Below are 60373 nucleotides of genomic sequence, written 5' to 3'. Positions count from 1 at the left end.
CTGGATGAAGAAATTACAATCAAATAAGCTCGGGTTGGCTTGGATTTTTTAAGTTTGGTTTTGGATTAATTGGTTCGGATATTTTGGATGTTTGTTTTTGACTTTTGACATCGCCTCAATTCACTTAATAGTTTGCTTCTTATGATGTATTAATTTTTGCAGTAAACAAGTATTGAGGCCACCCATGTCATGTAATTTCATATTGGACTTAATACTATAATGGGGCCATAGGGTATTAATCTATTGGACCTTTTAGAATTGAACTTATGATCTATGTTGCTCGGCTCCCAAAAAACGATGCCATACCCGTGTCAGGTCCTTCAAAAATACACAACACGCACCCTTTGACATTTTGAAAGAGTCCGAGCTTTATGATTATTGGGTAAATTTGATAGGGGTAGAGCTGAATATCAGGTATAAAACATGTTTATCCGAAAATCTGTAATACTAAATCCGATATCCAATCCAAGATCTATACATTTAAAAAGTAAAATCTGAATTCTAATATATAATCCAAAAATCTAAACCAAATATCCAAAAAGTTTGGATGTCGGGTTGGGCCAAACTATCCCCTCCCCCGCCCCAGAGAGGTCAAGCACAAAAACTAATCGGAACACTCATCTGATTCAAAGATAATGTTAGTTTGCTTGACAAGAAAAATATAGATAACCCATTAATAACACAGATAATACAACATGTCTGGCTCATTTGCTACACATGCAAGGCTGCACCCATCTTCAGTTTGCATGTTAATAACCAGCATAATCTTTTCATTTACTTAAAAGGAATGAATTTAGTGTTGTCCAACAGATTTTGTTAGAGGGAACTATTTTTTACCAGCAGATTTATGCCCAGAGAACAACCAGACAGTGATTTGTCCTTTCAGCTGATAATACATTTCACCATTTACCCTGGGACACATGCAAAGCTAAGACCTCAAACTTTTAATATGGTACCACCAACAAAGACATCATTTATCAACTTGACGAAAACTGACGGAAAATTATAGTGTCCAGTCTCTTCTCTTCATAATCGGAATCAATCTATATACCTTCCAAGGCAGGGGGGTAAGGTCTGTGTACAAACTAACCTACTTAGACCCTACTCGTGGAACTACACTAAGTATATTGTTGTTGTCTCTTCTTAATATAAATAAACTCATAGTGCCTGATCTCAAAATGGTGTAAGAAATAGTTAAGTAAAAGGTTTCCAAAAAGAGAAGGGCGTTAAATCTACTTAACGCAAAAGTAAGAGATTTTACTTGAATATAAATATGATAGGCATAGTTCTACTCCAACTACTAAGCAAAAGATAAAGGACAAGCAAGATCCAAAAAAATGTTCAGCTTTTCTACTGTGTTTTCCTGATGTCAACGTAGTACATTTCCGTATGAAAAAATGTACTACAGCCCCCCCCCCCCAAAAAAAAAAAAAAAAAAAAACCCTTCACCAACATGTACAAATAAATAAAGGGCAACCCGGAGAATAATGCACCCCACATTCTCGCAAGGTACGGGGAAGAGCCACACCCCAAGGGGTGTGATATAGACTGTGTACCATAATGTTGCTTCCATGGCTTGACCCGTGACCTATAAGTCACATGGAGACAACTTTGCCGTTGCTCCAAGGCTCCCCTTCTAGATATAAATAGAGTAAATAGAACAAAAACCAAATGAATCAACTATATCATGTGGTTGATTGAAACCTATACACACGTTCAACAATTAAGTAGGATTTGAAAAGAGATTGAATTTTTTATGACACCAACCTAAGAGGGAACGGACTTTCTCAAGAGCATCTTCTGATATGGGTCCATTAGTAGAAAGTGATGCTTTACAGGCGTTATAAAGCTTTTGTACAGCTGGCATGTTTATCAAACCGACCACCTTTACCCTGACCGCCTATGCAAACAAACTTGTCTTGTAGTTAACAGCTCGAAGTTTAACCCAAGAAATCCTGTCTGAAGGGTCCTCTATTTCTCAGAAGACCCTTCAAGTACAAATCAGGCACAGGCTGGACTTTTAACACAAACAAAGGTGATGATCGTATATCACGTGGTGCTTAATGGATGCAGCTTTCTATTATCATTGCCACCTACTGAACAGACAAAAACCGATAGTTAAACTCCGCGTTGCAGAAAGCAACATAAATTTAGCATTGTAATCCAAATTCAACTATGAGGAGAAACTATTTAATAGTAAACTAAATTCCTAAAATAGTGCTTGAATCCCTACTAATAGCAAATACTTTTGACACCACCATTACCAAAAAAAGCTACAGTATCAATCTATACCCAATATTCCATTTCCAAGAAAAGCAAGTCCATGAAAAACTGTTTTTTTTCTAACAATCCGTTTTTCACTAGTAATCAATATTTATAAATGGATTAAAATTATAAACACTACATTGTTAAAATTATTTCGTGTTGGTAAGAGGTAGCAAGTACACAAAGGAATAGTTGAGGTGGGGGTGGTAAAAAAAAGTTAAAACTACCTACACTATCAATATATGTTATCCTATAGCAGGTCACTTACCTTAATTTTCAACTTACTAATTACTATAGACGCTTGACAAGTACCAATAACTAGCTTTAAATAATCTATTCCTTTACACCGCCAGAAAAAAACCCTTAGCAAATCACCAAAACAACTGAAAACTCAAAAAAGGACAAAAAGAAACTCAAGGCTTGGAAATTAAGAAATATTAGGAAGAATATCCCAAGCTAATCAATGTCTCAATTGATGCACAAAAACCCAATGGAAGAAAAACAATAGTGTCATTCAGTAACCAACGAAAATCGAAGAAAAACAAAAACAAAAAGAGCATAATATTATTCAGTTTCAAGTTTCCAAAAGCTGCAAAAAGAAACGAATTTAACCTTACAATCAACTATGCCTCATTTCAGAAGATTGATTTTGGACTATAATTTAATATGGCCATTAACCTGCCACAAAAACACATATATGTGTAGTTTATACGCACACAAAACTCATGGGATAACAGGAAAAGAACATGAATTCAACCTTCCACAAATCAACTACACCTAATTTCATAAGATTGATCCAAGACTATCATTAATATGGCTGTTAACCTACCACAAAAACACATCTGCAGAGTCCATTCGCACACCAAATCATACATAATTATAGCATGAAAAAATCACCGATAAATAGGAAAAACACATGAAATTAACCTTTCACACAATCAACTACGCCTCGTTTCGTAAGAGATTGATCTACCTCAAAAAACACATATCTGCGGTGTTCATACGCACACAAAAAGCATACAAAATTATAGCATGGAAAGAAAAAAAGCTCCAGCGAAGATTGCGAAGGGAATAAAAATGGAGAAATCATACCTTTGGCGATATAACACAGAGAGATCGTCTGGAGGAAAGAGGAGAGAGAGATAAGAATTTTGTTTGAGTGCAGACTGTTTTGGGGGTTTTATATGGAGATTTGGCTGTTTTTCGCTTGCCCACTTTGACCATTTGAGGTGTGGACAGTCAATACATGTATGTCATATGTTTAAATTTATTATTCATTTCATTCATTAAATCACATACTAATAAAAATTGCATTTGTTTAGTGTAAACACCTAGTACGGATAAAAAGAATTCCATCATTGTACAAAAAGAAGTTAAAACTAGCTATACTATGAATATAATTTGTCCTCTAGTAGGTCACTTATCTTATTTTTCAACTTACTAATTACTATAGACATTTACCACTAATTAGTTTTTAAGTAACCTATCCTTTTACACCAACATAAACAAACCCTTGGCAAATTACCAAAACAATTGAAAACTCAAAAAAGAACAAAAAGAAACTCAAGACACTTCGGGAATTAAGAAATATATGAGGAATATCTCAAGCAGATCCATGTCATAGAAGAAAATCAATACGGTCATTCAGTAATCAATTAATCGAAAAGTAAAGAAAAATAAAATGAACTTAATTTTTATTCAGTTTGAAGTTACTAAAAACTGCAAAAACACATGAATTTAACCTTACACGCAATCAACTATACCTCATTTCAGAAGATTGATCTTAGACTACAATAAATAAGTCCATTGACTTACCACAAAAAACACATATATACGGAGTTCATACGCACAGATAAAACACGAAATAACAGCAAAAACACATGAATTCAACCTTCCACACAATCAACTACACCTCATTTCAGAAGATTAAATCTAAGACAATAATTAATATGGCCGTTAACCTACCACAAAAACACATATCTGGAGAATTCATAAGCAAACAAACTCATACATAATTATAGCATGAAATAAACAGATAAAACACATGAATTTAACCTTCCACACAATCAAGTACGCCTCTAAATCATCTACTAACTAATTAGGGATTGAAGTTTAGTAATGCTACAGCTAAATTTGTGGCTTTAATTGAACTATAAATATAATATGTGGTATTGATGTTCCAAATTGTGAGGATTGAGGTTCTCATTTTACTTAAAAACACTCATTTACTTATACACCCTCAATCTTGCAACATGAGTGGAATACACTGCTATGTCATGTGATAGATAAGAGGTATACTCAAGGTATATCTAAGTTAGAGAAATGTCTTTAAGGCTGTCAATAGTTCGTGAATGAAATTAATAATTTGCTCAAGTTCAAAAATGCGCATACTTCTCTCTTTAAAATATTAACTCCTCATTTCATAAGATTGATCTACCACCAAGTACATATATCTGCTGAGTTCACACACACACATACATACAAAATCATACATAATTATATCATTAAAACTTCACCGACGAACAAGAAAAAACAAACAATCAACTGCACCTCATTTCATAAGATTGATCTACCGCTAAGACACATATCTGCTTAGTTCATACGCACACAATATCATACATAATTATATCATTAAAACCTCACTAATAAACAGAAAAACACATGAATTTGACATTCCCACACAATCAACTACGCCTCATCTGCTGAGTTCATACGCACAACAAAATCATACTTAATTGTAGCATGTAAAAACAAAAACGAAGTTCCGGCGAGATTTGCGAAGTGAGTAAAAGCAGAGGAATTCATACCTTCGGCGATGAAATACAGAGAGATCGCCCGGACGAGAGAGGAGAGAGAGAACGATTTCGTTCGAGTGAATATTATTTTATCTGTGTCTTTGGGTGTAATGTAATTTAGAAATTTGGCTTGGAAAATAGTAAACTAATAATCTAAAATAAATAAAGTATTTAGTGTTTGATTTAATTGTGTTTTATAGCAAACGTTTTCAAAAAATTATCAGACACCTCTCTCTCAAATATCTGGCTTGCCACTCTCATCCAATCTCTCGCTCGCTTCCTTACTTTTTATACAAACACACGTGTATAAAAATTGTTTCCAATTGTATAAAGCAGAGAAAATTTTATAAATACATATATTTTTGTTCCCCTCTCTCTCCTCTTCCAGATCTCGCTCGTCACTCTCCCAAATCTCGCTCGCCATTCTCGCCTTTCTCACTTATACAAACAGAAGCGAAATGTATAAATTGTGTTTCTGTTTGTATAAAGAGTGAGAACATTGTATATACACATGCAAGTATATATATTTTCGTCCTATAAACTTATAATTATACAATAAAAATACTCCCCTGCTCAGTTTCTTTTGTCTTTCTCTCTTTCTCGTTTTATACAATTTTCAAATTGTATCTAATTTCTCTCTTTCTCGTTTTATACAATTCGATTCAATTGTATATTCCTTGTCAAGTCTCTTTTGTCGTTATCTCTTTCTCATTTTATACAAATGCAAATTGTATATAATCGTTCTATACGCTTATAATGATACAATTCGTTTTATATACTTCATTTTTATACAGTTCTCTGTTCAAGTGTCTTTCTCTTTCTTGTTTTATACACTTCATTTTATACAATTTGCTTCAACTGTATATGTATAGCGAATTATACATTTTCTATATTTGCTATGGAGCGCAATTATGCAAATTTTACCATAGCATACAAATATAATTTTTTTATTTGCTATTTGTGAAAGTTGTCCTATTTTTTTAGTTTACCCTATTTGACCACCTGGAAATTATTGCCCTAAGTTTCTACTCATACGTCAAATGAAATACCAAATGGGAGAAAATGTGCAAATGATTTATTTCTCTTAATAGTTTGATTCAAAATTAAATGTAATATTTTAAATGAAATTTATGTATTTGAAAATAATAATATGTACACTTTAAAAATTTTACTCTTACTTAAGAATGTATAGATTTATTTTTGATGACTTTCAATTTAAATGTAAAAGAGAAGAACAATTTTCAGGGTTAGATAGTTTTAAACGTAAAAACTACGCAAGTGAAAATGATGACAAATACTAAGAAAAGCACTACATAATATATTGAAAGAAAGAAACAACAGCTGTAACTATCATAAATTTTTAGTTGGCTAATGAAAAATAACAAAAAGTTGATTGGCATAAAAAAATTGTTATGAAATTAATGTGTTGTGGTTATTGAACGACAGATAAATAAAAAAAAATAATGTTTTTTTCTTTTTTTTAATTACACTTTTTTATCGTTAAATCACCTTGATTATGAAAAAGGTGGTGGACAATCAACTTATACTTATCTCGCAAGTTTAAGCGGTTCTGAACATGATTGACCAATCGGTAACCGACTCTTAATTTATAGGATGCTTTCGGTGATGAGATAATATTTATGTGTAAATCTATATTGTACGATTAGAAACAATTCGCATTCCAAAAAAAATCGACAGATTTCTAAAATTGTAGTCAATCTCACTATATATTAAGTTATCACTCTTAATCGATCCAAATGTACCCTTAAACTTTGTGAAATGGTTCATTTGCATTCACTCACTTGCTTGAGCCTGAATAACTCCCTTTGATATTTTAAGTAGCATTCATGTTGTTTGAGCTTTACGAAAAATACATTTAGTGTTTTGAAAGAGTTTGAATAATAAGATTCTCTCATAGATCTGACCATATTAGATACTTTCATATTCATTAAGAGTTATTTTTTATTATTATTATTTTTTTATAAAAGAGATAAACACACTTATGACATAATGCCCGGATATATCTATATCATGTTAACAATAACTTCATGTTTTTTTTTTTGTGGTTTTTCACATCTGAAGTCTGAACTATTTAGATTTGGACCTTCATTAAATGCAAACAAATGAAGCTTAAATATAAAATAATAAATTTTAGATTTAGCAAACATAAAAATCATATCAGCGCTCCATAGCTAATTTTGCTATTTGCTCTTAATAACAAACTATGTTTGCTATAGAGCATCAAGTTTGTATAAACCGCAGGTAGACATCTAATTAGTGTAAAAGCCCAACGATTGTATATGTATATATGTTATGTAATTGTATATATATAACTACTATGTATATGTATAATGATTGTGTGTATAAATCTGCATACAATTTGAATTTGTATACAATTGAATCGAAATAATTATTGAAAACACCCCTGAATTTGACAAGAATTTAAGGGTATATTTCATTCATGTTGCAAGATTGGGGTGTATTTAAGTTCAACTACTCAAGTGAAGAGGTGTTTTAATTTTAAGATTTTCAATAGTTCGAGGATGAAACTAATAATTCACGTCAAGTTTAAGAATGTTTTCAATACTTCTCCTTGTTTATTAGTTCTCCATATAGTTTGAAATAATTACATATTGTCTACTAATTAATAATTTCATAGCAGATTTCAAGTTAGATACATCTTGATACATGCATTTTAACAGTCGGATACACTCTAAAATACAAATACATAAGGAGAGAGGCGAGCTAGAGAGTATCACATATACATGTGAATCACACTAGATACATTTCAAATACATTCTGAAATACAAATACATTAAGATAGAGAAGCGAGCGGAAGAGGGAGAGTGACGAACGAAAAAAGGAGAGATCTGAGCGATATACAAGAAATGCAAGCGAGACAGTCAGTGTATACCAGATACACGCAAATCAATTTAGATACAATGTATTTGAAACAAGTTACACCTAATGTTGACCTCATGCATACCAAATAACCAAAATCTTCCACCAATAAAAATTTCGAAAACTCACGAAAAGACACATAATTAAACCATATACTAGTGATATTATTTTGTTTGTTCTAAATTAAGGATCGTCGCAAAATAGGAACAAAAGTGCAAATGATCCCATAGCCCAATTAAAAAAGAAAAGATAAAAATACATTAGCCCAAGCCCAAATAGAACGGGCTAAATCAAGTCCAAATTCTCTATCTGCTTTAAATCTTTGCCAAAAACCCTAATTCGCCGCTTCTTCATCTTCTTCTGCAGAAAAAAAAAGCTCTTCAGAACAGAATCCAATGGTACGTTTTCATATTCATTTTTATTCAATACTCCAAATGAATATGCGTTGTTTTTTTTGGCTGTATAATTGCAAGCTGGATCTGCTAATTTGTGTTTAGGAAGTAAATTATCATGTTTTCTGCTAATTAGATTACTAATTTGAACTTATTAATTTTTGTGTATGGTGTAAGAATCATTTTTTTAAAAATCTGAGTGTTTATGATGTAAGAATCAGTTTATGCAAATCTAATTGATTAATGTGCACCAACTAATATGTGTTTAAGTAGAAGGAATCAATTATAGTTACCTAGTACATGTTGCTGGTGGAAGGTGACGGGTAGTTCGTGGAACCAGTCGAGTTGCGCGTAAGCTGGCCTTGACACCACGGTTATGAAAAAAAGAGATTATAAGCAAATCAATGTTATGCTAATTTACATGACTGATTCAAACCTAATAATTTGCATTTATGATTAAGTACCAATTTTTTTGTAGTTGTAAATGACTGATTTGAACCCTATTAAGTTGTAGTTATGATATAAGAATTAGTTTCTGCAAAACTGTATCACTGATGTGCATCCACTAATTTGTTTTTGTGAAGTAAGAATCAAATTTTTGCAAATTTAATCGACTATATTGAACCCATTTAAGTGTGTTTATGACTTAAAATCAGTTTTCTTATATTCTGAAACCACGGATCTTCATACATTGAACGTCAACTGAATGAGCAGGCGTCAGAGAAGAAATTGAGCAACCCAATGAGGGATATCAAGGTTCAGAAGCTAGTCCTCAACATCTCTGTTGGTGAGAGCGGAGATAGACTTACCAGAGCGGCCAAGGTTATTTTCCTTCCCTAAAGTGCTTAATGCTGCTTTAGAAGTTGATTTTTTTTTGTAGCTATAAAACTGAAATCAGCGATGCGTTTGTTTCATACTTGTAGGTTTTGGAGCAACTAAGCGGTCAATCCCCTGTTTTCTCCAAAGGTGAACTTTTTGAGCCTGCAAGTTGTTCCTTTTTTCTTCATTTTGTGATATTTAGGCACCTTACTGTGAAATGCAATGTTGGTACTGTGGAGATGTGGTCTAACTTATATGAAGTTGTTTAGTGTTTAAATATTTAAGATTCATATAGTGGCGTGATATAGATTGAGGTGTAAATATGAGTTTTTGGGGAGTAACCAGTTGTTTAATCTATATAAATAGTGAAAACAGGCTCATATCTGGTTGAATGGATATTGTGTAAATAGTCTCTAACACACCTCAGCTAGTTTGGGTTTTTGGCATAGTTGTTTTTGGCATTATGAAGATGAATCTTATCGACGCATTTTAGCATGAAAGAAACTAATTCCGTGGCAATATCTGCCACCTCCCACCAATAACAAGTGCCAACTAACTCTGTCCACCAAGACTAGGACAGATGGGAAGAACCCCGTAGTTATTTGTGGTTTCTTTGACCCATATGTGCATGAATTAAGGAACTCTGAGTTTTGGAATTGTTAAATAATAAGGACTTTCATAAGATACTAATAAGCAGGTGTTTATACATTGATTGATACATTTGTGCTGAGGCAAATAAATAAATCCCATAAGTTGTTTTATTCCATTGCTTGTTGAATCTAACTGATGAGTGCTTATGCCTCGTTTCTTTATTGATGATGTTTAGTCTCCTCTGTTGCCTGTATTTCTCTCTTTGACAGCTAGGTATACTGTGCGATCCTTCGGAATTAGGCGTAATGAGAAGATAGCTTGCTATGTCACCGTGAGAGGAGAGAAGGCTATGCAGCTCCTTGAGAGTGGATTGAAAGTCAAGGAATACGAGTTGTTGAGAAGAAACTTCAGTGAGACTGGCTGCTTTGGTTTTGGTATCCAGGAGCACATCGATCTTGGAATTAAGTAAGCAGATTTGTATCTTCCTTATATAATTAATAATAATTTTATTTGGAGTACTTTCACCCTATTTTATGACATTTTATAATGCGGAGGTGGCTGTCTGCATGGTTGTGTTCTTTGCATACGGATCATTAAGCTTTAAATTATGTTGCTAGAGCTTTTCATTTTAAGCATATAGTTTAAGCAAATTTCATCTTGGGTTGCGTCTTCCTCAAGTTTTATTTGAGTGTGGGCAATAATAGAGTTGGGATTTTTACTCAGAGGAGTCGAAATATAGAGAAGTAAACACTCAAAGGTGGTGTCGACAAGCGTGGCTCAGTCAATGAGCATAGGATGTTACATTGATTGTGCTGTTACCATTTTGTTTGACATATCTATTCTTTAATCTGTTTTACAGGTATGATCCTTCAACCGGTATCTACGGTATGGATTTCTATGTTGTTCTAGAGCGCCCAGGATACCGTGTTGCTCGTCGACGTAGGTGCAAGTCTCGAGTTGGAATTCAACACAGGGTCACAAAAGAGGACTCAATGAAGTGGTTCCAGGTCAAATATGAAGGTGTTATCCTTAACAAATCTTCAAACATTCAGTAAGTTGGAATTTCCAGTGTTGGATCAGTTTGTTTCCCCAACAAGTGTTATGTTTTTTACCCATTTTGTAGACCAACAATTATTACTATTACTCTTTGAGGAGTTGAAAAGTTTTGGTGAATTAATGTTATTTGGCATATCTGGATATGTTAGTTTGTTTTCATTTGTTTTGCCATGCTTTCTATAATATTTTGTTAAGACTTCTTTACTTGTGCTAATTTTTTTACTTGTGTCGGGGAGTATCCGATACAACCTCTATGTAAGATTATACAAAGTTAACTTTTGGAATTTTTTTTTTATTGGTTTAATCGATTATCACATCATTAAGGATCACTATTTGTCGATTCAATTATCGATTTAGTATATTTACGATAAATCGAACTAACCAAAAAAAAATTAAAGGGAAGAAAGAAGAAGTACATGCTTTCAAGCATGATATTCCACCTTTGATCTTTTATACTAATAGTATATAAAAGAATATTATACAGCTTATCAAGTTATTGTAAGAAGCTTGAATCGTTCATTTACTCTATACTTTTAAGTCACTTGAACAATAATTATAAGTGTTGATACGTTAGAAGCTTGAACCGTTCATTTATTCAATTCTTTAAGTCACTTTGAACAATAACTATAAATGTTGATACAAAGTGGATTAGTAACTTGAAAAATAAGATATATTGTTAGCTATATAACAAATTAAATCATAAGATATATTTGCTATAACAAATTAAATTTTATTAATAGTGTAAAAGGTTGTCTACAATATAGGAAATAAAACACAAAAAGTTCATTTAAATCTTATATCTTGGTCATTATTTGTGCTTTAACTCTGATTTAATCCATTTTAACTCAAAGTAATTGAATTAATTCGATTTTAGTGCATTTTAACTCAAAGTAAATTAATCAAATTTTCATAATTCAGTCCATTTTAATCAAATATCCAGTAGAAAAAATTTCTTTTGACCAATAATAGTATCAAGATGCCATTCTCAATATAATCCATCTTTTAATCAAATTTATCTTCTTTTTTTTTTGGATATAATAAATTGTCCAACTAAATTTCTTTCATGTCTTATCAATATTTAATTATTAGTATAGGGGCAAAAATAAAAAGAAAAGAAAAAAATACTTAAATTTAGGGGCCCTTTTAAAAAAATATTTTTTCTTACATGAACACAGCACCCCTTTGTCACAATTATTATTCTTTATGTCTTAATTGCTCCCACGTCCTTAATAAACTATATTATTACCGATCTGTCAAACATTTAACTATCGTATCGATTTATATGATATAATTTGATTAAAATACGAAATTTAAAAGAAATAAAATTTTTGATTTAAAATAAGCTATTAATATTTGTATCGATCGTTATTAGATCATATCATTAAGGATAAAATGACTATTGTAAAATAAAATTATTATTAAATATAAAAATTTATAATTTTTTTTCTATAACTGATTAAAAAAATATGTCATATAAATTAGGACACGAAAAATATATTTTTTCCTTCACCATATATTATTTTATAAGCCAAATTTCATCACTTCCCTTCTTTCTTGAATACCACCTCATATTTAAAGCCTTCAAAGTTCTTGAAATTGAAGAATATAGATACCAAAAAAAAGTTATAAAAAAGAAGATTTAATTTCAAAACCTAGCTTTAGCTTATTAATTTTTGGTCATGGAAGGTGTGCTACAAAAAGATCCATACTTACATAAGCAAGAAGATTCATTTCAAAGGCATTCGATAAAAGTAAAACGATACAAAGCAGAAAACTCAGTTGAAGGCTCTGTATCTAACGATGATCAAACAACTGAAGTTAACATGCCATTACCTAGAAAATTAAGGTAATTTGTATATAAATTCTTGTTTTTTTTTCTCCTCCTTCTTTTACAGGAGGGTCGATCAACACCAGAATATCGCTAATTTCTAATGAAATTTATCTCATTGATAGCAATTTAGACATTTTTTGTTCTTACTTATCACGAGCTATATTTAAATGAAACGTCCATAAGAAATTAAATATTGGTGAGTGGTGATATATTGAGGGAATAATATGTTATAGTTTTTGAATTATTGTAGTAAAAAAGGAGCAAAGAAGAGAGTAATTTCAGTGCCAATTAAAGATTGTGATATATCAAGAAGTAATTATAAAGGGGAAATTTATCCTCCATTTGATTCATCTACATGGAGGAAGTATGGCCAAAAACCAATTAAAGGATCACCTTATCCCAGGTATATTATTAATTAAAATTATTTTAATTTATTTTTTCCAATTTAAAATTTTGAATTCGTAATTATAAAAATATTCATTTAAACTATCCTTTTATATATTTATTTTAAAACAACTTAACTAACTTATTGATTTTCTATTCGATAATTATAGCTTGATAAAATTTGAATTTATGCATTATACGATAATACTTTTAACAATTTTTTTTTAAAAAAAAAATAAATTTGAAATCTCTTATTATTAACGATAAATGGATCATAGCTATTTCACTATGGCCTAATAAATTCTTTGAACTTGCTTTTGTAAGCAAGAATATTATATTATCAAAGAATTAATGTTTTGTCTCTTTGAAGTAATGGTTCTAGCTTATTATTAAGTGGGGGCTCATGATTAATAATAATAAAATTGATGTTTAGATTAATTCTACAACATTAATGTGGATGTCCACAAAATAGATTCATTATTGACATAATTCTATTATTAACCATTATTATTAAACTATCATTGCAAGTCGTTTCTTTTTATAGCTAGTATGCCCACTTGTTACCTTATGACACCAACCCTACATGTTATCGTGAACGTAATCCTCCTCGTTAAAAGATTATATCGTATAAATTCAAAAAAAAATAAAAATTTATCTTACTTTCTTATTAAAGTTTGAAAATGATTGGCGTAATATAGGGTAATACCAATGATACTTCTTTCAAATCATTTTTTCTTTTATGATCTTATCTAGAAAAAATGTATATATATGTAAATGCAAAGAACGTACTCTAGCTAGGGCACCAAACGAAAGGGCCTCGATGAAAAAAAAGAAGGAAAATTAATATATATATATATAGTAGAGATTGAATTTTTTACTCTTTCATATGTTTATTTGTTGTATTTGATTTTTTTAAAATGAAAATTCTGACTCGTACTCAAATAAAAAAAAACAGCTTTCTAGTCCACTCTTTCACATGTGTAGTATGTTTATATGTGATCAAGTTCCACTAATATTTGGTTTATTGACTAATTTGTGAAAAAAAAACAAATCATAGTGCTTTCTCATTATTTGAACATCTTGCAATTGTGTTTTTATTAAGATTTTTACAAATAATAGTGATGTTTTTGATTAATTTGTATAGATTTAGACTATTTTATTAAATATAAATATTACATACTCAATCATTTCACTAGCATAAGTATTAGATAATTCAGATCATCAATATAATATGAATATATGAGAAATCTAAATATTTTTTATACGGATAAAGATTTAAATTTTGGCCTCTTGTGATAGATATATATTATTTCGGATTCATTATGAATTTATATACATAGATTATAGAAAAAACAAGTTCACCATTGATGAAATTTTACTTAGTTGTTATAATATGTCAGTTATTCAATTTTTTTAAAAAAATCAAATGCTAATCCTAAAGAGTTACAAAATTACTAGAATAAAGGTTTTATCTATCGCATCTGAATAATTTATGTTATAAAATATGATTTTTTACTCTTTTATTTGCAAGTCAATTCACTAGAAAAATATATGATAGTAAACAAATTCTCATTGAAATAGTGAAAACTTCCAAATTTTTTCATAATGAAAAGTTTTTTAATTTTTCTTTTTTAACTGATTCAATTAAAATATCAGTAAAAATAATCACGATACATTTTCTTAGTGAAAAAATTAGTGATTTTTTTAGTAACATCAATTATAGTTTTTGTTTGCAACTTTAGTTCATAAAAATATAAATTCATATACAACATTTATGAATATAATTTTTATACCCATTTGTGTAAAAATAAAATAAAAAATATATATATTTTTAACATTATTACATGTAATCACATGTAGGGGTTATTATCGATGTAGTAGTTTGAAAGGTTGTCCAGCAAAAAAACAAGTGGAGCGTTGCCACCATGACCCTAATGTACTCATTATCACCTACTCCTCCGGCCACAACCACCCTCTTCCGGCGGCCGCCACCAAACACCGCCACCCAACCACCTCTTTTGCCGCCACAAACACCGAGCAATCGACCATCTTCACTGACCAACCCGAAAATGACTTCATCATGGCCGAGGTCGGTGCCGGAGAGTTATTAGGTTGTTTTTCTTATGTGGGGCCCACATTGTTGGAATGTACTTCGCCGACGATGGTGGGGTCCACTTGGGTCGATGATGACGTGGCTTTCATGTTGCCGATCGGAGAGGAGGACCAATCATTGTTCGGTGATCTTGGAGAGTTACCAGAATGTTCGATGGTTTTTCGACGATATAATCGTATCGTTGATGGTATATGAGAATTGGATTCGATCTGTAATAAAATATAAATCTATTATGGATATTATTTGAAGGGCCAGTCTAGTCTACATTTCGATCCACAAGGATCAAATACAATTCTTTCTTTTTTCTTTTTTTTCTATGACAATTTTTTAAATCTATTATGTAAAGATAACTGTAAATTAGAAAATACAAGAAGAAGAATTTTTTTTCTTTTTTTTATTTTTTATATTCAACTATATTTGTGAATGGAATTCATTTAGTTAAAGTTTTCAACTCTTAATTAAATCAACAAATTAATCTTTATCACAACTATATATGCTTTACATAGTGGAGAGAAATTTATTTATTTTTTTTGAAAACTAATATTAGTATAAATTAGTGCTAATACGTCTTACTAAAAAAATATCTTTCATTTTAAAGTCCATCGTGTTATACTATTAATAATTATAAAACGACCTACTCAATTTGAATTTACCCCGGAAAATTTCATATTTGAGGTAAGAAACTTTTTAACAGAGACGGTTCTATATTTTTAAAGATTGAACCCGAAATCTATGACTAAGAATTAAGAAATACTTTTTCTGTCCCTATTTACTTGTTTTTATTTCTTTTTATATTTGTCCCTATTTACTTGTCCATTTTAACAAATAAAAAAAGGACAATAATTTTTTTCCTAATATGCCCTTATTTAATTTAGAAAATTTATAGTACTACAAAGTTGTAATGCATGTCTTTTGGAACTAGAAAATACATTTATTATACTTGGAGAGTTATGATAATCATTGGTGCCTTACGTGTGTTACTTCTAAAGTGAAAAACTAAATAAGTACAGAGGGAGTACTTACTATTCGTTTCATAGGATTAAAGACAAATTATTTACAAATATTAAACTATAATGTATAATTAATAGAAAAAAATAGTTATATAGTCATAATATAACATATTTAGTCAAAATAATAACAGTTTAAAATATTTGTTTAAAACATCACAATGACAATATTTTTAAAGTAATTTGTATTTACATTTATTATTTTTTGGATTTTCTTTTATTAATTAAAAGAGACCATAATTGGATCAAACTCTAACCAATAACAAATTTAAAATTAAAAAAACAAAAGTTTCCAGATTTTCTTCATTTTTCAAACAAAAGTTATTCAAAATTTGATTCTTCAACAAAATCTATGCATTAATTTAAGGATTTTCTTGGTTGATAAACAATCATCTATTACTTATTTCATCGAATTTCGAATCTGGTTAAGGTAATTTCGGTTAGGTTTTTAGATTTCTTTCAATTTGTTTTTAATGTCACCGTTTATATTTCGCATTGTTCATGTTACAGAGTTTTCGTCATTATTCTCGATTTTTATGAAGTTTCTTTATATTTTCGATCAACTTTTTTGGAAATTTTTACTCCAAAAATGTAGTCTCTATGATTAAAATGACTCAAGAGAGTAGATCTAAGTTTCTTCATGATTCTATCCGCATTAAAGTTCAAGATAGCAATGTCATGGAGAATACACTATTGATAAATAATAAAAAAAGTTGGGTGCACAAGATTTCAAAAAACATGATGAAGATCAAGGGGAACAAAAATTTCCTATTAGATTGTTTCGTTTTTATTATTTCTTTTATAATTTTTTATTATTTCTCAATTTGTATTCAAACTATTATGTATGCTTTTAATATTTGTATTAATTCAAAATCTCTTGTTGCATAGTTCTTTCTATTAGTTTGTTTTGTTTTAATAGTTTTTTCGTCAATAATTTGTATCATTTCTCAATTTGTATTCAAACCAAAATGTATGCTATTAATATCTGTATTTTTTTAAAAATTCTCATGTTGCATAGTTTATGAATCTTGTATTTGTTCCTATTTTATATTCATTCCAAAGGTATACCAACTAGTTATGCATTTTATTTAAGAATGATTACAACAAATATTCATTTCTTGCTTTTCAGTTTTATTTTTCACTTTTTCGTCATATTATTTTTGTATTTTATATATCATTATACAAAAATATAATATAAAAACTAGAATGAATACAAATAATATACCTGTTGGAATGAATAAGACTTAGGAAATGAAAACGAATTTTAAAGAGAAAATACACAATGAAAAAAATACATAAACACAAATATGTTTATTAAATAACTACACATTCATTTGACATACGTATTGGAATGAAAACGAACTAATAAAGAAATACAAATTTCATTATACAAAATACAACATGAATGAATACAAATACAAAAGACATACATATTGGAATGGATATGATTTAAGAAGATCTACAAAATTTTGTAAATAAAATAAATACACTGTGAAAAAATATGCCAAAGAATTAACATATATCCCATACGATTTAAGAAAGGATACAAAATTCTGGTAAATAAAATAAAAACACTATAAGAAAAGTATCCGATACAATTTAAGAAAGGATACAAAATTCTGATAAATAAAATAAATACACTGTTAAAAAAGTATGACAAATAACATATAAAACTATAGGTGTTCAAATTTGTAAATTTTAAAAATCAAATTTAATAGATAAACCTCTAAGGTATTATCATAAAGTTTCATAATAATAACTAGTTTCGAAAGAAAAGAATAAATAATGACAATTGGGAAGAAGAAAGATACCACCTATTTTAGGTCTCATAATCTTTAGTAAGGAAAGTAAAAAATAAAACAAATACATAAATCAACCTATAACAAATTAAAATATTGTCATTTTTAATAAATATTAAAAGTATTACTAAGAAATCTTATTAAATATATTAAAATATTATTATTTAAAAAAAATTTCCCTAAATAATAAAAGTAATAAAGATCTATATGTTAAGACTATTTATGTGTATTGAGACTGTTGGGTTGGGCTATTTCGTAGGCCTAACATATTGAAAAAATAGAAAAAGTGAAGAAGAAATGATAACAATTTTATGGGCCTTTCAATTTTGATAATGTCATTTAAGTAAGAGATAATTAAGCAAAATGATCCTTTGATCATAAATTTTTATTCAAAATAATCTTATCATCAATTTATATAAAAAATAATCGTTCAACAATACTTGTCAATTGAAATGAAGCCCACTTTGTGCTTTCTTTTCGTCTTCTTCTTCTAGCTATTAATATTTTTTTCTTCGAAATTTGAATTGGTTGAGATTGAAAAGAAAAATGAAATATATATATATTTAATGATAACACATATTGAATTATTTTTTATAATTATGATACTTGAATGAGTTTTGCATAACTTCATTAATTTCTTTAATTCAATTTTGAGAAAATACATAGTTACCTCATTAAAGTAAGACTTGCTTAAATTTTTAATCTTTATAATTATTTGCTAATTTTAGCTTTAGGGTATCTTCATTAAGTATAGGTTTAATTATGTTTAACTATATATTTCATCCCTTTCACTTTTTATTTGTTATGTTACACTATTTGAAAGTTAAATTAGATTATGCTAATTCGTTAATTTAAACCAAAAAAATATGGATATCCAAAAACTATCCAGAAAGTACAATTGTAATTTTTTTTACATATATATGATAAAAAAATGCATTTTAAATTGTTAATTTTAAATTGTTAGTCAATTTTTTTGTAATTTGACAACTAAAAGAAAATTATGACATTTAAAATGGACAAATATAGTAATTTTCTACCGCTGTAATTTTTCTTTTATCTTTCCTAGACAATTTGATTATTTTTGATTTTTTTTAAATTATGATGTTTGAATGAGTTTTGCATGACTTGATTAACTTCATTAATTTTTACAATTCAATTTAGAGAAAATACATAGTTACCTCATTAAAGTAAGACTTGTTTAAATTTTTAATCTTTGTTTTTATTTGCAAATTTTAGCTTTAGGGTGTTTTCATAAATATATTTTTAATTATGTTTGACTATATATTTCCTTTCGTCCCTTTTATTTGTCATATTACATTATTCGAAAGTTAATTTGATTAATTTTTAAAGTTAAGTTTGATTATGTTTAGTTATTCTAAACAAAAATATTGATATTAAAAAATTATCTAGAAAGCACAATAAATTGTAACTTTTTTTATATATTAATATGATTAAAAAAATGAATTGTAAACTGTTGGTCAAATTTTTTATAATTTGGCAATTAAAAGAAAATTATGATAATTAAAATGAACAAATATAGTAATTTTCTACTCCTCTAATCATTTTTTAATCTTCCCTAGACAATTTGCTATTTTTGAAAAGTTTGTTATTTTTTTTATCTTTTATAATTATGATGTTTGAATGAGTTTTGCGTCACTTAATTAACTTGATTAATTTCTTTAATTCAATTTAGAGAAAATACATAGTTATCTTGTTAAAGTAAGACTTAAATTTTTAATCTTTATTCTTATTTGCAAATTTAGCTTTAGGGTGTTTTAATTAAATATAGGTTTAATTATGTTTGAATATATATTTCCTTTCGTCCCCTTTTATTTGTCATTACACTATTTGAAAGTTAATTTGATTAATTTTAAAATTAAATTAGACTGTGTTAATTAGTTATTTTAAACAAAAATATAGATATTAAAAAATTATCCAGAAAGTACAATAAATTGTTATTTTTTATATATTAATACGATGAAAAAATGCATTGTAAATTTTTGGTCAATTTTTTTTATAATTTGATAATTAAAAGAAAATTATGACAATTAAAATGGACAAATAGAATAATTTTTCTACCCCTCTAATTGCTTTTTTTTTTGAAATTTTCACTAGACAATTTGACCATTTTTGAAAAGTTTATTTGTTTATTTGTTTTTATAATTATGATGCTTGAATGAGTTTTGCGTGACTAACTTCATTAATTTTTTTACTTCAATTTAGAGAAAATACATAATTACCCTCATTAAAGTATATCCTATTTAAATTTTTAATTGTAAGCTTTAGGGCGTTTTCATTAAATATATGTTTAATTATGGTTGACTATATGTTTAACAATAGTGTGTATATGATTTTGAATAAACAACATATATGAAATGTGCATTTAATATAGCAATGTATATACGACATTTATATACGAGTGTACATTATTTATATAATATTGATATATTATATATATACGATACATTATATATACATAAAACAAGTACTAATTAAATGACGATTCCAAATTAAGTATTTGTGAGCCTGTTTAAATTTTCACTAACTTAGAAGCAAAGTCATAATTTAAAATTTAGAATTCTGAATTTGCCACATAATTGAATTCATAACTATTGGCTCGTTTTGCAGCTCTATCGTTGCTTACATGTAAATTCCTATTTCTTGATTTACTAATCAAAAGCAAATTTTGTACGTCTTTCTTTTATTTTTATTTGTCTAATGGTAAATTGACACATTTTTTAAGGAATAATAACTTTAATAACAATATTATTATATAACTTTTAAAATATAATAAATTTAATATTTTGAGAAGTGATTATAGTTAATAATAAGAGTAAATGAAGAATTAAGTGATAGTAAACTAGACAAGTAAGCATGTGACCACTATACTTACCATACTTATGTATAATTTTGTGTTGTATTATATTATATTATAGTTTTGACAAATATAAAAATTTGAATAGATTTTAGTATGGTGATGAACTTCGATCTTTATTTGTAATTTCAGTGATATTACTTTGATTAAAAACAGACACAGATTAAATAATTATAATATTATTCTTTGATTATTATTGAAAACTTTGGTAACATTTATATTAAGATAATTATTTCATAAATATTTTTAAATTCTGAATCTACTCATATTATAAGTCTATAGTCATTAACTACTATCACTAAACTTCTAATCAACATAATCAATCACGTTTATAACAATGGTTAACTTTTTTCTAATTACTTTTTCTTATGGTCAATAAAGATGATCCTAAAAGAAATTTAAAATAATTAATTAATTGACTAACCAGTCTGCCATTGCACAAATCATATAACATTCATTCATTTTTTTCTTGACGACTGAAACGATGCGAAAAATCCAGATCTATAAAGGAGAAGGGTCGGTGGGGGCATTTAAGAAAGTCAGGTCGATCGGGTGTCTTCATTCAAGCGACGGTACAGAAGAAGAACAAAACGAAGTGAGAGGCCGTGGGCAGGGAAAAGAGTCGAGTCAATCAGGCTCGACGATCGGGAGAAGCAAAACGAAATCAGGATTTGACCGAGAAAGAAGCAAGGCTATGAATACCATGATCTTGTTTTTTTAAAATCATTATTCACATCTATTAGTGAGTGTTTCGATATAATAATATTCTTTAATTATTATTGAAATTTTTCTAATATTTACGTTAAGATAATTATATCCTCGATATTTTTAAATTCTGAATCCACATATACATATGGTCATTAATCGCTGTAGCCAAACTACCTATCTTCACCACCTTCACATCACATAGTGATTATTTCGATATAATGTGTTTTTTGATCTCTATTTAAAATTTTACTGACATTTATATTAAAATAATTATATTCCAACGACTTTAAATCTTGAATTCACGTTTATATCACCACTTTCATAGCACGATTCACATAATCAACCACGTTTATCATGGTTAAATTTTCTTAATTATTTTTTTTTAATAAAGATGACCCTAAAGAAATTTAAAACAATAAGTTAATTAACCAATCAGTCTATCATCGTCCTTTTGTGAACAAGAAAACAAATAAGTAATTTGGCTTCATTTGACAATTGCATTTCCCTATAATATAAGATAATGTTATTTTAAGTGGAAAAAAAACAAAAGAGTTAAATTAATGATTGAATATTGTCAACCTACTCTGAAATTTATGATCTTAAATTATTAAGTGTCAATATTTTTAAAAAAAAGTTTGAGTAGGTATTAATCATTAAAATGTTGAACAAAGTCTAATTAAATATCTTTTAAGTTATATTTTATGTAAATAATATTTACTTTGGTTGTAGAAATATTATATTAGCTTAAATATATATTAAATTTAAGATAAATTTAAAATAAAAAGAGTGGAAGGGGCTTAATTAGTTGAATCTTTGTTTAATGAGTGATTTTTCTAGCTTGTATTAATGGTACGAGGACATTTATGGGTAAATTATTAATTATATCCTAGTTTCTGTTAGTTTTTTTTAAAATAGATGTATACATATATTTTTTCCGAAGATAATAGGTGCACGTGCATCCCACTTATAGGTATGGATGCATCTCGCCTGCCAACTATCATTAACACATCGTCATCACATATTTTTTTTATCAACTACTGTTAATACTGCCAATTATTATCGTCAACTAACTTTACCATCACAATCAGCGCTGTCTATCAGCTACAACTATTGCTTCATTTAATTTAACATCAATCATCTCCATCAGATCATCATTTACTAGTCGCTAATAACAATCATTCTAACCACCATCGCTATTTTATTAAATAGTGAATTTAATAAACTATCCTAATTATTTAATTTTCAATCTAAAAATAACATATTAATCATTTAAATCTATATTTAGATTCAAACACATTTTAATCATATAACTAAATAAGTAATACTTTTATATAAGTTAAGCCCTTTGATATTCTCGATGCCCCTAACATATCTCATTTGATAGGATAGATACATGCATTTGAACAAATTTTTTTATTAATATTGGATTTGTTAAAAATAAAATATATTTTATTAACTTTTAAATTTGTTAACGTGGATTTTTCTACAGGCTAAATTGTTAAAAAACACTTTGTTGAAACTATTATTACTGGCAAGTTCCAAACTTTGATAGTGACCTGAATTTCGTGATACCTATATATATATATATATATATTATTTTTTTATTTGTTACTATTTTTACAGTAGATTTTTATTTTTATTTTTCAATTTCAACGTAACCAAAAAAAACAATTATTTTTCCTATATTTTATTTATAGTTATTAAATATTTATTCTCCAAATTATTTTTCAAGACCTGATACTAAATATATGAATAATTTGGTAAACTATCGATATCAATAATTGTTTTCTTAATCTTGTATCGATAAGTTAAATATCGACAGGTAAATTTGCGGGGAGTATATCTTTTGGTTTATTTCAAATTTTGTTTTTATTGGAAATCAGTTTAAAATAGTTGCTTTTGAAGAAATTAAGGGTGTGTTTGGTACGAAAGAAAATGTTTTCTTGGAAAATATGTGGTTTTTAACTTATTTTTACATGTTTGATTGGTGAGTAGAAAATATTTTTTTTAAAAATACTTCTTAATATTTGGTTCGTGAATGAGAAATATTTTTTTAAAAATATCTTTTATTTTTAGCTTGAAAATAAAAATACTTTTAGAAAAATAATTTCTGATCGCCCGAGGGAGGGTGGGGTGGGGTGGGGGGGGGTTTAGGGGTGTGGCATAACAAATGATTTTTTTTTTTTATAAAAAAAATTGAAACATTTCTCCAAAATAATATTTTTTTTTTGGGAAATGGCCTGAGTGGGGTGGCGGGATGATTTGGTGGTAGGGATAAAAATTATGCAGTTGACATTTTAAACATAAAGAAAAAAAATTAATTTTTTTTTAATGGGAAGGATCGTGTATGGGTATGAGTAGGGTAAGAAAAAAATTAAACGATAAAATAGAATTTTAAAAAAATATTTTTTAATTTTAAAAGGGAAGTCATTTTACTCCCCCGCACTTTAAAATTATTAAGTGAACTATCATGTTTTTTTCATGATACTTAATTTAGCACTTAGTACCTCAACTAAAATTCAATGATTTAAATTCACAATACATAAATCCCTACTCGATAAAAGATTCTCCCTATAAAAAAATTTATATCTAAAACTCAAACTCGATAAAAGACTTAGATTTATAAAAGAAAATATAGTAAACTCACATGGTCTACAATAATTTTAACGTTTATTATAACAAGACAAAAATATGCCACCCCTATTAAATAATATATAATTTCACTAATTATCTCTTCCACGTGAAGAACGATAATATTAATCAATTAAGTGATTATTCTAATCTCTAGCACTATCTAATAATTTTTTCCTATATATAGACACATCCTACAAACATAAAATTACACATCAAAAAAATCCAAAAATATCATAAGAAAAATAGTAGAAATGGCTAATACCAAAGACTCATACCACATAATTACAATGGATACCAAAGAATCTTCAATTCCAAGTCTTCCTATGAAAGAAATTCCTGGTGATTATGGTGTCCCATTCTTCGGGGCGATAAAAGATCGTTACGATTTTCATTACAATCAAGGTGCTGATGAATTTTTCAGGTCTCGCATGAAAAAGTACGATTCCACTGTCTTTAGAACCAATGTCCCTCCTGGTCCTTTCAATGCTCGTAACTCTAAAGTTGTTGTCCTTGTAGACGCGGTTAGTTATCCCATCCTTTTCGATAACTCCCAAGTCGACAAGGAAAACTACTTTGAAGGTACTTTTATGTCCTCTCCATCTTTCAATGGTGGTTATAAGGTTTGTGGTTTTCTTGGTACTAGTGACCCTAAACACACCACTCTAAAAGGTCTTTTCTTGTCCACACTAACTAGATTGCATGACAAGTTCATCCCTATCTTTACTACATCAATCACTTCAATGTTTACCAGTCTTGAAAAAGAACTGTCTGAGAAAGGAACGTCTTACTTCAATCCCATCGGTGACAACTTGTCATTCGAATTCCTCTTTCGATTGTTTTGTGAAGGGAAAAATCCAATTGATACAAGTGTTGGCCCTAATGGACCAAAAATTGTAGACAAATGGGTTTTTCTTCAACTAGCTCCATTGATTTCACTAGGGCTTAAATTTGTACCAAACTTTCTTGAAGATTTAGTCTTGCACACTTTCCCTCTACCTTACATCCTTGTAAAACGCGATCATCAGAAGCTATACAACGCGTTCTACAACTCCATGAAGGATATCTTAGATGAAGCTGAGAAACTTGGAGTTAAAAGAGATGAAGCTTGTCATAACTTTGTTTTCCTAGCAGGATTCAATTCGTATGGCGGTTTGAAAGTGTTCTTCCCATCTTTGATCAAATGGATAGGTACATCAGGACCTAGTTTACATGCTAGGCTTGTTAAAGAGATCAGGACCGCGGTTAAAGAGGCTGGAGGGGTAACTCTTTCAGCTATAGATAAAATGCCTCTTGTTAAGTCTGTGGTTTATGAAACCCTAAGGATGGATCCTCCGGTTCCATTCCAAACCGTTAAGGCTAGGAAGAATATAATCATTACTAATCACGAATCATCGTTCTTGATCAAGAAAGATGAATTGATATTTGGATATCAACCCTTAGCTACAAAGGATTCAAAAGTATTTAAGAACGCGGAGGAGTTCAATCCAGATAGATTTGTGGGGGGTGGAGAGAAGTTGCTTAAGTATGTGTATTGGTCAAATGGTAAAGAGATTGATAATCCAAGTGTGAATGATAAACAATGTCCTGGTAAAGATTTGATAGTGTTGATGGGAAGGTTATTGGTTGTGGAGTTTTTCATGCGTTATGATACTTTTGAAGTTGAATTTGGAAAACTTTTGCTTGGTTCAAAGGTGACTTTTAAGTCATTAACTAAAGCAACATCATGAATGTAATTAGGGTTTGAGAATTATATGTAATGTTTGTAATAAGGATGAACTATCTATCTCATAAGATTTATAAAAAAAAAAAAATCTAGCTAGGGGTAGTTCAAAATCCAAGTTTTCATAATGAAAGAGTGTAATTTTCTATATTTTAAGTTTGTATTAATAATCTACGCGATGCGTGGACGATAAAATATTATCTTAGTAATATATGTTTGAGCATATATTTAATGGTTATTGTTAAATAGTACAATCTTTCTTTCATATAATGAGGTTGCTATTTCATCGAGTCCGCAGTCTAAAGGGTATAAAATATTAACAAAACTTTCAAAACGGTATATGAATTTTTTATTTAACCAAAAGGACAAAATCGCTAGAAGAGCAACGATGTTGCTCGCCAGAAAAATCAAAATAATTTTTTTAATGATTTTTTAATAAATCGCTGCCTAAGCAGCGATTTCTTTAATTTTTTATTTGAAATTAAAAAAAGAAAAGATAAATTAAGAGCAAATCGCTGCAAGTGCAGCGATTTGTCTCCAATTTATTTTTTATATTTTTTTAAAATCAATTTTTTTAAAAAAGTTTTGATTACCCTTTAGGTTCCGGACTCCTATTTCATCAATGACTAAACTAATAAGTCATTCTCGAGTAATTTTGGTAGTCATGTTAAATCTATATTATTATTTTTGTCGTTTCAATTTATGTGAAGATATTTGACTATGATACATATTTAGAGGGTTTTTAAATGGTAAAATGAAAAGTTTAAAATTAAGTAATTACTTCTTGATGAATAATTAATGCTTAAATTGAAATCACAATTGACAAATAGTCATTTAAATAAGAGTATCTTTTTTTTTTTAATTCATTATTAATATAAGGAACATGCGTACTATAAAAGAAAATTAAAAAATAAGGGACATGCGTAATGCAAGACACACCTACTTTAAATTAATCATATGAACAATATATTTAAACATAATAAAATTATCTTACGAAGCTAAAAACAAAAAAAAAGTATATATAAAATTATATAATATATACTAACAGTTAGTAAAACAATCATAAGTATTCTTATTAGATATATTAAATTATTTCTAATATTTAATCCATCTGCCCTCTTAATTATTTATTCATGTTGAGACATTTATGAAAAAAGCAATAATTGATATTATTAGTTTATTATTTTACGTCTGTTAATTATGAAGTGGATGAATTAAAATTTTAAAATTTCTAAAAATAAGAATATAACAGGTAAAAATATTTTTTTTAATTTATCAAAATAAACGTATAATCAAGGACAAAAAAGTATTATTTTTATATCTACTAAACCTTTATCAAAATATAAATATTTATATTTGAAATTCACTAGCCACAAAGCTCTAATTTTAGTGGTGACAGTTAAAATACATGGCTACGTGGAATATTAATTACTATATGGTTGTGTAGTATTGTCATTAGGTAATTTACAAAATTATAATAATTTACTCATAAGACGACAATATTATTAGGAAATGTTAGGTAGTCAATAATATTTAAAAATTTTCAATGATCATTTTTAAAATTTATACACATGTTTTACATTTTGCAAGATGAAAAAAATATATTAAAAGATTTAATTTTAAAACGCCTACTTTTTCTACAATTACTTATTAATTTTCTTTCAACAAATTCATTCAGATCGTGTATAGGATTATAAAATCAACAATATGCTATTTACTTCGAATAAACTTTAACATTTTTTTAAAATTAATATTATATATATTACTGACGAACGCTATATCAACTATCGTAATCAGATAATATTGTAAAATTATCATTAAAGTTGTCACCATCAATATTAAGTTGGCTAAATTATCGTTCTCAATTGATGAGAGTCATTCAACTAAACATTAAACCGTGTTTTAACTGGAAAAAAAATAAATATAACGATAAATAAATATAAATCTCAAAAATATATAATAATTTTATGTATTTTTTTAAAAAAAATTTAATTCATAAATAAATAAATAAATAAATGATACCACATTATATCTAATAGTACGATTTTAATAATATTTTTTATGATAATAAATGATTGATACTTAATAATTTTTTTTATCTATAGAAGTAAGACATGTAACACAAATAACAAGTTATTAATAATTTTTTTTTCATATTTTTATTGTATATCTCAAAATTATCATATTAATTATTTCGTTATTTGAAAATATATATTTTTTTGTTTATGATGGAGTGATGTTTCTTTATATAATATAAAATATAATAAAATAATAAAGTTTGTTGATTATTTTATTTTAGGGTAATAAATTGTATATATTATAATAAATAAGTACACTTTTTAAGAGATTGTGGTCCTTTGGTTATTTGAAAGTTTTTATATCATTATATTATTTATATATGTAAATCACGTTAGGAGTTTTATTTTTTATTTTATTTAAATTTGAACCCTGGAAAAGAAAAGCATTAACAAAAAAGTAAAATAAAACAAGAGGCAAAACAAGAGGCACTAATTTCTTTTGATTTTTATTCATTGTTTGACATTTATTTAAAAAATCTGATTAATTTAAATTTGGGCAACTTTCACATATAGCAAACAAAAAATTCATATTTGTATGCTATAGTAAAGTTTGCATAATTGCGCTGCATAGCAAACATAAAGCTGTATAATTCGCTATATGTATACAATTGTATAATTCGCTGGCCTAAATTGTATAATTCGCTGGCCTATTTCGCTGCAATTGTATAATTTGATTGGCATACAGTTGAATCGAATTAAAATGTGTGCATATTGCATAATATTAAGTGTATAGCAAGAAGATATATGTTTTTCTCACTTTATACAAAATCAGAAACACAATATATACACTTCTGTTGTATAAAGCTAGAGAAAATTGTATTTCACTGCAATTGTATAATTCGTTGGCCTTTTTCTCTGCAATATTTGCAGTAAAATGTTTGTAAATTGTATAATTAAGCGTATAACACGAAGATATATATTTTTGCATGTGTATATATAATTTTCTCTCGCTTTATACAAAACAGAAACATAATTATACACTTCTGTGTATAAAGCGAGAGAGGCGAGCGAGAATGGAGAGTGGCGAGCGAGATTTCTGGGAGAGAGACGCTGGCAAATTTTAGCTAACGTTTGCTATGGAGCACAATTAAATCAAACCCTAGCTATTCTATTTATTTTAGGTTATTAATTTGCTATTATATACAATTTTTCCTTTAAATTTATGCTTAAAAAAGTACTTATATTATTTGCACATCTCCCTATTTAACTTAAAATTTTATACAATTTCATCTTCATTTCATGCATAACATAATCTCTCATCTTCTTTTCATGCATAACATAATCTCTCAGGACCACAATTGTGATTTAATTAGTAGATGGTATTATTTTCGAATGATTTATAATCGAATTTTGCACATATACTTAATACAAGATAACTTTAGATATATATAACTAAAGTTCAGATATATATATATATGTGAAGTTAATTTAGTTATTTTTATATGAACTTCAGTCATATGAACATAAACTTTAGACCAAAAATAACTGAAGTCCAACCACAATAAACTTTTAATGTATAAGAAAAGAACGAATCAAATGAATTTGATGATTCAATATTGAAATATGAATTATTAAGATTCAAGCCTTAAAAAACATGCTTAATGAATTATACAGGAATAATTAAGATTCAAATTTTCATATTATTTTTTTTTTAAAAAAGTTTGGCTTGAGGATCTCAAACTTTAGATATTTTTAGTTGAACTTTACCTTGTCAATTCTAAATTTAAAAGACATTTTTATCTTCGTTTCATCATTCAAACCTCAATTTTACAATAAAAATAACCAAAACATATAGTAAAGCTTTTGTTAATCAATATCAAGCAAAGTTTTAAAAAGGTCTAAGACTACTAAAAAAATTGAAATTAGCTATAAATTTTGTTGCTAATCTATCATTATTTCGCTCGTAGCTAATAAAATATACCGTTAATTCATTGTTAAATAAAATTAACGATGACTTTTTCTATTTAGCAAGAAATTTATTTGTCCTTAGTTCCAAATTTTTTTAAATAGTGAAGGAGGAGGACCAAGTTTGTCTTAAAATTTGCTTACAAGGTTCATATTAATTATTTGTGCACAAACTTTAAATAATGATTATTGTTTAAATGACAACGTCTAAATAGGCCAAATCATAAATCTTTACATTTAGAGATTTTAAATGACATAAATTTCACCTTTAAGTTTTCTTATTACCATTATCTCCTATTAGTTTTACAAGTTCTCAGTATCTCTCATTTTCGCGCATTAAATTAATGTATCAGTGCATCAAATTAGTGTATCATGCATAAAATGTACTTTAGATTAGTGTATCATGTAAAAATGTAATGTATCTTACTTAACGATTAATGTATTTCGCGCATCAAATTAGTGTATCAGTGCTTATATTATTGTATCAACTCGAAATTTTTTTATAATTATAAACTTATAAAGAACAAATAATATATTTTACCTTAAAAGTATATGACTTCTGTCGTATATGACTTTTGTCCTTTACCCTTCTTTTAGGTATTTCATCTCTATAAACTATTATTGAGAAAATAATATAATATAGATAATTGTACGTACTTATAAAAATGAATAGAGGGAATAATATTATATGATGTAAGATATAGTTGTATCATAATGATTTTGATGAAAATACACACAAAATTAAGTGAGAATTTATTCGCATAAAAAAGCAAAATAAGGTTATACATAACCCTTTAACATGTAATCATGATTTACTTTAATATGCATTATTATCTCATTAAGTCACTTAATTATAATAAACTTACATAATTTAATAGTATAAATATTTAAGATATACATTTTTTGTTTTTTCATACGATATCCGCTTTTCATATTGACAGAAGAAGATCCACATTAAAGGTTTTGGGTGCTTGAACATTCATTAATCTCGTATCCAACTACGTAAAAGTAGTTGCTTGATCTAGTAGTCGTTTGCGGGGTGCTCAAAGTTGTACATTGCAACTGCAATGCCCAGGTTTGATTCCCTTATGATATTTTTTTTAAAAAAATTAAAGACGAAATCTTCTTTGAGTACTCACAACCTTAAATTTTTGAATTGCATATTGAAGTTCGCTTATTTCAGATTCGCTCCATATAAGATTCCATTCAAAGAAAAATAGCCAATACCAAATATATTTTCATATCTAAGACTCAAATCCAAAACTTTTGGCGGGCTAGATAAGACATCTTTATTATTACTGAAAAGGGTCAAAATTATTTCTGAACTATGCGAAATAGATCACTTATACCCTCTATTATATTTTGGGATCAAAAATACCTCCGTTGTATCTTAGGAGACTACAAATACCCTCAAGAGTTAACACCCCAATTTTTTAGTGACATGACATGCCACATGAGACTAATATCCCTCCACCTAAGTGTTGCCAACTAAGATTTACTACAAAAGAACTTGATCTTTAGTGGCGACAAAGTATATTGCCACTTAAGGTTATGAGTGACTTCTAGTGACGACTAATAGTAAAATCTGTTATTTCAATGAAAGAAATATGATAATTAATTTTCGATTGAAACCTACTTTTCTAAAATAAATAACTTACAATATTAATGTTAAAAACACCCAATATTATGTCGAAATCATGAAAATTACTTCTCGATTCACATCTCCTACTATATAACGCATCATTGTACATTTTATACATTGACATATAAATAAAAAATAAAACATACAGTGTCTTCAAACTCCTACATAATCAATATAATTTTTGTTTTTTAAAAAATAATGAAGAAAAAAGAGAAAATGTACAAGTATCCTCTCAAGCTATGCCCGAAATCTCAAAGACACACTTATACTATACTAAAGTCTTATCACCCCTGAACTTATTTTATAAGCAATTTCTACCCCTTTTATGCCTACGTGACACTATTTTGAAAAAAAAAAGTCAACCAACGTTGGTCCCACAATATAGTGCCACGTAAGCCCAAAAGGGGTAGAAATTATTAATAAAATAAGTTAGGGATAATAAAACCTTAATATAGTATAAGTGTGTCTCTGAAATTTTAGGCATATGTTGAGGAGGTATTTGTGCATTATTCCAAGAAAAACCCAAATTTTAGAATTTTATGTTAAAAACTTTTAGTGATGATTATTTGGGCTTTTGTGGCGACTATTGTCGCTATTAAATGTCTAGTTCTTTTGTAATGAATCCTAGTTGACAATGCTTAGGTGGAAGGATTAGCCCCACGAGACTTGCCAAGTCAATAAAAATATGGGGTGTAGGGACATTTTTTATCCCAAAATATAACGAAGAATATAAATAATCTATTTCACATAATTCAAAAGGATAATTTTGACCATTTTTTGTTATTATTATGAACATGAAAAAGAACAAAAGATGTATGGTCTAATTTTCCTTTTTGTGTCTTTCTTTTTCTTTTTTTTTTTCTAAGTTGGAGGTGGCTTTAACCTTTGGTGATAGAAATGGGCACCATAAACTAAATGGTCTAAAATTAAAAAGCTCATGTTTTTGTGTTTTCATGGTCACCCATTATCACCTATACTAAATTATATTCATCAATAATAATTATTATTATAATTATTATTATTATTATTATTATTATTATTTGTATATTCATTATCCAACATTTTCCTTTGTACATATTGTTGGATCACTTTTTTATTTTTTGTATTTTTTTTAAAAAAAAATTAACAACAAACACAAAAAATTATGAACTTGCACTTGTTCAAACCCTAGAATTTAGCCAATCTTGAACTTGCAAGATCGAGTCTTTTGAATCATTTTGCTGCCAAGAATTCAAAGGGGTTTCTGATAATTGAATCTCTGAGGTGGGTTTTGATTTTCTCCCAAAGAATTTACGTGCTTTGTGTGATTTTGTTTGTTTAATTTATCTGAAAATTAAGATTTTGGAATGCTGGATTTTGATATTGTGGCGTAGTTTAAAGATCATTTGGGTTCAGTTTGATTTATTTCAATTAACGGTTATTTTTCTTTCTATATTTTCCTGTGATTTGGATTTATGGTATGTGACAGCATTTTGTAGAAATGTAGGGTAAGACGGTGTATAATAGACACTTGTGGTCCGTTCCTTCCCTGGACGTGTGCATAGCGGGAGCTTTAGTGTACTGGGCCTGCCCTTTTTGAAAAATTAGGATATGTTGGGCTAGGATTTTATGTTTGAGCTAGTTGTATGTAAAGTCGTAGTGTCATTTGTTTTATTGGAATGAATTAGGCTGAAAAAGGAAAAATGAATATTAGAGGGATCATATAGAGCGACTGTGCTAGTTTGGGACTGAGTATTCTTGTTGTTGCTGTTGTTATTTGTAACTTGTACTGTTTGATGTTTGTTTCAGGTAATTAAGAACTACCTGATTAAGGGGTTGAGGTGGCATTGGAAAGACACTGAAGAATATTAGTAAAAATGATTTCGAGATCGTATACCAACCTTTTGGATTTGGCTTCTGGGAATTTTCCGACAATGGGAAGAGATAGGGACCGGAGACGGATGCCAAGGGTGATGACACTACCTGGGAGTATATGTGAGATGGATGATGACCAGGCTCATAGTGTTTCATCTGAGAATCCGTCTTCGCTGGCTGGTGATCGGATGATTGTGGTGGCAAATCTGTTGCCCCTGAAAGCAAAAAGGAGACCAGACAATAAAGGCTGGAGCTTTAATTGGAATGAGGACTCGTTACTTTTGAGACTTAGGGATGGTTTACCTGAAGACATGGAAGTGATATATGTTGGGTCGTTATGTGTTGATATTGATCCGATTGAACAGGATGACGTGTCTAGTTATCTGTTGGAGAAGTTTAGATGTGTTCCTGCATTTCTTCCGCCAAATATTGTGGAAAAATATTATGAGGGGTTTTGTAAGAGGCATTTGTGGCCACTTTTTCATTACATGTTGCCATTTTCACCTGATCATGGAGGCCGGTTTGATCGCTCTATGTGGGAAGCATATGTGTCTGCTAACAAGCTGTTTTCACAGAAAGTAGTTGAGGTTCTTAATCCCGAGGATGACTTTGTTTGGATTCATGATTATCATTTGATGGTGTTGCCTACATTCTTAAGGAGGCGGTTCAATCGTTTGAGGATGGGGTTTTTCCTTCACAGTCCGTTTCCTTCATCTGAGATTTACAGGACTCTTCCTGTTAGAGAGGAAATACTCAAGGCTTTGCTCTGTGCTGACATTGTTGGATTCCACACTTTCGACTATGCACGACACTTCCTCTCTTGTTGCAGTCGGATGTTAGGTTTAGAGTATCAGTCTAAAAGAGGTTATATAGGGTTAGAATACTATGGTAGGACAGTAGGCATCAAGATTATGCCTGTTGGAATACATATGGGTCACATTGAGAACATGAAGAGACTTGCAACTAAAGAGTCAAAGCTTAAGGAGCTAAAGCAGCAATTTGAAGGAAAAACTGTGTTGCTTGGTTTCGACGACCTGGATATTTTCAAAGGTATTAATTTAAAGCTTCTAGCTATGGAACACATGCTCGGACAGCACCCCAAGTGGCAAGGGCAGGCTGTGCTGGTTCAGATCGCAAATCCTACAAGGGGTAAAGGAGTAGATTTAAAGGAAATACAGGCGGAGATACTGGAAAGCTGTAAGAGAATCAATAAGCAATTCGGCCAGCCTGGATATGAACCTGTAGTTTATATTGATAGGCCTATATCAAGCAGTGAACGCATGGCTTATTACAGTATTGCAGAATGTGTTGTTGTCACAGCTGTGAGGGACGGGATGAACCTAACTCCTTATGAGTATATTGCTTGTCGACAGGGCATGTCTGGTTCAGAAGCTGATTCAGATGTGGATGGACCTAAGAAGAGCATGTTAGTTGTATCTGAATTCATTGGGTGTTCACCTTCACTTAGTGGGGCAATTCGCATCAACCCATGGAATGTTGAAGCAACTGCTGAGGCAATGAATGAGGCTATATCTATGGCTGAACCAGAGAAGCAGCTACGACATGAAAAGCATTATCGTTATGTTAGCACCCATGATGTTGGTTATTGGGCAAGAAGCTTCTTGCAGGATATGGAGAGGACCTGTATAGATCACTTTAGAAAAAGATGCTATGGCATTGGTTTGGGTTTTGGATTCAGAGTTGTGGCCCTAGATCCGAACTTTAGGAAGCTTTCTATTGATGATATTGAGTCAGCTTATATTAAGTCTAAGAGCAGGGCCATATTCTTGGACTATGACGGAACTATGATGCCTCAGAACTCTATCATCAAGTCTCCAAGTGCTGAAGTTATCTCAATCCTGAACAGAATTTGTGCTGATCAAAACAACGCTGTCTTTATTGTTAGTGGAAGGGGAAGGGACAGCCTGGATAAATGGTTTTCTCCTTGTAGGAAGTTGGGTCTTGCAGCAGAACATGGCTACTTCTTGAGGTGTGCTTTTATTCTCTTTCCCTTTAAAATATACGTTTTTTTGTTTTTGAGAAAAGGGTAACTTTCCCTTTAAAATATACGTTCTATTAATGACATTTTCATGCATGGTGGTCGTTTGACTGCAAACTGTTTCGATTACATATTTTACACAGTATGGATCACCATTTTGTTTGAGGCTGTTTGCTATAGAATGGTTACTGTTCCCCGGATTGGTTTCATTCTCATTTTTCTGGCTTTTCAAGTAAACAGCATTATGTAAGGTATAATGACAAAAGAGTAAACTTGCTATGAAGAAAATGTGAGATAATTGAGTACTCACGTCCAATTAATGGAATATACTTTCTTGACACACTTCTAAGGGTGAAAAGCTTTGGTAAAGGCTATGGCTGACATGTTTAAAAAAAAAATCAATAATATAATACTAGTCTTTTCTTCTACTATTACTAATATAATATGAATACATAGGCAGCCAAGGGTGTGGCTCAGTGGTCAATAAAGTGGGTTGAGAACATGATGTGTCTGGTTAAAATCCCAGTAGAGTGTGCCAAAATACTAGGTGATCTTTCCCCATCTGTCCAAGCCTTTAGTGAACATATATAGCTAAGACATTTGTATATTCAGTGTCTTAATAATTAGGGATCAAATGTAGTTGGCAAAAGGTTCCATCTGAAGAGGTCCAGTTGATGTTCTGTGTAGCTTCTTTTTAAAGTCTAGGTTTTGCACCTTCTATTCTTATTATGTTATCTTTTTGTGATCTGCATTTGATAGTTTGAAATGTTTTTCGAAAGAAGTGTTTGGAATTGATATTTTTATTTCTTTTGATCACATAAGCATTTAAAATTATTGTTGACATACTTTGCTTTCTTTTGTTGTAATTTGGTAAGCAGACCACATGATTAACATGAGCTCAAACTTGTTTGCTTACCCTATGCCGAGTTTGAGCGTTTCAGTTGGGGGATTTTTGGTCCAACTGTAGTGAAGTACCTATAGGATTTGTTTGCATGGCTCATGGGCCACCTCTTTGTATTAGAGGTGCTCAGTTGGAGGTTTGTTGCCCCAAAGGTCACCTTTTGGCTCCTTTGAGTTCTCGCTGATGTTTTAATTTTTTGATGCCACAGATGGTCGCAAGATCAGGAATGGGAAACATGCAGTCAGAACTCTGATTTTGGTTGGATGCATCTTGCTGAGCCAGTAATGCAGTCCTATACAGATTCTACAGATGGCTCTAGCATTGAAAAAAAGGAAAGCGCTATAGTGTGGCAGTACCGTGATGCAGATCCTGGCTTTGGGTTTTCTCAAGCAAAGGAGATGCTTGATCATCTAGAGAGTGTTTTAGCAAATGAACCTGTTGCTGTGAAAAGTGGGCAGTTCATTGTGGAAGTCAAACCTCAGGCATGTATACTTACCCCAGTTACCACATTGGTTGTTTCATTCTTATCTGTTGTTATAATTCAGGATTTTCTTTCATCAAATGGGTAAGTGGTATCGTTATATAAGCGAAATCCTAGCATGTTCATGACATCTTTCTTCAGATGATAACACACCTATTTTCTAATAATTTCATGTCAATCTTAGATCGAGAACTGGAATTGCATTCTTCGCATCTGAGAATGATATGAAGCAGCAGCCTTTGGTAATGAGTGATATGACACAGCAGCAAATCATTGTTTTTTTGTACTGTGTCAATGTACATAGTTATGGTATGCCTGGCTAAGATGATAAGTAAATGACTGAACATCATTTTCATGCCTATTAATTTTATATAGGCATAGTGCATAAACAAACGAACTTGGCCTCAGCTGGCGAGTAAGCACTCCAACTTTGAGAGTGCACATCTAGATACCTTAACTTGGTCTCATTGGCAACTAAATCCTTTAACTCATCCCCACTGTCTTGTAGATACCCGATGCTGACGTGACACATAAATTTTGAAGGTGTCTGGATGATCATTCTATAATTCTGAATGTCTAGAATTATCTTTGTATTGATGATGTTTGACTTATCCATCTATGGTAGATTGCAGTCATTCAATTATTGTTCCTGACACATGGTCCGAGTAAAACCTTAATTTTCTCATTTTCCTTTCTAGGGGGTCAGCAAAGGTTTAGTAGCAGAAAAGATCTTCACATCCTTGGTAGAGAGAGGAAAGCTTGCAGATTTTGTGCTTTGCATTGGTGACGATCGATCTGATGAGGACATGTTTGAGATCATCGGTGATGCTTTATCCAGAAATATTCTTTCTTATGATACCAAAGTATTTGCCTGCACAGTTGGACAAAAACCAAGCAAGGCTAAATATTATTTGGACGACACTTCAGAGGTTAGATTTATGCTTGAGTCTCTTGCTGAAGCTACTATTACTCCATGTACTTCCGATGAAGAAGCTGAGGACTCGGCTTGAATTAGCTGATGCATGCCTTGGTTTGTTTGGTTTCCTTCCTACTGCATGTATATTTCCAGGTTGGGCCAGTGACTTCATCTCTTTGATAGTTAGTTTTAGGTTTTAAGATAACGGAATTATAATCCGCTCAATTATTCTTTCCTTTTGACATTGATCCATTCTTTTACCCCTTCCCTGGAAGTACTTTGTGTGAGAAGTGGAGTACTGAAGTTGATATGCAGATTGTTTGTGCATCTGGGGAAAAAATTATCAAATCCTAGGGTCCCGGTGAAACATTTATGCAGAATTTAGAAACGGATTGAAGGAAGAAACCGAGACACAGATGTGAAAAACATGGTATCAACTATTTTTACAAGATTGACGGTGGCAGTGAGTTTCGTAGAACTAGAAGTTTTGATCACTCTCCGAATAATAAAGTTCTCATTATTCTGGCAGCTAACATCTATTACTGTGGACAAGTTTTTATGAAGGTTGTCTTGCGTCTGCATGATCATCGATGGTTAACTTTCCAAGAGTAGCTTGGAGAGTTCTATCGATGGACATGGAATCGGTTTGTGGTAGATAAGCATCAACACTTAGATCGAGGCAATGGCGTTTTGACGATCTTGTTGTACAGACTCTTCAGTGATGAACACCATGTTTTCTTTTGGTTCATTTGGAAAACATCATATTGATACAAGTAATGCAATAATATTTTGCTCTATAAATTTGGTATGTTTAGTTTTGTTATGATATTTTGCTCCATAATATCTGACTCTTGTTGCTGCAATCAGAGAACTGCATTAACCTCCGTTTCAGTTTGTTTGTTCTGTTTTCCTTTTTCAGTAACTCGTTAATATTAACTTTACGCATGAAATGTATAAGACTAATTACGAGTCATTTTCTAGCCTGATTTTTCTTTTGTTTTGGATGGTTTCATCGTCACCTAATAAAAAAGTCATGTGTGTGATTGGCGTATACCTGAAAAATGATTTTCAATGATATCATCAGTTGCTCGATATAGAAAAATCCTCCTCACTAGGTGTGAGTTGTGATTCATTATTTATCGAGTTTTGATCGTGCACCACTAACCCTCGGAATTTTGGTTGACTGCTTACTAAGGCAGACAACCAAATGATGATGATTCTATTTTACTATCAATATCATAAGAAGCTTGAAAAACGCCATTCTATTTTTACGAGACAGGTATACATTATGAGATTTGAGTATATTCTACCCTCCCTAAATTCTACCTAAGAGATTTCACTAGATATTCATTTTTTGTATCTTAATCTATGAATTTGACTTTTATACACTGACAACGCAATAAAAATTAGTATACATTCTAGAAGATGTCTACCATTTATCAACCAAACGAGAAAATTAGATATATAATTTGGAGTTTATTATCAACAACTTCCGTTATCGTCCAGCGGTTAGGATATCTGGCTTTCACCCAGGAGACCCGGGTTCGATTCCCGGTAACGGAACTTTTTTGGTACGGTAGTTCACAATTAGGGTTTGCGGAGAGTAGTTTGTATATAGACTTTTTTGCTATTGTTAATTTCACGAGTGGGGTTTGGGGAGAAATTCGGTGTTTTAATTTCACGAGTGGGGCGATGAACAAATTACATGGGACAACAGATAGTAACAAAAATCGAAGGAACAAGACCTTAAATGAAGGGTAATATATTTATGACGACTAGTATGGAAGGATAAGCAAAGCTATACTCTAACAACGAACTAACCTTCTACCTTAATCCGTGTCCTCCATAATCTTCTATCTAACGTGATGTCCTCGGTAACCTGAAGTTGCACCGTGTTTTGTCTAATCACCTTTTCCCAATATTTCTTCGGCCTACCTCTGCCTCTCTTGAAAAACCATCCATAGCCAACTTCTCATATCTCCGCACAGGGGCATCCATGCATCTCACTCTATCCTTTTAACAGCTTGGAGTGCATGCTGTATAATGGCATAAATCCGTCATTTGCCAAAGTTTCAACAGAATTCATAGTTCATAATATCGAAAACTTTGATCACTGATGCATGTGGCAACAATGGTGTAGGTTCTAAGAAGCTCCAGGATGTTACTGATCAGAGCAGTGTATGCTGCATCCGACAAATCTTCCTGACGAATCATCTTACTGCAATGTAAAGTTTATCTGCGTGTTCATCTGAGATATGAAATGTTCTGTCAAAATCTGCTAACTAATGTACTCGTGAATTCGAGGACCCTCAAAATGGTCTAAACAGAACATGCAGCCAAGATATCATCTTTGAATACGCCTCAACGACCTAGTTTAGATAGGTAATGCTGCATTAGTACATACCGTCAAGCAACAATAAGAAACACAGTTCCAGTCATTCTTCACCAGAAATCTCCGCAGCTGCATATTCCATCTCTGAAATGATGGAATCGACTAGCATCCCTCACTGTAATTTCTCTTTTTGTTATTAGACTTATATATTTCATTGTACTATGGCAGTCAACACAAACTCGTAAGTTCTTAGTAACGAGTATGGACTTGCTAGGATCCAGATTTAGCAACGCAAATGCAACAGCAAGCTTCTCGCTGTGATAAAGAAGAATCTGTTCCTTCTCTTCTTCCTCCACATCTTGGTACACAAAACTGGATTCTGCACTATACCCCAGCTTTTTCATCTCTTTCGAAAGTTCCTTCAGTTTCTCATTTATTTTAGCGGACTGAGGGTGGGACTGATCCCCACCAACAAATGCATGGATAACACCATTTATTTCAATCCAACTACATCCGGGGCTCTTCTTAAAGCCAGAATCCTTCTGCTTAACTCTAACATGAGCAGCGTCATCCCATCTCCCAGCAGTAGTATATAAATTAGATAAAAGAACGAAATTACCCGGACTTTCAGGTCCTAGATATTGGATCTTATTGGATACTTCTTCTGCTAGAACAATATGTTTATGGATTCTACACGCGGCAAGCAAGGCACTCCAGATACGCACATCAGGTATAAAAGGCATATTCTGGACGAAACCATAGGCCTCGTCCAGAAGACCAGCACGTCCCAAAAGGTCCACCATGCACAAGTAATGATCCATTCTAGGGCTAATTTTGAATTCTTCGGACATTCTTAAGAACCAATATTTCCCTTCAGCAACAAGACCTGAATGGCTGCAAGCAAATAAGAGACCAATAAAAGTTATGTCATCTGGTATTTGACCTATAGACTGCATGTCATAGAACAGTGATATTGCTTCCTTTCCACGACCGTGAACTCCATATCCAGCAATCATTGCATTCCATGAGACGACATCCCTTTTATTCATCTTATCGAAGACAATCCTAGCAATGTCGTTTTTACCACATTTGGAATACATGTCAATTAGAGCATTACATACAGAAACATCCTCTGTAAATCCACACACAATCGAGTAACCATGGGTGCAAACGCCAAGTTGTAGAGCTGCCAAATGTGAACAAGCTGGTAAAATTCCCATCACTGTTGCAGATTCTGGTTCAACACCAGACGATTGCATCATTCGTAAAATCTGCAAAGCTTCTTCTGCATGTCCATTCTGGACGCACCCTGCAATTATCGCACTGAAAGAAACAGAATCTTTCAAATCCATCTCCTCAAAGAAGGTAAGCGCATCATCTATTCTCCCGCACTTTGCATACATAGAAAGAAGAGTATTACTCACCATCAAATCCAAATAGGACCCTAACTTAACAGTATAACCATGCATCTTTCTTCCTCTTCTCATATAATTCAGCTTAGCACAAGCTCGAATTACAGTGGCAAGCATGACAGGAGACGGAGACTCAGTATCTTCCGTCCTCATGTGCTCAAACAGTTCCAATCCTTCTTGAGTAGAATCACATGTTACGTATGCTCCTATCATCGCACTCCGCGTGATCTCATTCTTCAAACTCATGACTCCGAAAATCCTCTTCGCGTAGTTCAACAAACCACATTTTGCATACACATCCAAAATACCAGTATCAACAACTACATCATTAACAAACCCCCTTCTCATAGAAAACCCATGAACAGCCTTCCCTTCACTCAACTTATTAGCTTCCGCAATTGCAGGAAGAATCGCCACAACTGTAGACGAATTCAACGTTAACCCATTTTCTTGCATCTCCAACACCAAACCCTTCATCTCCAAATACAAACCATTCACCGAGCACCCTGAAATCATCGCATTCCACGCCACAATATCTCTTCTCAACATTCCATCAAACACTCTTCGTGCCTCAACCAACAACCCACACTTTGCATAAAAATCAACCAAAGCTGTACAAACATAAACATCACCATCAAGCCCCTGCCTTTTCACATGTTCATGAATCTTTTCCCCATTTTCTACATCTTGCAAAGCAGAACAAGCCTTAATCACAAAAGGGTATGTATAATTCGTCGGTCTAATACCATACTCCACCATTTCATAATACAAATCAATACCCTTCTCAAAGGGTCCATTCCAAGCATAAGCTCTAATCATTTGGTTCCATAATATAACTCTGTCATTTCTATCTGACTCAGGAATTGAATCAAACACTTGGCGTGCAAGATCAACTCTGCTGCACGAAACATAAAATCGCGTTAACTTATCTAATAAATTCGAACGATTGTCGTTACAATGATTGTGCTTGATGATATGCTGATGGATTGATTTGCCTATAACTAATTGCTTAGTTTCTATGCAGGCATCAAGAATCCAAATGTAATTATAGTAAGGTTCTTGGCTAAAATTCCAACTTATGTTAACTATTCGCCGCCCATTTACGCGTAACATTATGCACTAAGCTCACGCTATGCGCGCGAACGAGAGTATAGTGTAATTATTTGAAATGGTGATGAAAGAAGGCGGGAAGCCTATTTTAAATCTTAATATATAGATAACAAACTTTTTATATTAAGAAAAACTAAAATTTTTAATTTTTTTTCTTAATACTTTATAATTACTAATACATTTTAAAAAATAATATTAATATGTTTTTATAAAAAATTTGAAATCCAACACTTCATACTACTTCCGTCTATTTTTATTTGTCCACTTTTTTTTTACAGTTGTTTTTAATTACTTGTCCATTTTCGACAAATCAAGAAAGCAAAATTCTTTTTACCCATTGTACCCTCGATTATATGACTAATTATGTTGAAAAATATAGAATTTTTCATCCACTTCATAATTAATAAGGGTAAAATAGTAAACTCACTACATCATTAATAATTTTCTTAATAAGTACCAATTCAGAAGTGGACAAGTAAGAACGGACGGTGAGATTACTAATCTTAAATTCAAGATTCAAAACCTAATAAATTCTATTCATGATTTGAAAAATTCTACACTTACAACTATTGTTGAATTGCACCTTTAATAATTATTTAATATTTCCTTCGTTTACTTTTACTTGTCATTTACTTTTAAAATAAATTTTTAATTTTACTTGTCATTTTTGACATATCATGAAAAGAAAATAATTATTTTTTCATATTTTACGCTCAACATTAAATACATATTTTTCAAATTATTTTTCCAAGGCATTATTTGATAGAGAATAATTTGTGATAAAATATTTGTATCATTTATTATTTTTATTAATAAATATACCAAATCAAACTGTGACAAGTAAATATAGATTACTATATTATTTTAAATTAATCCAAAGGTTCAATAAAGACTAATCTTCTTCCAAGGTTCAATTTAATTTAAGGTTCATATTATTTTAATTCAAAGGTTCAAATGATTTTATTTCAAAGTTAACTTCAAGTCAAAGTTCAAATTATGTCATTGTTGTATTTTATTTATATTTATTTTGAACTTTCTAGTTCCCTCATTGCTTTTGCTTTAAATATCAACATTAATAGTAAAAAAAATCTTCTTTTTTTCCCTTTCTAAAAAGGAAAATTTTACTTTAATTTAATAAGAGTAGACAAGTCCAAATAATCTATAGACATAATGATAAAAGAAAAGGATTGATAGAGAAAATGACATGCAATAATGCAATATGGAATTTTTTTTTTTTTGAAATTTCAAAGACACGTGGTTGCACTAGAATTCTTAGTTACTATCTTTGATTCGTGAATTAAATTATTTTAAAATTATAATTTTATAATTAATATATTTTACTTAGAAGATGAGATAAAATAATCTCAAATTGAATGAAATAAATAAATATGTAAGATTAAATTAAATATTCAAACTTAATTATCTAATATGTCACCTTCTTCCATTAACCAAACAAGTAACAACCCCTTATGACTTTTAATTTATTAATTCAAAACTTCACTTTCTTCTCATTATTTATAGTAGTAGTTAGTATGCATATATATATATATATATATATATATATATGGTACTAATATCATAATAAAGACCATGAAATTTGGTATTATCACATTGGAGGCTAGTGAGGGAAGGATAAGTTTTTTCAATATGGAAATATCATATTACAACTTAAAAATTGCAATATTTTCATTTGCAATTATCTTTGTATTGAGATGGACATGGAGAATCTTGAATTATGTTTGGTTCAAACCAAAAAAATTGGAGAAACAACTAAGACAACAAGGTCTCAAAGGAAATTCTTACAAGTTGTTGTATGGGGATATGAAAGAGATGAAGATGATGATTGAAGAAGCTACATCCAAGCCTATCAATTTCTCACATGACTTGATTTGGCCTAGAATCAACCCCTTCATCCACAAAACCATCACAAATTATGGTAAGTAAATGGGAAAATACGATTCTTTTACGTATTTACTATTGGTTATTTTTAAGCTGATCAGATAACGTAGAAGTTTTATAGCATCAGGTCACATTTATCTACGATAATAAATAACCTGTCTATCTTTTAAAGATTAAAAATATATATTTTAAAGATGATCATGAGTTGAATGGATAAATTATGCTTTACACATTGTATATGATTTAAGCTTTTAATTGTACTAAAGTGATAAGATAGAAGTTGAGTGGATAATATCAAGCTTATGTATTCAACAAGGTTTGGACCCCTTGACATGTGCTTTTATTTAACATACATATGATGTGATGTGTTACAATATTTTGTAGGTTATTTAATCCATGCTTTTCATACAAAAATTACTTTGTAATTAATTGTATAGTTGTGTAACAATTCTTTTCAAAACATATCATATACATACACAAATACACTAGAGGTATACATACATATACACAATCATACATGTATGTATATATTTATTGTACCTTTATACATACATATAGTAATTTTCATACATACATACATATAAAAATTGTGAATGAACTTAAGTTTGTTGTATCGCGTAATTTTCGGTTTCACTTCAATTGTGTAGGTAAAAATTGTTTTGTGTGGATTGGGCCCAAACCAGCAGTCCTCATCACAGAGCCCAAATTGATAAGGGAGGTGTTAACAAAGAATTATGTTTATCATAAGGCACGTGGCAGCCCATTATTGAAGTTGGCAATATCTGGGCTTGCGGCCCATGAAAAAGATAAATGGGCCACACATAGAAGGATTCTCAATCCAGCTTTTCACTTTGACAAGTTGAAGGTTTTAGCCACTTTGAAACTTTGTTATTCTCTTTTCGTTTTTTTTTTGTCTGATTTCGACTTGACAAGAAATTTTACTTTATCAATGTGCAGCATATGCTACCTGCGTTCAAATTGACTGTTGGTGAAATGTTGAACACATGGAAGGAAATTGTCTCGAAAGACGGAACAGAGATAGATGTGTGGTCATATCTTCAAACATTGACAAGTGACATAATTTCAAGAACTGCTTTTGGTAATAATTATGAAGAAGGAAAAAAGATTTTTGAACTTCAAAAAGAACAAATTGAATTAATTTCAAAAATGACACACTCAATATACATTCCAGGATGGAGGTAAGAATTTTTTTTATTTTACAATTATGAATTATATATAAAACTCCAAAGTTAAGTATGCTTGAGAAATGGATAACCACATAAAGTTTTCGTCTCACTTTATATACATAATTCTTTAAGCATTTAGAAATATCAATCCTTTATTTTATTTAATTTTATACAAGGACTAAAATTGGTATTTTTTCATTGAAAATATATGGTTTAGTTGAATGTGAAAGATAGTATTGTGTTATAGTTTTTTTTATTAGTTCGTGAAACAAACTTCAACTATCTTCAAGAAGTATATTTACGTGTTTCTAAGTACTCTATGACATTTCTTGTATATTGATTTTTGTGACAATAATAAATGTTATCATGATCATGAACTATAGGTTTGTGCCAACTAAAAAGAACAAAAGGATGATGCAAATCTTCTATGAAGTAAAAGCACTTATATTGGGAATTATCAATAAAAGATTGAGGATGATTGAAGCTGGAGAATCACATGATGATTTATTGAGCATATTATTGACATCCAATTTAAAAGAAATACAACAACATGGGAATAAGAAATTTGGTATGAGCATTGATGAGGTTATTGAAGAGTGTAAATTGTTCTATTTTGCTGGACAAGAGACTACTTCAACTTTACTTGTGTGGACAATGATTTTATTATGCAAGTATCCTATTTGGCAAGAAAGAGCTAGACAAGAGGTTTTACAAGTGTTTGAAAGTGATGAACTTGATTATGATAAGTTGAATCAACTAAAAGTGGTAAGTATTCCATACAAATGTTCAATTATTTTGATTTTTTTTGTTATTAAGGTGGTATCTAGGTCAATTTGCAAGTCGTACATCAACCATGTATACTATTGATTAGGCAAATTTTTTTTTTTATGAAATCGACCTCATGAGGTTTTCCATGTTAAAAAAAATTATTGATGCAAATAGTGACCTCATGATTTTTTTTAGACCTACTTTTGCGGTCACTTTTTTTAGATCTCCTTTTTGCAATTTTTTTAGTAATGGTACTTTATATATAAACATATCGGGAAACTCCACCGGCCATTAGGTAGAGGAGAACAATATTTATCTTAGAGTATTTATGTCTCCTATTGAAATTTGAAGTCAAGTCTTTCATAATTTTCACTCATATCACTTTATTGAGAATTAGGCCATACTCTTCGGACAACTTTCACTTTTTTGCACCTAAGTCAAAAAACCACTTTTTGTAATAAAAAAGTCACTCAACTTTACTTCATATATCACCAAAAGTTTTTTAATTAGTTTTTTAATCATAATGTCACTCAACTTCATCTAAATATCATCAAATGGTAATAAAGTTCTAAATTCTACTTTTATCTTCAAAAATCAATATATTTAATGGCTATATTAACTTGTGATCTATCATTTTTATAGGTTACAATGATCTTAAACGAGGTCTTAAGGTTGTATACATCAGTATACGCGATTAATCGCATGGTGAATACAGAAACAAAGTTAGGGGATTTGTGTTTACCCTCTGGGGTCCAACTCATATTGGCAACAATGTTAGTGCATCATGATACTGAAATATGGGGAGATGATGCAATGGAGTTTATGCCAGAGAGATTTAGTGAAGGAATATCAAAAGCAACAAAAGGACAAGTTGTATTTTTTCCATTTAGTTGGGGTCCAAGAATATGTATTGGGCAAAATTTTGCTATGTTAGAGGCAAAAATGGCAATGGTCATGATTCTAAAACATTATGCATTTGAACTCTCTCCATCTTATGCTCATGCTCCTCACCCATTGTTGCTTCAACCTCAATATGGTGCTCAATTGATCATGCACAAGTTGTAGAAGTGGTTATCACGTGTTGTCTTTTGAATCATGTTATATCCTTTATTTATTGTTGGGATAATGTCCAAGTACCCCCTTAGCCTATGTCCAAAATCTCAGAGATACACTTATACCATACTAAGATCTTATTACCCCCTGAACTTATTTATTAATAATTTTTTACCCCTTTTAGACCTACGTGGCACTATCTTGTGGGCCCAATGGTTGTTGACTTTTTTTTTAAACTAGTGCCACGTAGGCTAAAAAGGGGTAGAAAATTACTTATAAAATAAGTTCAGGGGGGTAATAGGACCTTAGTATAGTATAAGTGTGTCTCTGGAATTTCGGGCATAGGTTGAGGGGGTACTTGTGCATTATCCCTTTATTGTTCTTTAATTATAGTTCAAGTGAAGTCATATGTTGTTTTGTATAAGACTGGAGAATTTTATAATAATAATATTAGTGTACTTTATGTTTATGATGATTTTCCTTTTCCATTCTTTTTGTAATAACTTGATCGGTTATTTCTGGAAAGTTTCATGGATGTACCGTTTTCCCCCTTTTGATATCGACCCTGAGAGGTTTTTGGTTGAGTTTTGAACTTTGAGTTATAAGTTGAGAATTTGCTAATTTTTGAGCTTGAAAGGATAAGTTGTTAAAAATTAAAATGATTTTCGGTGTCTTTTGGAGTTTCAAGTGTCGAAATGGAATTCATTGATTCCATCACTTTCGAAATATGAAATTTGACCTGCAAAAGTTGTCGGTTTCAGATTTGGAGTCTTTTTTATGATTTGAGGTCCTAAGTAATGAATTTTTATAAAATTGGCCTTTGAATTGACTCTGTCAATATTCGGGGTCCGACTGCTCGGATCGAAATTTCAAGAGTTCTTGGGTTCGGGGGATGATTTTAGGGTTAGTTGAGGTCTTGGTTGATTTTGTGAGATTTAGAGCTTGTTTAACCTTTTTAGGCATTGAATTAATTCCTTGTGACTTTCACGAATGTGTTCACATATGTCCAGATACATTTATCTTAATACACTGTATTCAAATGGATTTGCACGTATCCGGGATATATAACAAATCTCACTTGCTGTCCTCGCCTCTTTACCATCTCATTCGTCACTCCCTTACGTTATCTGGTATCTCAGATACATGTGAATCACATCAAATACATAAATATACATGTAAATATTGTTTACCTATCGTGATTTACATGTTTCTGGGATACATAACAAACTCTCGCTCGCCTCCCTCCCATCTCGCTTGTCTCTCACCCTATTTTAATATATTCAATGGGGAAAAAATATGTATCTATCTCAATATATGATAGGAAAATCTTAATTATTGGTTAAGATACATAATATTTTGAAAATTTCCAAGCACGTTGCATTCTAAACCACACAACATATATAATTATATTGATTGAAGTGTATAATGATCTCTATTACAAGAAAAACATGTTCACTCATATATAGTTTATGATTGCAATGATATAAATCTAATACTAATAACTTCTTAATGATCATTTTTCCTACTTGTATAAAATTAAATGAGCACCATATAGAGGTTAAAGCAATAGTGGATCAGGAGCATGAGCATAAGATGTGGAAAGTTCAAATGCATGGTGTTTGAGAGTCATGGCTATTTTCATTTTTGCCTCTAACATAGCAAAGTTTTGGCTAATACATATTCTTGGACCGAGTAACGGATCCAGAATTTCTATTTAGGGGGTTCGAGAAAAAAAGAGTAGTGCCTAAGATTCAAACTTGTAACCTCTAGGGGAGTTTAGAAAATTAATCTTACATTGAAGAGGTTCAAAATCAATATATTGACATAATTTTTTTAAAAAATACCTTAAATATATAACACAATTTTTTGTCGAGAGGGCTCGGATGAACGCCCTCGGCAACCTCTAGGTCCGCCCCTATTGGACCTAACTAAATGGGAAAAACACAGGTTGTCCTTTTGTTTTTTTTTCCTACTCCATCACTAAATCTCTCAGGATTGAAAATCCATTGCATCATCTTCCCATATTTCAATATCATTATGCAACAAAATTGTTCCCAACAAAAAATGCATCCCAGAGGGTAAACACAAATCCCCAAGCTTTGTGTCTTTGGTCACCACTCTATTTATAAAATATCCTGATGGATACAACTTTAAAATTTCATTTAAGATCATATTCACCTATTAAAAGAAAAATATCACTAGTAATTAGTTCCATCATGACAATATATAAGAGATCCAAATAGTTAAATATTATGTTAAGAGTATCTTTAGGCGGATTTAACAGAACAAAATAACACTCTCTCTGTAATGTATGATTATAAATGAGCTCCTAACGATATATATATATTGAAAAATTATAAACTAAAATGTGACCTTTTGCACAACATCCTTATTCTTTTGTTGATTTCTAATATCAATGTTCCTACTTGCATTAAAGTCTAAAGATTTGTTTCATCCTTCTATTTGTTTTTGTTGGTACAAATCTATATGATTAATTCAAGAAATTAAGTAATCTGAAGTTGAATTGAAGAAATGTTATCGAAGAAATGATCTTCTATATTTACTTAAAATTTGAACAAAAGAAAATGTCATGATGAAGATCTCATGCATTTTTTTTTGTTGATCTGCTTTAGAAAAGGTCACATAACTAAAATAACATTTTATTTATCACCTTTGACGTATAAAAAAAAATAATAACTTTTTTTTTCATGTTTTACTCTCAATATTAAATAGTTATTTTTCAAATCATTTTTTCAAGATATCATTTAATAGAGAGTTTGATAAAATACCTGTTGGGAAAACGCGAATAAACACAATAATATATATGGTAAAAGTAATGGAAATAAAATGGAAAAATAATGACACCAAGAATTTTACGTGGAAACCCTTCTAAATAAGGGGAAAATCACGGGCCAAGAGGAGTAACTGATATCACTATAGTAAGAAATTTTATACCGTGTAATCACGAATACAATAATCAAAGTGACTACTACACACTCAAAAGGAACAACACTTTTTTTGGTTTTCACCTTACTAATATATCGCTCACACTCTATTTTTCTTCACAGACTATTTTTCTTGTATAGTCTATGGAATATCGCACTATGCTCTCAAAACGATTTTTATCTCTAATTTGGTGAGTTCTACAAATGACCAAGAATGTTCTATTCATAGAAGAATAAAGCCATATTTGTGTCACTAATGACATAGTTAAATATAAGTAAAGTCAAAAATTGTTGCAAATCTTATCAATTTGTCAATCACCAAATATTTTATTTTCAACTCCAATTACTATTCCTTTTTAACAATTGTTTGTAGCAACTGAATGGCTAAAGTTGACAAAAAAATGGGATGGATTCAACAATACCTATATCATTTATTATTATTTTGATAAGTATGCCAAATAAAAATATAACAAGTAAAAATGAACGGAAGAAAGTACTATCTTAATTTAAATTAATCTAAGGTTCAATAAAGACTAATCTTCTTCCGAGGCTCAATTTAATTTAAGGTTCATATTATTTTAATTCAAGGTTCAAATTAAGTTAAAAGGTTCAACTTTAAGTCAAGGTTCAAATTCTATGACATTGTTGTATTTTATTTATATTGCTTTTGCTTCAAATATCTACATCAATATATAGTAAAAGACCTTTTTTTTTTCTTTCTAAAAGGGAATATTACTCTTAATTTAATAAGAGTAGACAAGTCCAAATTAAATAGTCTATACACAGAGAGAAAGAAAGAGATTGATAGAGAGCATGACGTGCAATAAATTCTATGGGTTTTTTTGAATTTTAAAAAAACGTGTGCAATAAATTCTACGGTCACTATCTTGATTTACGAATTAAGTTATTTTGAAATTATAATTTAATAATTAATTTAAATACGTAGAAGATGAGATAAAATAATATCAAATTGAATGAAATAAATACATTATAAAATTAAATTAAAGATATAAATTTATCTCAAACTTAATGTATCTGATATATTACCTTCTTCCATTAACCAAACAAGTAACAACCCCTTATGACTTTTAATTTATTAATTTAAAACATCACTTTCTTCTCATTACATATAGTAGTAGTTAGTATGTATATATATGGGACCAATATCATAATAAAGATCATTGAAACTTGGTATTATCAATATAGAAAACAAAATGGAAATATCATATTACAACTTAAAAATTGCAATATTTTCATTTGCAATTATCTTTGTATTGAGATGGACATGGAGAATCTTGAATCATGTTTGGTTCAAACCAAAAAAGTTGGAGAAACAACTAAGACAACAAGGTCTCAAAGGAAATTCATACAAGTTGTTGTATGGGGATATGAAAGAGATGAAGAAGATGATTGAAGAAGCTACATCCAAGCCCATCAATCTCTCACATGACTTGATTTGGCCTAGAATCAACCCCTTCATCCACAAAACCATCACAAATTATGGTAAGTAAATGGGAAAATATGATCCTCTTTTACGTATTTACTATTTGTTATCTTTTAGCTGATCAGATAAATGTAGAAGTTTTTACTAATATCGTTGATGTATACACTTTTATATCATCAGATCACATGTATCTACGATAGTAAATAATCTTTTTAGATGAGTTTATTGTGTAAATTACACATTTTATATGACTTAAAAGCTCTTATATTGTACTGATGTGATAAGATAGAAATTGTGTGGTTATCAATCCATGTGTTTCATACAAAAAATTACTTAGTAATTGTATAATTGTATAACATTTCTTTTCAAAACATATCATACATACATACAATCGTACATGTATACATACATTTTGTCGTACCGTCATAGATACATATACATACAAGCATACATACGTATAGTGATCGTCATACAACACATATACATATAAAAATTATAAATAAACTTAAGTTTGTTACATCGCGTAATTTTCCGTTTCACTTCGATTTTGTAGGTAAGAATTGTTTTGTGTGGATTGGGCCCAAACCAGCAGTCCTCATCACAGAGCCCAAATTGATAAGGGAGGTGTTAACAAAGAATTATGTTTATCAAAAGGCACGAGGCAGCCCATTATCTAAGTTGGTAATATCTGGGCTTGCGGCCCATGAAAAAGATAAATGGGCCACACATAGAAGGATTCTCAATCCAGCTTTTCACCTTGACAAGTTGAAGGTTTTAGCCACTTTGAAACTTTTGTTATACTCTTTTTGTTTCAATTTGTTTGTCGTAATTTGATTCTAACGACCGAAGTGTGTTAGTAGATTTATTAAATATATATAAACATTAAGTTTGTCATAATTCTTATTAATGTGCAGCATATGCTACCTGCGTTCAAATTAACTATCAACGAAATGTTGAACACATGGAAGGAAGTTGTCTCAAAAGACGGAACAGAGATAGATGTGTGGCCATATCTTCAAACATTGACAAGTGATGCAATTTCAAGAACTGCTTTTGGCAGTAATTATGAAGAAGGAAAAAAGATTTTTGAACTTCAAAAAGAACAAATCGAATTAATTTCAAAGATGGCACGTTCAATATACATTCCAGGATGGAGGTAAGAAAATAAAAATAAATAAATAAATATATTATTTTCTTTTTATTATGAATTCTGAATAAAACTCCTACGTTAAACATGCTTGAAAATAAGTACGTCATACTAGGATGGAAAATTGCATAAAATTTTCGTATTGCAGACTTTATATACATAATTCTTCAAGCATTTAGAATCACCAACACTAGGTTAAATATGCATCATTAAATAATACAAGGACTAAAACCGTTTTTCTTTTGAAAAGAACATGTGGTATAGTTGAATGTGAAAGATAGTATTGTGTTATGATCATTTTATTAGTTCGTGAAACAAACTTCAACTATCTTCAAGAAGTATATTTACGTGTTTCTAAGTACTCTATGACATTTCTTGTATATTGATTTTTGTGACAATAATAAATGTTATCATGATCATGAACTATAGGTTTGTGCCAACTAAAAAGAACAAAAGGATGATGCAAATCTTCTATGAAGTAAAAGCACTTATATTGGGAATTATCAATAAAAGATTGAGGATGATTGAAGCTGGAGAATCACATGATGATTTATTGAGCATATTATTGACATCCAATTTAAAAGAAATACAACAACATGGGAATAAGAAATTTGGTATGAGCATTGATGAGGTTATTGAAGAGTGTAAATTGTTCTATTTTGCTGGACAAGAGACTACTTCAACTTTACTTGTGTGGACAATGATTTTATTATGCAAGTATCCTATTTGGCAAGAAAGAGCTAGACAAGAGGTTTTACAAGTGTTTGAAAGTGATGAACTTGATTATGATAAGTTGAATCAACTAAAAGTGGTAAGTATTCCATACAAATGTTCAATTATTTTGATTTTTTTTGTTATTAAGGTGGTATCTAGGTCAATTTGCAAGTCGTACATCAATTTGATACGTTATATATAAATATATTTTAGGAAACCCCACCAACCAAACATTAGGTAGATGAGAAAAATATTCTTGGAGTTTTTATGTCGATTCTATTTGAATTTGAAGTATAGTCTCTTTCGTTGATTTTTACTCATATCACATTATTGACTACTAGGTCATACTCATCAGCCAACTTTCAACATACTTAATATCACCAAAAGTTTTCAAATGATAATGTCACTCAAGTTCATCTAAATATCATCAAAATAGCAATCAAGTTGTAAATTCTACTTTATCTAAATCAATATTTTTAATGGCTATATTAATTTGTGATTTAATGTTTTATAGGTGACTATGATATTAAACGAGGTGTTAAGGTTGTATACATCAGCATACGCGATTAATCGAATGGTAAATACAGAAACAAAGTTAGGGGATTTGTGTTTACCCCCTGGGGTGCAACTCATATTGGCAACAATGTTAGTGCATCATGATACTGAAATATGGGGAGATGATGCAATGGAGTTTATGCCAGAGAGATTTAGTGAAGGAATATCAAAAGCAACAAAAGGACAAGTTGTATTTTTTCCATTTAGTTGGGGTCCAAGAATATGTATTGGGCAAAATTTTGCTATGTTAGAGGCAAAAATGGCAATGGTCATGATTCTAAAACACTATGCATTTGAACTCTCTCCATCTTATGCTCATGCTCCTCATCCATTATTGCTTCAACCTCAATATGGTGCTCAATTGATCATGCACAAGTTGTAGAAGTGATTATCATGTGTTGTCTTTTGAGTCATGATATGTCCTACATGTATTGTTCTTTAATATAGTTCAAGTAAGTAGGAGTATAATAAGGATTGACATATATAATAGTAGTTATGTATAAGTGAAGTTATATATTGTTTTGTGTAAGAGTGGAGTACTTTATTATAATAATATTAGTATACTTTATGTTTATGATTTTCCTCTTTCATTCTTCATTCAATAACCTAGTCGGTCAGTTTTGGAAAGTTTTGTGAATTTACTCTTTTGGCCCTTCTGATATCGACCCTGAATTGTTTTTGGTTGAGTTTTGAAAGTTGATTTTGAGTTTTAAAATATAAGTTGTTAAAAAAAATGATTTTCGGTGTCTTTTGGAGTTTCAAGTATCGCAATGGAATTTCATCAGTTTTGAAATGTGAATGCTAATCTACGAAAGTTGTTGGTTTCATAGTTGTAGTCTTTTTTATGATTTGAGGTCTTAAGTTGTGATTTTTTTGAAATTTGACCTTTGGATTGACTTTGGTCAATATTCGGGGTTCTGGTGCTTGGATCAGAATTTCAAGAGTTCTCTTGGGTTCGGGTGATGATTTTAGGTCTAGTTGAGGTCTTGGTTGATTTTCTTGAGTTTCTGGACTTGTTTTAGCCTTTTTAAACATTGAGTTAATTCCTTGTGACTTTCACGGATGTGTTCAGATATGTCCAGATACATTTATTTGAAGATACACTATATCCAAGTGAATATACATATACATAACAAATCTCACTCGCCTCTCTCTCATCTTGCTCGCCACTCTCCTATGTATCACAGATACATGCGAATCACATCATATACATACATATACATGTATATAGTGTGTATCTCTAGGATACATAACAAACTCCCGCTCGTTTTCTCCTCATCTTGCTCGCCTCTTATCCTATTTTAGTGTATCTGATAGCAAAAGTATATGCATCTAAATGTAAAGATAACAAAACTCTTAATTTAGAGGTAAAATACATATATTTTGAAATATCTCTAAACAAATGGCATTCAAAACCACCCAACATAATTATATTGACTGAAGTGTGTGATCTATTACAAGAAAAACATGTTCACTCATATATAGCTGATGATTACAATGATATAAATCTAATAATAAGTTCCAAATGATCATTTCTCCAACTTGTACAAAATCAAATGAGCACCATATTGAGGTTGAAGCAATAGTGGATGAGGAGCATGAGCATAAGATGAAGAGAGTTCAAAGGAGTAGTGTTTGAGAATCATGGCTATTGCCATTTTTGCCTCTAACATAGCAAAGTTTTGGCCAATACATATTCTTGGACCCCAACTAAATGGAAAAAACACAAGTTGTCCTTTTGTTGCTTTGGCTACTCCATCACTAAATCTCTCAGGATTGAACTCCATTGCATCATCTCCCCATATTTCAGTATCATGATGCAACAAAATTGTTCCCAATAAAAGTTGCACCCCAGAGGGTAAACACAAATTTCCTAGCTTTGTGTCTTTAGTCACCACTCTATTAATAAAATATGCTGATGGATACAACCTTAAAACCTCATTTAATATCATAGTCACCTATTCAAAAGAAAAATATCATTAGTGATTAGTGTCATCATGACAACATGTAAGAGATACAAATAGTTGAATATTATGTGAAGAGTATCTTTATGCTGACTTAACAAAATAAAATAACACTCTCTGTAATGTGTGATTATAAATGATCTGGTCTAACAATATATAAACGCGAAATTCTTTTTTTATACAAAAATTTGTATACTTACCACTTTTAAGTGATTCAACTTGTCATAGTCAAATTCATCACTTTCAAACACTTGTAGAACCTCTTGTCTAGCTCTTTGTTGCCAAATAGGATATTTGGACAATAAAATCATTGTCCACACAAGTAAAGCTGAAGTAGTCTCTTGGCCAGCAAGATAAAACAATTTACACTCTTCAATGACCTCATCAATACTCATACCAAATTTTTTATGTCCATGTTGTTGGATCTCTTGTAAATTTGATGCTAATAGTATACTCAACAAGTCATCATGTATTTCTCCATCTTCAATCATCTTTATTCTTTTGTTAATGATTCCTAATATTAATGCTCCCACTTCATTAAAGATTTGTTTCATCCTTCTATTTGTTTTTGTTGGTACAAACCTATATGGTTAGTTCAAGAAATTAAGTAATATGAAGTTGAACTCAAGAAATATTTCGATGAAATGATCTTCTATATTCAGTTATAATTTGAACAAAAGAAAATGTCCAGACGAAGAGCGATCTCATGCATTATTAATTTTTTGACCTGCTTTAGAAAAATAACATTTATGATGGACTACAAAATCAGGCGAAAGATTCATAACTTCTTCTTCACTATTTCGAAAGTCCGAGGACTCAATTGGATATGTAACATACAGGATTTCCAATCCTAGCTGGAAAGGGAGTGAAACATGAGATATTCAATTTAAAGTGAATAAATAAAATTTCATACTCGATCTCATAGATACATAATGAACAAGTGCTTTGTAAATGACCTTTTTATTTCTCTTGCAATTTCTAGACCTTTTTAGATGCTATCAGAAAATCTTATGAAAAAATGTTAAAACACGATAAAATATTTTATAATTAGCAAATGTTTGACGACATCATAATAATGTCCTTATATGAGCAAACATTAGCCTTGTGTATAACGTTGTCTAAAAGGATAATTTTCTAAGAGTTATATTTGGGCGACTTTTAAAAATAAAGACAAAATTTAAATAGTAACCTAAAAGGGAACATTTACAAAAATTCAAAGTAGTGATTATTAGATAATTGTACCTCCATCCTGGGATGTATAATGAACGTGCTACTTGTAAAAGTAGTTCCATTTGTTCCTTTTGAAGTTCAAAAATCTTTTTTCCTTCTTCATAACTACTACCAAATGCAGTTCTAGAAATTGCATCACTTGTCAAAGTTTGAAGATATGGCCACACATCTATCTCTGATCCTTCTTTCGAGATGATTTCTTTCCATTTGTTTAACATCTCCGAAGAAGTCAATTGAAACGCGGGAAGCATATGCTGCTTGTTAAGCATTAGACGGTATCAAAATCAATACCAGAAGCAAATTCAAAATCTAAAGTCAATTTATGTATGTACACATAGATAGTGGTGGATCCTGATCACGAAGTTAATGAATTTCAACAATTATTTCAAATACAAATAAAGGGTATAAACAAAAGTGATGGTGTTTTTGTGAACTCATACCTTAATTAAGGACTACAATATCCACCTCGTGACAGAGATGGATTCAGGATTATTTGAACTTTATGCTTTTCTAGATTGTATAATAGCAACTTTAAATGCTAGTCAATGGACTCTAAATTTAGTTTATGTACATATTTACTAATTTTCTTATCACATATACATGATTTGTATCAAAACTATCAAGATTTGTGTAATCGATATCATCGTTGTATCTACACATAGTTAGAGCCGAAAGCAATATATTTGAATCAACCTATGGTAACTCACCCTAGATAATCAAATGATTTTAATTTATGTAACACTTATATTTATAATAGGGATAATGCCCAAGTACCCCCTCAACCTATGTCCGAAATCTCAGAGACACACTTATACTATACTAAGGTCCTATTACCCTCCTGAACTTATTTTATTAATAATTTTTTACCCTTTTTTAGCTTACGTGGTACTATCTTGTGGGTCCAACGATAGTTAACTTTTTTTTTAACTAGTGCCAACGTAAGCTAAAAAGGGGTAGAAAATTACATATAAAATAAGTTCAGGAGGGTAATAGGACCTTAGTATAGTATAAGTGTGTCTCTGGGATTTCGGGCATAGATTGAGGGGGTACTTGGGTATTTTCCCTTTATAATATGATGATATCAATAAGAATATCTCATACAAGTGGTCCAACTCTCATTATAATCCTCATTCCCCTTATATAATGATTTTTTTTTTAAAAAAAAAAAATAAGAACCAAACCTTAAACAAGTCAACAATAACTACAATTTTTTTCTTATTATAAAAATTGAAAGGACATATAGTTTTAAATTAATAAATGAATAAATACCTTTAATTTGTCAAGGTGAAAACCAGGATTGATAATTCTTCTATGTTTGGCCCATTTATCAGCTTCATAGCCAGCAAGCCCATTTGCTGCCAATCTAGTTAATGGATTACCAGGAGGCTTTTGATAAATGTAATTCTTTGATAACACTTCTCTTATAAGTTCAGGATCCACTATAACCACAGCTGGTCTTGGACCATACCAACCAAAACAATTCTTACCTACATACAATTTGAATGAAAGATAGTGAAAGGACTCAGATCGATTTATTCAAGTTTAAGTGTCTACTTGTTCATACCTAAAAAATGTGAATGTCAGCAGGGGCGAACCCGTGTTTGGTCCAGGGGGTTCACCCGAACCGCCTCAACAAAAAAATACATGATATATATAAGGTGAATTTTATGTATTTCTGTAGATGTGTATATATATTTTGAACCCCTTCAATAACAAATAGAAAAATAGATGGCTGAGTGGCAAGACCCCTGAATATTAAGCTGGATGCCCCTAGTATAAATCCCTATGACAACATCTATTTATTTTCCTTTTTAGTTTCAGTGTATTTTAAAAAATAAAAGAAAAATTAGTTCTGTTTTTCAAGCATTTTTTTAGCTTTATTTTTTTTAAAAAAAACGTGCTAAAAGTGTGATTTTAAACCCAAAAATATTCAACGATCCCATTTTGAAAGACTTGTTTACATGTTTATATTTTTATTTTTCGAACCTTATGAACGAAAATTCTGGATCCACCACTGGATGTCAGTTAAGGTCAAATTAAAGAAAACAATTATGTATTATGTCTGTCATAAATCGCATCGTTCTGAATTTATAAACTTCAAATCCAGCGGTAATTAAGGTTGAATACATACCATAATTATTGATGGTTTTGTGGAAGAAAGGCATGACTCTAGGCCAAGTCATGTCATGTGAGAAATCAATAGGCTTTGATAAAGCTTCTTTTCCCATTTTCATCATTTCTTTCACATCTCCAAACAAAAACTTGTAAGAATTTCCCTTGAAACCTTGTTGCCTTAAGCATTTCTCCAACATTTTTGGTTTGAACCAAACCCAATTCAAGATTCTCCATGCCCATATCAATACTAAGATAATTGCACAAGAAAATAATACAAGATTTAAGTTGTAATAATTATTATTATATGGAATCTCCATATTATAGGTTTTTATTTGATAGCTAGCTCTTTGTTCCTACTAGTATTACATATATACACTTGTATAAAACAAGTGGATGATTAAGAAATTACTTGACACAAACAAAATGATAAATTATTTGAAGTTGATGAAGCAATACACATAAGAGTATATAAGAATTATTTGATGCACCATCATATGTATAAATATACAATAACATCACTTAACCATGATTTATTAATGTGTATATATTCACTATATTAAATTATTTAACTATAGTAAATTACATCATTTTATTATAAACATTTGTATCTTCATTTTTTTTTTTAAATTACAATTCAAAGTCAAATGGAAATAGGGTCAAAACTTCCAATACTTGGTTGCTAAGTTTTGGGGGGGGGGGGGGAGGAAATATGAAAGTCAAAATGGTTAGCATATTAAATGTTATTTCCTCCCATATTCTATAGTGGAAAAATGACTAAATATTAAATTATATCATCTTTTACTTGTGTAACAAGGACTATATTATATATTAT

General features: G+C 30.3%; 9 protein-coding genes and 1 non-coding gene across 14 annotated transcripts in view; 7 read left to right on the top strand and 3 right to left on the bottom strand.

The window, feature by feature from the left end:
- The window catches only part of LOC101246476 (plant cysteine oxidase 4), a 10187-nt gene extending 4988 nt beyond the window's left edge, over positions 1–5199 (bottom strand). Inside the window, exons 1-3 of one of the 4 annotated variants that reach the window (XM_069290653.1) lie at positions 5073–5139; positions 3358–3479; positions 1768–2096 (exon numbers count right to left, since the gene is read on the bottom strand). In XM_069290653.1, the coding sequence (XP_069146754.1) occupies positions 1768–1867 (100 nt within the window). In that variant the 5' untranslated portion in view covers positions 1868–2096; positions 3358–3479; positions 5073–5139. Of the gene's footprint in view, positions 1–1767; positions 2097–3357; positions 3480–5072 lie in introns of all 4 variants that reach the window. The other 3 variants (XM_069290654.1, XM_004248146.5, XM_010328792.4) reach the window with 3 other exon arrangements.
- Positions 5200–8305: 3106 nt separating this feature from the next.
- LOC101246764 (large ribosomal subunit protein uL5z) lies at positions 8306–11018 on the top strand. Of its 2 annotated transcripts, none has more exons than XM_004248147.5 (5): positions 8306–8359; positions 9068–9175; positions 9277–9319; positions 10033–10228; positions 10623–11018. In XM_004248147.5, exons 1-5 carry the CDS (start codon positions 8357–8359, stop codon positions 10816–10818), a joined length of 546 nt encoding a protein of 181 aa, XP_004248195.1. In that variant the 5' UTR covers positions 8306–8356; the 3' UTR covers positions 10819–11018. The 2 variants fall into 2 exon arrangements, with proteins under 2 accessions (XP_004248195.1, XP_069146757.1); XM_069290656.1 differs by having other exon boundaries at positions 8311–8359; positions 9010–9175.
- A 1356-nt stretch (positions 11019–12374) lies between these two features.
- Positions 12375–15544, top strand: LOC101262361 (WRKY transcription factor 77). Its single transcript, XM_004248435.5, has 3 exons — positions 12375–12665; positions 12901–13053; positions 14895–15544. Exons 1-3 carry the CDS (start codon positions 12499–12501, stop codon positions 15340–15342), a joined length of 768 nt encoding a protein of 255 aa, XP_004248483.1. The 5' UTR covers positions 12375–12498; the 3' UTR covers positions 15343–15544.
- Positions 15545–24405: 8861 nt separating this feature from the next.
- Positions 24406–26157, top strand: AOS3 (cytochrome P450 CYP74C3). Its single transcript, NM_001279020.2, has one exon. It carries the CDS (start codon positions 24422–24424, stop codon positions 25895–25897), a length of 1476 nt encoding a protein of 491 aa, NP_001265949.1. The 5' UTR covers positions 24406–24421; the 3' UTR covers positions 25898–26157.
- A 6148-nt stretch (positions 26158–32305) lies between these two features.
- Positions 32306–38467, top strand: LOC101247563 (probable alpha,alpha-trehalose-phosphate synthase [UDP-forming] 7). Its single transcript, XM_004248150.5, has 4 exons — positions 32306–32778; positions 33304–35359; positions 36478–36751; positions 37449–38467. The coding sequence occupies exons 2-4, from the start codon at positions 33372–33374 to the stop codon at positions 37758–37760; spliced, it is 2574 nt and encodes an 857-aa protein (XP_004248198.1). The 5' UTR covers positions 32306–32778; positions 33304–33371; the 3' UTR covers positions 37761–38467.
- Positions 38468–39157: 690 nt separating this feature from the next.
- Positions 39158–39229, top strand: TRNAE-UUC (transfer RNA glutamic acid (anticodon UUC)). Its single transcript has one exon. It is a non-coding gene; the product is annotated as a tRNA-Glu (tRNA).
- A 183-nt stretch (positions 39230–39412) lies between these two features.
- On the bottom strand, positions 39413–42740 carry LOC101247863 (pentatricopeptide repeat-containing protein At3g16610). The gene has a single exon (XM_004248151.5). It carries the CDS (start codon positions 42521–42523, stop codon positions 40109–40111), a length of 2415 nt encoding a protein of 804 aa, XP_004248199.1. The 5' UTR covers positions 42524–42740; the 3' UTR covers positions 39413–40108.
- A 1187-nt stretch (positions 42741–43927) lies between these two features.
- On the top strand, positions 43928–47896 carry LOC101262964 (cytochrome P450 CYP72A219). Its single transcript, XM_069290651.1, has 5 exons — positions 43928–44456; positions 45067–45284; positions 45377–45618; positions 45990–46371; positions 47017–47896. Exons 1-5 carry the CDS (start codon positions 44111–44113, stop codon positions 47437–47439), a joined length of 1611 nt encoding a protein of 536 aa, XP_069146752.1. The 5' UTR covers positions 43928–44110; the 3' UTR covers positions 47440–47896.
- A 3635-nt stretch (positions 47897–51531) lies between these two features.
- LOC138337062 (cytochrome P450 CYP72A219-like) lies at positions 51532–54806 on the top strand. Its single transcript, XM_069290652.1, has 5 exons — positions 51532–51875; positions 52370–52587; positions 52731–52972; positions 53393–53774; positions 54192–54806. The coding sequence occupies exons 1-5, from the start codon at positions 51587–51589 to the stop codon at positions 54612–54614; spliced, it is 1554 nt and encodes a 517-aa protein (XP_069146753.1). The 5' UTR covers positions 51532–51586; the 3' UTR covers positions 54615–54806.
- Positions 54807–55592: 786 nt separating this feature from the next.
- LOC101248145 (cytochrome P450 CYP72A219-like) lies at positions 55593–60127 on the bottom strand. The gene is made up of 5 exons (XM_004248152.5): positions 59558–60127; positions 58696–58913; positions 57439–57680; positions 56397–56778; positions 55593–56190 (listed from the first exon to the last, which is right to left on the bottom strand). The coding sequence occupies exons 1-5, from the start codon at positions 59856–59858 to the stop codon at positions 55762–55764; spliced, it is 1572 nt and encodes a 523-aa protein (XP_004248200.1). The 5' UTR covers positions 59859–60127; the 3' UTR covers positions 55593–55761.
- Between the last annotated feature and the right edge of the window lie 246 nt (positions 60128–60373).

Source organism: Solanum lycopersicum, chromosome 10, assembly GCF_036512215.1.
Source record: "Solanum lycopersicum chromosome 10, SLM_r2.1".
In the NCBI taxonomy this organism is placed as follows: Eukaryota; Viridiplantae; Streptophyta; class Magnoliopsida; order Solanales; family Solanaceae; genus Solanum; species Solanum lycopersicum.
This window is presented reverse-complemented; position numbering and strand designations above follow the sequence as displayed.

Bases quoted from the DNA above. Each gene is read 5' to 3' on its own strand.
- LOC101246764 (XM_004248147.5), top strand. The intron at 9,176-9,276 runs GTTATTTTCCTT...TCATACTTGTAG, and splicing joins GACTTACCAGAGCGGCCAAG to GTTTTGGAGCAACTAAGCGG. The intron at 10,229-10,622 runs GTAAGCAGATTT...TCTGTTTTACAG, and splicing joins CACATCGATCTTGGAATTAA to GTATGATCCTTCAACCGGTA.
- LOC101262361 (XM_004248435.5), top strand. From the start codon at position 12,499: ATGGAAGGTGTGCTACAAAAAGATCCATACTTACATAAGCAAGAAGAT. The intron at 12,666-12,900 runs GTAATTTGTATA...GAATTATTGTAG, and splicing joins CCATTACCTAGAAAATTAAG to TAAAAAAGGAGCAAAGAAGA. The intron at 13,054-14,894 runs GTATATTATTAA...AATCACATGTAG, and splicing joins AAAGGATCACCTTATCCCAG to GGGTTATTATCGATGTAGTA.
- AOS3 (NM_001279020.2), top strand. From the start codon at position 24,422: ATGGCTAATACCAAAGACTCATACCACATAATTACAATGGATACCAAA.
- LOC101247563 (XM_004248150.5), top strand. From the start codon at position 33,372: ATGATTTCGAGATCGTATACCAACCTTTTGGATTTGGCTTCTGGGAAT. The intron at 35,360-36,477 runs GTGTGCTTTTAT...TTGATGCCACAG, and splicing joins GAACATGGCTACTTCTTGAG to ATGGTCGCAAGATCAGGAAT. The intron at 36,752-37,448 runs GCATGTATACTT...TTTCCTTTCTAG, and splicing joins TTGTGGAAGTCAAACCTCAG to GGGGTCAGCAAAGGTTTAGT.
- LOC101247863 (XM_004248151.5), bottom strand. From the start codon at position 42,523: ATGTTACGCGTAAATGGGCGGCGAATAGTTAACATAAGTTGGAATTTT.
- LOC101262964 (XM_069290651.1), top strand. From the start codon at position 44,111: ATGAAATTTGGTATTATCACATTGGAGGCTAGTGAGGGAAGGATAAGT. The intron at 44,457-45,066 runs GTAAGTAAATGG...TCAATTGTGTAG, and splicing joins CAAAACCATCACAAATTATG to GTAAAAATTGTTTTGTGTGG. The intron at 45,619-45,989 runs GTAAGAATTTTT...CATGAACTATAG, and splicing joins ATATACATTCCAGGATGGAG to GTTTGTGCCAACTAAAAAGA.
- LOC138337062 (XM_069290652.1), top strand. From the start codon at position 51,587: ATGGAAATATCATATTACAACTTAAAAATTGCAATATTTTCATTTGCA. The intron at 52,973-53,392 runs GTAAGAAAATAA...CATGAACTATAG, and splicing joins ATATACATTCCAGGATGGAG to GTTTGTGCCAACTAAAAAGA. The intron at 53,775-54,191 runs GTAAGTATTCCA...AATGTTTTATAG, and splicing joins AGTTGAATCAACTAAAAGTG to GTGACTATGATATTAAACGA.
- LOC101248145 (XM_004248152.5), bottom strand. From the start codon at position 59,858: ATGGAGATTCCATATAATAATAATTATTACAACTTAAATCTTGTATTA. The intron at 56,779-57,438 runs GTACAATTATCT...CTAACCATATAG, and splicing joins TTATACATCCCAGGATGGAG to GTTTGTACCAACAAAAACAA. The intron at 56,191-56,396 runs GTAAGTATACAA...TCTTTTGAATAG, and splicing joins AGTTGAATCACTTAAAAGTG to GTGACTATGATATTAAATGA.